Genomic DNA, 72,089 nt, shown 5'->3' on the forward strand with positions numbered 1-72,089 from the left:
GAAATGTGAGGAACATGTGTTTTTTTAGCCAAATTTTGAGGTTTGCAAAGGATTCTAGGTAACAGAACCTGGTCCGAGCCACACAAGTCACCCCTCCTTGGATTCTCCTAGGTCTCTAGTTTTCAGAAATGCACAGGTTTGGTAGGTTTCCCTAGGTGTCGGCTGAGCTAGAGGCCAAAATCTACAGGTAGTCACTTTGCTAAAAACAGCTCTGTTTTCTGTGATGTGTCCACGTTGTGTTTTGGGGCATATCCTGTCGCGGGCGCTAGGCCTACCCACACAAGTGAGGTATCATTTTTATCGGGAGACGTGGGGGAACGCTGGGTGGAAGGAAATTTGTGGCTCCTCTCAGATTCCAGAACTTTCTGCCACAGAAATGTGAGGAACATGTGTTTTTTTAGCCAAATTTTGAGGTTTGCAAAGGATTCTGGGTAACAGAACCTGGTCCGAGCCACACAAGTCACCCCTCCTTGGATTCCCCTAGGTCTCTAGTTTTCAGAAATGCACAGGTTTGGTAGGTTTCCCTAGGTGTCGGCTGAGCTAGAGGCCAAAATCTACAGGTAGTCACTTTGCTAAAAACAGCTCTGTTTTCTGTGATGTGTCCACGTTGTGTTTTGGGGCATATCCTGTCGCGGGCGCTAGGCCTACCCACACAAGTGAGGTATCATTTTTATCGGGAGACGTGGGGGAACGCTGGGTGGAAGGAAATTTGTGGCTCCTCTCAGATTCCAGAACTTTCTGCCACAGAAATGTGAGGAACATGTGTTTTTTTAGCCAAATTTTGAGGTTTGCAAAGGATTCTGGGTAACAGAACCTGGTCCGAGCCACACAAGTCACCCCTCCTTGGATTCCCCTAGGTCTCTAGTTTTCAGAAATGCATAGGTTTGGTAGGTTTCCCTAGGTGGCGGCTGAGCTAGAGGCCAAAATCTACAGGTAGTCACTTTGCTAAAAACAGCTCTGTTTTCTGTGATATGTCCACGTTGTGTTTTGGGGCATATCCTGTCGCGGGCGCTAGGCCTACCCACACAAGTGAGGTATCATTTTTATCGGGAGACGTGGGGGAACGCTGGGTGGAAGGAAATTTGTGGCTCCTCTCAGATTCCAGAACTTTCTGCCACAGAAATGTGAGGAACATGTGTTTTTTTAGCCAAATTTTGAGGTTTGCAAAGGATTCTGGGTAACAGAACCTGGTCCGAGCCACACAAGTCACCCCTCCTTGGATTCCCCTAGGTCTCTAGTTTTCAGAAATGCATAGGTTTGGTAGGTTTCCCTAGGTGGCTGAGCTAGAGGCCAAAATCTACAGGTAGTCACTTTGCTAAAAACAGCTCTGTTTTCTGTGATATGTCCACGTTGTGTTTTGGGGCATATCCTGTCGCGGGCGCTAGGCCTACCCACACAAGTGAGGTATCATTTTTATCGGGAGACGTGGGGGAACGCTGGGTGGAAGGAAATTTGTGGCTCCTCTCAGATTCCAGAACTTTCTGCCACAGAAATGTGAGGAACATGTGTTTTTTTAGCCAAATTTTGAGGTTTGCAAAGGATTCTGGGTAACAGAACCTGGTCCGAGCCACACAAGTCACCCCTCCTTGGATTCCCCTAGGTCTCTAGTTTTCAGAAATGCACAGGTTTGGTAGGTTTCCCTAGGTGGCGGCTGAGCTAGAGGCCAAAATCTACAGGTAGTCACTTTGCTAAAAACAGCTCTGTTTTCTGTGATATGTCCACGTTGTGTTTTGGGGCATATCCTGTCGCGGGCGCTAGGCCTACCCACACAAGTGAGGTATCATTTTTATCGGGAGACGTGGGGGAACGCTGGGTGGAAGGAAATTTGTGGCTCCTCTCAGATTCCAGAACTTTCTGCCACAGAAATGTGAGGAACATGTGTTTTTTTAGCCAAATTTTGAGGTTTGCAAAGGATTCTGGGTAACAGAACCTGGTCCGAGCCACACAAGTCACCCCTCCTTGGATTCCCCTAGGTCTCCAGTTTTCAGACATGCATAGGTTTGGTAGGTTTCCCTAGGTGGCGGCTGAGCTAGAGGCCAAAATCTACAGGTAGTCACTTTGCTAAAAACAGCTCTGTTTTCTGTGATATGTCCACGTTGTGTTTTGGGGCATATCCTGTCGCGGGCGCTAGGCCTACCCACACAAGTGAGGTATCATTTTTATCGGGAGACGTGGGGGAACGCTGGGTGGAAGGAAATTTGTGGCTCCTCTCAGATTCCAGAACTTTCTGCCACAGAAATGTGAGGAACATGTGTTTTTTTAGCCAAATGTTGAGGTTTGCAAAGGATTCTGGGTAACAGAACCTGGTCCGAGCCACACAAGTCACCCCTCCTTGGATTCCCCAAGGTCTCTAGTTTTCAGAAATGCACAGGTTTGGTAGGTTTCCCTAGGTGGCGGCTGAGCTAGAGGCCAAAATCTACAGGTAGTCACTTTGCTAAAAACAGCTCTGTTTTCTGTGATATGTCCACGTTGTGTTTTGGGGCATATCCTGTCGCGGGCGCTAGGCCTACCCACACAAGTGAGGTATCATTTTTATCGGGAGACGTGGGGGAACGCTGGGTGGAAGGAAATTTGTGGCTCCTCTCAGATTCCAGAACTTTCTGCCACAGAAATGTGAGGAACATGTGTTTTTTTAGCCAAATTTTGAGGTTTGCAAAGGATTCTGGGTAACAGAACCTGGTCCGAGCCATACAAGTCACCCCTCCTTGGATTCCCCTAGGTCTCTAGTTTTCAGAAATGCATAGGTTTGTTAGGTTTCCCTAGGTGGCGGCTGAGCTAGAGGCCAAAATCTACAGGTAGTCACTTTGCTAAAAACAGCTCTGTTTTCTGTGATATGTCCACGTTGTGTTTTGGGGCATATCCTGTCGCGGGCGCTAGGCCTACCCACACAAGTGAGGTATCATTTTTATCGGGAGACGTGGGGGAACGCTGGGTGGAAGGAAATTTGTGGCTCCTCTCAGATTCCAGAACTTTCTGCCACAGAAATGTGAGGAACATGTGTTTTTTTAGCCAAATTTTGAGGTTTGCAAAGGATTCTGGGTAACAGAACCTGGTCCGAGCCACACAAGTCACCTCTCCTTGGATTCCCCTAGGTCTCTAGTTTTCAGAAATGCATAGGTTTGGTAGGTTTCCCTAGGTGGCGGCTGAGCTAGAGGCCAAAATCTACAGGTAGTCACTTTGCTAAAAACAGCTCTGTTTTCTGTGATATGTCCACGTTGTGTTTTGGGGCATATCCTGTCGCGGGCGCTAGGCCTACCCACACAAGTGAGGTATCATTTTTATCGGGAGACGTGGGGGAACGCTGGGTGGAAGGAAATTTGTGGCTCCTCTCAGATTCCAGAACTTTCTGCCACAGAAATGTGAGGAACATGTGTTTTTTTAGCCAAATTTTGAGGTTTGCAAAGGATTCTGGGTAACAGAACCTGGTCCGAGCCCCGCAAGTCACCCCTCCTTGGATCCCCCTAGGTCTCTAGTTTTCAGAAATGCACAGGTTTGGTAGGTTTCCCTAGGTGGCGGCTGAGCTAGAGGCCAAAATCTAGAGGTAGTCACTTTGCTAAAAACAGATCTGTTTTCTGTGATATGTCCACGTTGTGTTTTGGGGCATATCCTGTCGCGGGCGCTAGGCCTACCCACACAAGTGAGGTATCATTTTTTTCGGGAGACGTGGGGGAACGCTAGGTGGAAGGAAATTTGTGGCTCCTCTCAGATTCCAGAACTTTCTGCCACAGAAATGTGAGGAACATGTGTTTTTTTAGCCAAATTTTGAGGTTTGCAAAGGATTCTGGGTAACAGAACCTGGTCCGAGCCACACAAGTCACCCCTCCTTGGATTCCCCTAGGTCTCTATTTTTCAGAAATGCATAGGTTTGGTAGGTTTCCCTAGGTGGCGGCTGAGCTAGAGGCCAAAATCTACAGGTAGTCACTTTGCTAAAAACAGCTCTGTTTTCTGTGATATGTCCACGTTGTGTTTTGGGGCATATCCTGTCGCGGGCGCTAGGCCTACCCACACAAGTGAGGTATCATTTTTATCGGGAGACGTGGGGGAACGCTGGGTGGAAGGAAATTTGTGGCTCCTCTCAGATTCCAGAACTTTCTGCCACAGAAATGTGAGGAACATGTGTTTTTTTAGCCAAATTTTGAGGTTTGCAAAGGATTCTGGGTAACAGAACCTGGTCCGAGCCCCGCAAGTCACCCCTCCTTGGATCCCCCTAGGTCTCTAGTTTTCAGAAATGCACAGGTTTGGTAGGTTTCCCTAGGTGGCGGCTGAGCTAGAGGCCAAAATCTAGAGGTAGTCACTTTGCTAAAAACAGATCTGTTTTCTGTGATATGTCCACGTTGTGTTTTGGGGCATATCCTGTCGCGGGCGCTAGGCCTACCCACACAAGTGAGGTATCATTTTTATCGGGAGACGTGGGGGAACGCTAGGTGGAAGGAAATTTGTGGCTCCTCTCAGATTCCAGAACTTTCTGCCACAGAAATGTGAGGAACATGTGTTTTTTTAGCCAAATTTTGAGGTTTGCAAAGGATTCTGGGTAACCGAACCTGGTCCGAGCCACACAAGTTACCCCTCCTTGGATTTCCCTAGGTCTCTAGTTTTCAGAAATGCACAGGTTTGGTAGGTTTCCCTAGGTGGCGGCTGAGCTAGAGGCCAAAATCTACAGGTAGTCACTTTGCTAAAAACAGCTCTGTTTTCTGTGATGTGTCCAGGTTTTGTTTTGGGGCATATCCTGTCGCGGGCGCTAGGCCTACCCACACAAGTGAGGTATCATTTTTATCGGGAGACATGGGGGAATGCTGGGTGGAAGGAAATTTGTCGCTCCTCTCAGATTCCAGAACTTTCTGCCACAGAAATGTGAGGAACATGTGTTTTTTTAGCCAAATTTTGAGGTTTGCAAAGGATTCTGGGTAACAGAACCTGGTCCGAGCCACACAAGTCACCCCTCCTTGGATTCCCCTAGGTCTCTAGTTTTCAGAAATGCACAGGTTTGGTAGGTTTCCCTAGGTGTCGGCTGAGCTAGAGGCCAAAATCTACAGGTAGTCACTTTGCTAAAAACAGCTCTGTTTTCTGTGATGTGTCCACGTTGTGTTTTGGGGCATATCCTGTCGCGGGCGCTAGGCCTACCCACACAAGTGAGGTATCATTTTTATCGGGAGACGTGGGGGAACGCTGGGTGGAAGGAAATTTGTGGCTCCTCTCAGATTCCAGAACTTTCTGCCACAGAAATGTGAGGAACATGTGTTTTTTTAGCCAAATTTTGAGGTTTGCAAAGGATTCTGGGTAACAGAACCTGGTCCGAGCCACACAAGTCACCCCTCCTTGGATTCCCCTAGGTCTCTAGTTTTCAGAAATGCACAGGTTTGGTAGGTTTCCCTAGGTGTCGGCTGAGCTAGAGGCCAAAATCTACAGGTAGTCACTTTGCTAAAAACAGCTCTGTTTTCTGTGATGTGTCCACGTTGTGTTTTGGGGCATATCCTGTCGCGGGCGCTAGGCCTACCCACACAAGTGAGGTATCATTTTTATCGGGAGACGTGGGGGAACGCTGGGTGGAAGGAAATTTGTGGCTCCTCTCAGATTCCAGAACTTTCTGCCACAGAAATGTGAGGAACATGTGTTTTTTTAGCCAAATTTTGAGGTTTGCAAAGGATTCTGGGTAACAGAACCTGGTCCGAGCCACACAAGTCACCCCTCCTTGGATTCCCCTAGGTCTCTAGTTTTCAGAAATGCATAGGTTTGGTAGGTTTCCCTAGGTGGCGGCTGAGCTAGAGGCCAAAATCTACAGGTAGTCACTTTGCTAAAAACAGCTCTGTTTTCTGTGATATGTCCACGTTGTGTTTTGGGGCATATCCTGTCGCGGGCGCTAGGCCTACCCACACAAGTGAGGTATCATTTTTATCGGGAGACGTGGGGGAACGCTGGGTGGAAGGAAATTTGTGGCTCCTCTCAGATTCCAGAACTTTCTGCCACAGAAATGTGAGGAACATGTGTTTTTTTAGCCAAATTTTGAGGTTTGCAAAGGATTCTGGGTAACAGAACCTGGTCCGAGCCACACAAGTCACCCCTCCTTGGATTCCCCTAGGTCTCTAGTTTTCAGAAATGCATAGGTTTGGTAGGTTTCCCTAGGTGGCTGAGCTAGAGGCCAAAATCTACAGGTAGTCACTTTGCTAAAAACAGCTCTGTTTTCTGTGATATGTCCACGTTGTGTTTTGGGGCATATCCTGTCGCGGGCGCTAGGCCTACCCACACAAGTGAGGTATCATTTTTATCGGGAGACGTGGGGGAACGCTGGGTGGAAGGAAATTTGTGGCTCCTCTCAGATTCCAGAACTTTCTGCCACAGAAATGTGAGGAACATGTGTTTTTTTAGCCAAATTTTGAGGTTTGCAAAGGATTCTGGGTAACAGAACCTGGTCCGAGCCACACAAGTCACCCCTCCTTGGATTCCCCTAGGTCTCTCGTTTTCAAAAATGCACAGGTTTGGTAGGTTTCCCTAGGTGGCGGCTGAGCTAGAGGCCAAAATCTACAGGTAGTCACTTTGCTAAAAACAGCTCTGTTTTCTGTGATATGTCCACGTTGTGTTTTGGGGCATATCCTGTCGCGGGCGCTAGGCCTACCCACACAAGTGAGGTATCATTTTTATCGGGAGACGTGGGGGAACGCTGGGTGGAAGGAAATTTGTGGCTCCTCTCAGATTCCAGAACTTTCTGCCACAGAAATGTGAGGAACATGTGTTTTTTTAGCCAAATTTTGAGGTTTGCAAAGGATTCTGGGTAACAGAACCTGGTCCGAGCCACACAAGTCACCCCTCCTTGGATTCCCCTAGGTCTCCAGTTTTCAGACGTGCATAGGTTTGGTAGGTTTCCCTAGGTGGCGGCTGAGCTAGAGGCCAAAATCTACAGGTAGTCACTTTGCTAAAAACAGCTCTGTTTTCTGTGATATGTCCACGTTGTGTTTTGGGGCATATCCTGTCGCGGGCGCTAGGCCTACCCACACAAGTGAGGTATCATTTTTATCGGGAGACGTGGGGGAACGCTGGGTGGAAGGAAATTTGTGGCTCCTCTCAGATTCCAGAACTTTCTGCCACAGAAATGTGAGGAACATGTGTTTTTTTAGCCAAATTTTGAGGTTTGCAAAGGATTCTGGGTAACAGAACCTGGTCCGAGCCACACAAGTCACCCCTCCTTGGATTCCCCTAGGTCTCTAGTTTTCAGAAATGCATAGGTTTGGTAGGTTTCCCTAGGTGGCGGCTGAGCTAGAGGCCAAAATCTACAGGTAGTCACTTTGCTAAAAACAGCTCTGTTTTCTGTGATATGTCCACGTTGTGTTTTGGGGCATATCCTGTCGCGGGCGCTAGGCCTACCCACACAAGTGAGGTATCATTTTTATCGGGAGACGTGGGGGAACGCTGGGTGGAAGGAAATTTGTGGCTCCTCTCAGATTCCAGAACTTTCTGCCACAGAAATGTGAGGAACATGTGTTTTTTTAGCCAAATTTTGAGGTTTGCAAAGGATTCTGGGTAACAGAACCTGGTCCGAGCCACACAAGTCACCCCTCCTTGGATTCCCCTAGGTCTCTAGTTTTCAGAAATGCATAGGTTTGGTAGGTTTCCCTAGGTGGCTGAGCTAGAGGCCAAAATCTACAGGTAGTCACTTTGCTAAAAACAGCTCTGTTTTCTGTGATATGTCCACGTTGTGTTTTGGGGCATATCCTGTCGCGGGCGCTAGGCCTACCCACACAAGTGAGGTATCATTTTTATCGGGAGACGTGGGGGAACGCTGGGTGGAAGGAAATTTGTGGCTCCTCTCAGATTCCAGAACTTTCTGCCACAGAAATGTGAGGAACATGTGTTTTTTTAGCCAAATTTTGAGGTTTGCAAAGGATTCTGGGTAACAGAACCTGGTCCGAGCCACACAAGTCACCCCTCCTTGGATTCCCCTAGGTCTCTCGTTTTCAGAAATGCACAGGTTTGGTAGGTTTCCCTAGGTGGCGGCTGAGCTAGAGGCCAAAATCTACAGGTAGTCACTTTGCTAAAAACAGCTCTGTTTTCTGTGATATGTCCACGTTGTGTTTTGGGGCATATCCTGTCGCGGGCGCTAGGCCTACCCACACAAGTGAGGTATCATTTTTATCGGGAGACGTGGGGGAACGCTGGGTGGAAGGAAATTTGTGGCTCCTCTCAGATTCCAGAACTTTCTGCCACAGAAATGTGAGAACATGTGTTTTTTTAGCCAAATTTTGAGGTTTGCAAAGGATTCTGGGTAACAGAACCTGGTCCGAGCCACACAAGTCACCCCTCCTTGGATTCCCCTAGGTCTCCAGTTTTCAGACGTGCATAGGTTTGGTAGGTTTCCCTAGGTGGCGGCTGAGCTAGAGGCCAAAATCTACAGGTAGTCACTTTGCTAAAAACAGCTCTGTTTTCTGTGATATGTCCACGTTGTGTTTTGGGGCATATCCTGTCGCGGGCGCTAGGCCTACCCACACAAGTGAGGTATCATTTTTATCGGGAGACGTGGGGGAACGCTGGGTGGAAGGAAATTTGTGGCTCCTCTCAGATTCCAGAACTTTCTGCCACAGAAATGTGAGGAACATGTGTTTTTTTAGCCAAATGTTGAGGTTTGCAAAGGATTCTGGGTAACAGAACCTGGTCCGAGCCACACAAGTCACCCCTCCTTGGATTCCCCAAGGTCTCTAGTTTTCAGAAATGCACAGGTTTGGTAGGTTTCCCTAGGTGGCGGCTGAGCTAGAGGCCAAAATCTACAGGTAGTCACTTTGCTAAAAACAGCTCTGTTTTCTGTGATATGTCCACGTTGTGTTTTGGGGCATATCCTGTCGCGGGCGCTAGGCCTACCCACACAAGTGAGGTATCATTTTTATCGGGAGACGTGGGGGAACGCTGGGTGGAAGGAAATTTGTGGCTCCTCTCAGATTCCAGAACTTTCTGCCACAGAAATGTGAGGAACATGTGTTTTTTTAGCCAAATTTTGAGGTTTGCAAAGGATTCTGGGTAACAGAACCTGGTCCGAGCCACACAAGTCACCCCTCCTTGGATTCCCCTAGGTCTCCAGTTTTCAGACATGCATAGGTTTGGTAGGTTTCCCTAGGTGGCGGCTGAGCTAGAGGCCAAAATCTACAGGTAGTCACTTTGCTAAAAACAGCTCTGTTTTCTGTGATATGTCCACGTTGTGTTTTGGGGCATATCCTGTCGCGGGCGCTAGGCCTACCCACACAAGTGAGGTATCATTTTTATCGGGAGACGTGGGGGAACGCTGGGTGGAAGGAAATTTGTGGCTCCTCTCAGATTCCAGAACTTTCTGCCACAGAAATGTGAGGAACATGTGTTTTTTTAGCCAAATTTTGAGGTTTGCAAAGGATTCTGGGTAACAGAACCTGGTCCGAGCCATACAAGTCACCCCTCCTTGGATTCCCCTAGGTCTCTAGTTTTCAGAAATGCATAGGTTTGTTAGGTTTCCCTAGGTGGCGGCTGAGCTAGAGGCCAAAATCTACAGGTAGTCACTTTGCTAAAAACAGCTCTGTTTTCTGTGATATGTCCACGTTGTGTTTTGGGGCATATCCTGTCGCGGGCGCTAGGCCTACCCACACAAGTGAGGTATCATTTTTATCGGGAGACGTGGGGGAACGCTGGGTGGAAGGAAATTTGTGGCTCCTCTCAGATTCCAGAACTTTCTGCCACAGAAATGTGAGGAACATGTGTTTTTTTAGCCAAATTTTGAGGTTTGCAAAGGATTCTGGGTAACAGAACCTGGTCCGAGCCACACAAGTCACCCCTCCTTGGATTCCCCTAGGTCTCTAGTTTTCAGAAATGCATAGGTTTGGTAGGTTTCCCTAGGTGGCGGCTGAGCTAGAGGCCAAAATCTACAGGTAGTCACTTTGCTAAAAACAGCTCTGTTTTCTGTGATATGTCCACGTTGTGTTTTGGGGCATATCCTGTCGCGGGCGCTAGGCCTACCCACACAAGTGAGGTATCATTTTTATCGGGAGACGTGGGGGAACGCTGGGTGGAAGGAAATTTGTGGCTCCTCTCAGATTCCAGAACTTTCTGCCACAGAAATGTGAGGAACATGTGTTTTTTTAGCCAAATTTTGAGGTTTGCAAAGGATTCTGGGTAACAGAACCTGGTCCGAGCCCCGCAAGTCACCCCTCCTTGGATCCCCCTAGGTCTCTAGTTTTCAGAAATGCACAGGTTTGGTAGGTTTCCCTAGGTGGCGGCTGAGCTAGAGGCCAAAATCTAGAGGTAGTCACTTTGCTAAAAACAGATCTGTTTTCTGTGATATGTCCACGTTGTGTTTTGGGGCATATCCTGTCGCGGGCGCTAGGCCTACCCACACAAGTGAGGTATCATTTTTTTCGGGAGACGTGGGGGAACGCTAGGTGGAAGGAAATTTGTGGCTCCTCTCAGATTCCAGAACTTTCTGCCACAGAAATGTGAGGAACATGTGTTTTTTTAGCCAAATTTTGAGGTTTGCAAAGGATTCTGGGTAACCGAACCTGGTCCGAGCCACACAAGTTACCCCTCCTTGGATTTCCCTAGGTCTCTAGTTTTCAGAAATGCACAGGTTTGGTAGGTTTCCCTAGGTGGCGGCTGAGCTAGAGGCCAAAATCTACAGGTAGTCACTTTGCTAAAAACAGCTCTGTTTTCTGTGATGTGTCCAGGTTGTGTTTTGGGGCATATCCTGTCGCGGGCGCTAGGCCTACCCACACAAGTGAGGTATCATTTTTATCGGGAGACATGGGGGAATGCTGGGTGGAAGGAAATTTGTCGCTCCTCTCAGATTCCAGACCTTTCTGCCACAGAAATGTGAGGAACATGTGTTTTTTTAGCCAAATTTTGAGGTTTGCAAAGGATTCTAGGTAACAGAACCTGGTCCGAGCCACACAAGTCACCCCTCCTTGGATTCCCCTAGGTCTCTAGTTTTCAGAAATGCACAGGTTTGGTAGGTTTCCCTAGGTGTCGGCTGAGCTAGAGGCCAAAATCTACAGGTAGTCACTTTGCTAAAAACAGCTCTGTTTTCTGTGATGTGTCCACGTTGTGTTTTGGGGCATATCCTGTCGCGGGCGCTAGGCCTACCCACACAAGTGAGGTATCATTTTTATCGGGAGACGTGGGGGAACGCTGGGTGGAAGGAAATTTGTGGCTCCTCTCAGATTCCAGAACTTTCTGCCACAGAAATGTGAGGAACATGTGTTTTTTTAGCCAAATTTTGAGGTTTGCAAAGGATTCTGGGTAACAGAACCTGGTCCGAGCCACACAAGTCACCCCTCCTTGGATTCCCCTAGGTCTCTAGTTTTCAGAAATGCACAGGTTTGGTAGGTTTCCCTAGGTGTCGGCTGAGCTAGAGGCCAAAATCTACAGGTAGTCACTTTGCTAAAAACAGCTCTGTTTTCTGTGATGTGTCCACGTTGTGTTTTGGGGCATATCCTGTCGCGGGCGCTAGGCCTACCCACACAAGTGAGGTATCATTTTTATCGGGAGACGTGGGGGAACGCTGGGTGGAAGGAAATTTGTGGCTCCTCTCAGATTCCAGAACTTTCTGCCACAGAAATGTGAGGAACATGTGTTTTTTTAGCCAAATTTTGAGGTTTGCAAAGGATTCTGGGTAACAGAACCTGGTCCGAGCCACACAAGTCACCCCTCCTTGGATTCCCCTAGGTCTCTAGTTTTCAGAAATGCATAGGTTTGGTAGGTTTCCCTAGGTGGCGGCTGAGCTAGAGGCCAAAATCTACAGGTAGTCACTTTGCTAAAAACAGCTCTGTTTTCTGTGATATGTCCACGTTGTGTTTTGGGGCATATCCTGTCGCGGGCGCTAGGCCTACCCACACAAGTGAGGTATCATTTTTATCGGGAGACGTGGGGGAACGCTGGGTGGAAGGAAATTTGTGGCTCCTCTCAGATTCCAGAACTTTCTGCCACAGAAATGTGAGGAACATGTGTTTTTTTAGCCAAATTTTGAGGTTTGCAAAGGATTCTGGGTAACAGAACCTGGTCCGAGCCACACAAGTCACCCCTCCTTGGATTCCCCTAGGTCTCTAGTTTTCAGAAATGCATAGGTTTGGTAGGTTTCCCTAGGTGGCTGAGCTAGAGGCCAAAATCTACAGGTAGTCACTTTGCTAAAAACAGCTCTGTTTTCTGTGATATGTCCACGTTGTGTTTTGGGGCATATCCTGTCGCGGGCGCTAGGCCTACCCACACAAGTGAGGTATCATTTTTATCGGGAGACGTGGGGGAACGCTGGGTGGAAGGAAATTTGTGGCTCCTCTCAGATTCCAGAACTTTCTGCCACAGAAATGTGAGGAACATGTGTTTTTTTAGCCAAATTTTGAGGTTTGCAAAGGATTCTGGGTAACAGAACCTGGTCCGAGCCACACAAGTCACCCCTCCTTGGATTCCCCTAGGTCTCTAGTTTTCAGAAATGCACAGGTGTGGTAGGTTTCCCTAGGTGGCGGCTGAGCTAGAGGCCAAAATCTACAGGTAGTCACTTTGCTAAAAACAGCTCTGTTTTCTGTGATATGTCCACGTTGTGTTTTGGGGCATATCCTGTCGCGGGCGCTAGGCCTACCCACACAAGTGAGGTATCATTTTTATCGGGAGACGTGGGGGAACGCTGGGTGGAAGGAAATTTGTGGCTCCTCTCAGATTCCAGAACTTTCTGCCACAGAAATGTGAGGAACATGTGTTTTTTTAGCCAAATTTTGAGGTTTGCAAAGGATTCTGGGTAACAGAACCTGGTCCGAGCCACACAAGTCACCCCTCCTTGGATTCCCCTAGGTCTCCAGTTTTCAGACATGCATAGGTTTGGTAGGTTTCCCTAGGTGGCGGCTGAGCTAGAGGCCAAAATCTACAGGTAGTCACTTTGCTAAAAACAGCTCTGTTTTCTGTGATATGTCCACGTTGTGTTTTGGGGCATATCCTGTCGCGGGCGCTAGGCCTACCCACACAAGTGAGGTATCATTTTTATCGGGAGACGTGGGGGAACGCTGGGTGGAAGGAAATTTGTGGCTCCTCTCAGATTCCAGAACTTTCTGCCACAGAAATGTGAGGAACATGTGTTTTTTTAGCCAAATGTTGAGGTTTGCAAAGGATTCTGGGTAACAGAACCTGGTCCGAGCCACACAAGTCACCCCTCCTTGGATTCCCCAAGGTCTCTAGTTTTCAGAAATGCACAGGTTTGGTAGGTTTCCCTAGGTGGCGGCTGAGCTAGAGGCCAAAATCTACAGGTAGTCACTTTGCTAAAAACAGCTCTGTTTTCTGTGATATGTCCACGTTGTGTTTTGGGGCATATCCTGTCGCGGGCGCTAGGCCTACCCACACAAGTGAGGTATCATTTTTATCGGGAGACGTGGGGGAACGCTGGGTGGAAGGAAATTTGTGGCTCCTCTCAGATTCCAGAACTTTCTGCCACAGAAATGTGAGGAACATGTGTTTTTTTAGCCAAATTTTGAGGTTTGCAAAGGATTCTGGGTAACAGAACCTGGTCCGAGCCATACAAGTCACCCCTCCTTGGATTCCCCTAGGTCTCTAGTTTTCAGAAATGCATAGGTTTGTTAGGTTTCCCTAGGTGGCGGCTGAGCTAGAGGCCAAAATCTACAGGTAGTCACTTTGCTAAAAACAGCTCTGTTTTCTGTGATATGTCCACGTTGTGTTTTGGGGCATATCCTGTCGCGGGCGCTAGGCCTACCCACACAAGTGAGGTATCATTTTTATCGGGAGACGTGGGGGAACGCTGGGTGGAAGGAAATTTGTGGCTCCTCTCAGATTCCAGAACTTTCTGCCACAGAAATGTGAGGAACATGTGTTTTTTTAGCCAAATTTTGAGGTTTGCAAAGGATTCTGGGTAACAGAACCTGGTCCGAGCCACACAAGTCACCCCTCCTTGGATTCCCCTAGGTCTCTAGTTTTCAGAAATGCATAGGTTTGGTAGGTTTCCCTAGGTGGCGGCTGAGCTAGAGGCCAAAATCTACAGGTAGTCACTTTGCTAAAAACAGCTCTGTTTTCTGTGATATGTCCACGTTGTGTTTTGGGGCATATCCTGTCGCGGGCGCTAGGCCTACCCACACAAGTGAGGTATCATTTTTATCGGGAGACGTGGGGGAACGCTGGGTGGAAGGAAATTTGTGGCTCCTCTCTGATTCCAGAACTTTCTGCCACAGAAATGTGAGGAACATGTGTTTTTTTAGCCAAATTTTGAGGTTTGCAAAGGATTCTGGGTAACAGAACCTGGTCCGAGCCCCGCAAGTCACCCCTCCTTGGATCCCCCTAGGTCTCTAGTTTTCAGAAATGCACAGGTTTGGTAGGTTTCCCTAGGTGGCGGCTGAGCTAGAGGCCAAAATCTAGAGGTAGTCACTTTGCTAAAAACAGATCTGTTTTCTGTGATATGTCCACGTTGTGTTTTGGGGCATATCCTGTCGCGGGCGCTAGGCCTACCCACACAAGTGAGGTATCATTTTTTTCGGGAGACGTGGGGGAACGCTAGGTGGAAGGAAATTTGTGGCTCCTCTCAGATTCCAGAACTTTCTGCCACAGAAATGTGAGGAACATGTGTTTTTTTAGCCAAATTTTGAGGTTTGCAAAGGATTCTGGGTAACAGAACCTGGTCCGAGCCACACAAGTCACCCCTCCTTGGATTCCCCTAGGTCTCTATTTTTCAGAAATGCATAGGTTTGGTAGGTTTCCCTAGGTGGCGGCTGAGCTAGAGGCCAAAATCTACAGGTAGTCACTTTGCTAAAAACAGCTCTGTTTTCTGTGATATGTCCACGTTGTGTTTTGGGGCATATCCTGTCGCGGGCGCTAGGCCTACCCACACAAGTGAGGTATCATTTTTATCGGGAGACGTGGGGGAACGCTGGGTGGAAGGAAATTTGTGTCTCCTCTCAGATTCCAGAACTTTCTGCCACAGAAATGTGAGGAACATGTGTTTTTTTAGCCAAATTTTGAGGTTTGCAAAGGATTCTGGGTAACAGAACCTGGTCCGAGCCACACAAGTCACCCCTCCTTGGATTCCCCTAGGTCTCTAGTTTTCAGAAAAGCATAGGTTTGGTAGGTTTCCCTAGGTGGCGGCTGAGCTAGAGGCCAAAATCTACAGGTAGTCACTTTGCTAAAAACAGCTCTGTTTTCTGTGATATGTCCACGTTGTGTTTTGGGGCATATCCTGTCGCGGGCGCTAGGCCTACCCACACAAGTGAGGTATCATTTTTATCGGGAGACGTGGGGGAACGCTGGGTGGAAGGAAATTTGTGGCTCCTCTCAGATTCCAGAACTTTCTGCCACAGAAATGTGAGGAACATGTGTTTTTTTAGCCAAATTTTGAGGTTTGCAAAGGATTCTGGGTAACAGAACCTGGTCCGAGCCCCGCAAGTCACCCCTCCTTGGATCCCCCTAGGTCTCTAGTTTTCAGAAATGCACAGGTTTGGTAGGTTTCCCTAGGTGGCGGCTGAGCTAGAGGCCAAAATCTAGAGGTAGTCACTTTGCTAAAAACAGATCTGTTTTCTGTGATATGTCCACGTTGTGTTTTGGGGCATATCCTGTCGCGGGCGCTAGGCCTACCCACACAAGTGAGGTATCATTTTTATCGGGAGACGTGGGGGAACGCTAGGTGGAAGGAAATTTGTGGCTCCTCTCAGATTCCAGAACTTTCTGCCACAGAAATGTGAGGAACATGTGTTTTTTTAGCCAAATTTTGAGGTTTGCAAAGGATTCTGGGTAACCGAACCTGGTCCGAGCCACACAAGTTACCCCTCCTTGGATTTCCCTAGGTCTCTAGTTTTCAGAAATGCACAGGTTTGGTAGGTTTCCCTAGGTGGCGGCTGAGCTAGAGGCCAAAATCTACAGGTAGTCACTTTGCTAAAAACAGCTCTGTTTTCTGTGATGTGTCCAGGTTGTGTTTTGGGGCATATCCTGTCGCGGGCGCTAGGCCTACCCACACAAGTGAGGTATCATTTTTATCGGGAGACATGGGGGAATGCTGGGTGGAAGGAAATTTGTCGCTCCTCTCAGATTCCAGAACTTTCTGCCACAGAAATGTGAGGAACATGTGTTTTTTTAGCCAAATTTTGAGGTTTGCAAAGGATTCTGGGTAACAGAACCTGGTCCGAGCCACACAAGTCACCCCTCCTTGGATTCCCCTAGGTCTCTAGTTTTCAGAAATGCACAGGTTTGGTAGGTTTCCCTAGGTGTCGGCTGAGCTAGAGGCCAAAATCTACAGGTAGTCACTTTGCTAAAAACAGCTCTGTTTTCTGTGATGTGTCCACGTTGTGTTTTGGGGCATATCCTGTCGCGGGCGCTAGGCCTACCCACACAAGTGAGGTATCATTTTTATCGGGAGACGTGGGGGAACGCTGGGTGGAAGGAAATTTGTGGCTCCTCTCAGATTCCAGAACTTTCTGCCACAGAAATGTGAGGAACATGTGTTTTTTTAGCCAAATTTTGAGGTTTGCAAAGGATTCTGGGTAACAGAACCTGGTCCGAGCCACACAAGTCACCCCTCCTTGGATTCCCCTAGGTCTCTAGTTTTCAGAAATGCACAGGTTTGGTAGGTTTCCCTAGGTGTCGGCTGAGCTAGAGGCCAAAATCTACAGGTAGTCACTTTGCTAAAAACAGCTCTGTTTTCTGTGATGTGTCCACGTTGTGTTTTGGGGCATATCCTGTCGCGGGCGCTAGGCCTACCCACACAAGTGAGGTATCATTTTTATCGGGAGACGTGGGGGAACGCTGGGTGGAAGGAAATTTGTGGCTCCTCTCAGATTCCAGAACTTTCTGCCACAGAAATGTGAGGAACATGTGTTTTTTTAGCCAAATTTTGAGGTTTGCAAAGGATTCTGGGTAACAGAACCTGGTCCGAGCCACACAAGTCACCCCTCCTTGGATTCCCCTAGGTCTCTAGTTTTCAGAAATGCATAGGTTTGGTAGGTTTCCCTAGGTGGCGGCTGAGCTAGAGGCCAAAATCTACAGGTAGTCACTTTGCTAAAAACAGCTCTGTTTTCTGTGATATGTCCACGTTGTGTTTTGGGGCATATCCTGTCGCGGGCGCTAGGCCTACCCACACAAGTGAGGTATCATTTTTATCGGGAGACGTGGGGGAACGCTGGGTGGAAGGAAATTTGTGGCTCCTCTCAGATTCCAGAACTTTCTGCCACAGAAATGTGAGGAACATGTGTTTTTTTAGCCAAATTTTGAGGTTTGCAAAGGATTCTGGGTAACAGAACCTGGTCCGAGCCACACAAGTCACCCCTCCTTGGATTCCCCTAGGTCTCTAGTTTTCAGAAATGCATAGGTTTGGTAGGTTTCCCTAGGTGGCTGAGCTAGAGGCCAAAATCTACAGGTAGTCACTTTGCTAAAAACAGCTCTGTTTTCTGTGATATGTCCACGTTGTGTTTTGGGGCATATCCTGTCGCGGGCGCTAGGCCTACCCACACAAGTGAGGTATCATTTTTATCGGGAGACGTGGGGGAACGCTGGGTGGAAGGAAATTTGTGGCTCCTCTCAGATTCCAGAACTTTCTGCCACAGAAATGTGAGGAACATGTGTTTTTTTAGCCAAATTTTGAGGTTTGCAAAGGATTCTGGGTAACAGAACCTGGTCCGAGCCACACAAGTCACCCCTCCTTGGATTCCCCTAGGTCTCTCGTTTTCAAAAATGCACAGGTTTGGTAGGTTTCCCTAGGTGGCGGCTGAGCTAGAGGCCAAAATCTACAGGTAGTCACTTTGCTAAAAACAGCTCTGTTTTCTGTGATATGTCCACGTTGTGTTTTGGGGCATATCCTGTCGCGGGCGCTAGGCCTACCCACACAAGTGAGGTATCATTTTTATCGGGAGACGTGGGGGAACGCTGGGTGGAAGGAAATTTGTGGCTCCTCTCAGATTCCAGAACTTTCTGCCACAGAAATGTGAGGAACATGTGTTTTTTTAGCCAAATTTTGAGGTTTGCAAAGGATTCTGGGTAACAGAACCTGGTCCGAGCCACACAAGTCACCCCTCCTTGGATTCCCCTAGGTCTCCAGTTTTCAGACGTGCATAGGTTTGGTAGGTTTCCCTAGGTGGCGGCTGAGCTAGAGGCCAAAATCTACAGGTAGTCACTTTGCTAAAAACAGCTCTGTTTTCTGTGATATGTCCACGTTGTGTTTTGGGGCATATCCTGTCGCGGGCGCTAGGCCTACCCACACAAGTGAGGTATCATTTTTATCGGGAGACGTGGGGGAACGCTGGGTGGAAGGAAATTTGTGGCTCCTCTCAGATTCCAGAACTTTCTGCCACAGAAATGTGAGGAACATGTGTTTTTTTAGCCAAATGTTGAGGTTTGCAAAGGATTCTGGGTAACAGAACCTGGTCCGAGCCACACAAGTCACCCCTCCTTGGATTCCCCAAGGTCTCTAGTTTTCAGAAATGCACAGGTTTGGTAGGTTTCCCTAGGTGGCGGCTGAGCTAGAGGCCAAAATCTACAGGTAGTCACTTTGCTAAAAACAGCTCTGTTTTCTGTGATATGTCCACGTTGTGTTTTGGGGCATATCCTGTCGCGGGCGCTAGGCCTACCCACACAAGTGAGGTATCATTTTTATCGGGAGACGTGGGGGAACGCTGGGTGGAAGGAAATTTGTGGCTCCTCTCAGATTCCAGAACTTTCTGCCACAGAAATGTGAGGAACATGTGTTTTTTTAGCCAAATTTTGAGGTTTGCAAAGGATTCTGGGTAACAGAACCTGGTCCGAGCCACACAAGTCACCCCTCCTTGGATTCCCCTAGGTCTCCAGTTTTCAGACATGCATAGGTTTGGTAGGTTTCCCTAGGTGGCGGCTGAGCTAGAGGCCAAAATCTACAGGTAGTCACTTTGCTAAAAACAGCTCTGTTTTCTGTGATATGTCCACGTTGTGTTTTGGGGCATATCCTGTCGCGGGCGCTAGGCCTACCCACACAAGTGAGGTATCATTTTTATCGGGAGACGTGGGGGAACGCTGGGTGGAAGGAAATTTGTGGCTCCTCTCAGATTCCAGAACTTTCTGCCACAGAAATGTGAGGAACATGTGTTTTTTTAGCCAAATTTTGAGGTTTGCAAAGGATTCTGGGTAACAGAACCTGGTCCGAGCCATACAAGTCACCCCTCCTTGGATTCCCCTAGGTCTCTAGTTTTCAGAAATGCATAGGTTTGTTAGGTTTCCCTAGGTGGCGGCTGAGCTAGAGGCCAAAATCTACAGGTAGTCACTTTGCTAAAAACAGCTCTGTTTTCTGTGATATGTCCACGTTGTGTTTTGGGGCATATCCTGTCGCGGGCGCTAGGCCTACCCACACAAGTGAGGTATCATTTTTATCGGGAGACGTGGGGGAACGCTGGGTGGAAGGAAATTTGTGGCTCCTCTCAGATTCCAGAACTTTCTGCCACAGAAATGTGAGGAACATGTGTTTTTTTAGCCAAATTTTGAGGTTTGCAAAGGATTCTGGGTAACAGAACCTGGTCCGAGCCACACAAGTCACCCCTCCTTGGATTCCCCTAGGTCTCTAGTTTTCAGAAATGCATAGGTTTGGTAGGTTTCCCTAGGTGGCGGAGCTAGAGGCCAAAATCTACAGGTAGTCACTTTGCTAAAAACAGCTCTGTTTTCTGTGATATGTCCACGTTGTGTTTTGGGGCATATCCTGTCGCGGGCGCTAGGCCTACCCACACAAGTGAGGTATCATTTTTATCGGGAGACGTGGGGGAACGCTGGGTGGAAGGAAATTTGTGGCTCCTCTCAGATTCCAGAACTTTCTGCCACAGAAATGTGAGGAACATGTGTTTTTTTAGCCAAATTTTGAGGTTTGCAAAGGATTCTGGGTAACAGAACCTGGTCCGAGCCACACAAGTCACCCCTCCTTGGATTCCCCTAGGTCTCTAGTTTTCAGAAATGCACAGGTTTGGTAGGTTTCCCTAGGTGGCGGCTGAGCTAGAGGCCAAAATCTACAGGTAGTCACTTTGCTAAAAACAGCTCTGTTTTCTGTGATATGTCCACGTTGTGTTTTGGGGCATATCCTGTCGCGGGCGCTAGGCCTACCCACACAAGTGAGGTATCATTTTTATCGGGAGACGTGGGGGAACGCTGGGTGGAAGGAAATTTGTGGCTCCTCTCAGATTCCAGAACTTTCTGCCACAGAAATGTGAGGAACATGTGTTTTTTTAGCCAAATTTTGAGGTTTGCAAAGGATTCTGGGTAACAGAACCTGGTCCGAGCCACACAAGTCACCCCTCCTTGGATTCCCCTAGGTCTCCAGTTTTCAGACATGCATAGGTTTGGTAGGTTTCCCTAGGTGGCGGCTGAGCTAGAGGCCAAAATCTACAGGTAGTCACTTTGCTAAAAACAGCTCTGTTTTCTGTGATATGTCCACGTTGTGTTTTGGGGCATATCCTGTCGCGGGCGCTAGGCCTACCCACACAAGTGAGGTATCATTTTTATCGGGAGACGTGGGGGAACGCTGGGTGGAAGGAAATTTGTGGCTCCTCTCAGATTCCAGAACTTTCTGCCACAGAAATGTGAGGAACATGTGTTTTTTTAGCCAAATTTTGAGGTTTGCAAAGGATTCTGGGTAACAGAACCTGGTCCGAGCCACACAAGTCACCCCTCCTTGGATTCCCCTAGGTCTCCAGTTTTCAGACATGCATAGGTTTGGTAGGTTTCCCTAGGTGGCGGCTGAGCTAGAGGCCAAAATCTACAGGTAGTCACTTTGCTAAAAACAGCTCTGTTTTCTGTGATATGTCCACGTTGTGTTTTGGGGCATATCCTGTCGCGGGCGCTAGGCCTACCCACACAAGTGAGGTATCATTTTTATCGGGAGACGTGGGGGAACGCTGGGTGGAAGGAAATTTGTGGCTCCTCTCAGATTCCAGAACTTTCTGCCACAGAAATGTGAGGAACATGTGTTTTTTTAGCCAAATTTTGAGGTTTGCAAAGGATTCTGGGTAACAGAACCTGGTCCGAGCCATACAAGTCACCCCTCCTTGGATTCCCCTAGGTCTCTAGTTTTCAGAAATGCACAGGTTTGGTAGGTTTCCCTAGGTGGCGGCTGAGCTAGAGGCCAAAATCTACAGGTAGTCACTTTGCTAAAAACAGCTCTGTTTTCTGTGATATGTCCACGTTGTGTTTTGGGGCATATCCTGTCGCGGGCGCTAGGCCTACCCACACAAGTGAGGTATCATTTTTATCGGGAGACGTGGGGGAACGCTGGGTGGAAGGAAATTTGTGGCTCCTCTCAGATTCCAGAACTTTCTGCCACAGAAATGTGAGGAACATGTGTTTTTTTAGCCAAATTTTGAGGTTTGCAAAGGATTCTGGGTAACAGAACCTGGTCCGAGCCACACAAGTCACCCCTCCTTGGATTCCCCTAGGTCTCTAGTTTTCAGAAATGCATAGGTTTGTTAGGTTTCCCTAGGTGGCGGCTGAGATAGAGGCCAAAATCTACAGGTAGTCACTTTGCTAAAAACAGCTCTGTTTTCTGTGATATGTCCACGTTGTGTTTTGGGGCATATCCTGTCGCGGGCGCTAGGCCTACCCACACAAGTGAGGTATCATTTTTATCGGGAGACGTGGGGGAACGCTGGGTGGAAGGAAATTTGTGGCTCCTCTCAGATTCCAGAACTTTCTGCCACAGAAATGTGAGGAACATGTGTTTTTTTAGCCAAATTTTGAGGTTTGCAAAGGATTCTGGGTAACAGAACCTGGTCCGAGCCACACAAGTCACCCCTCCTTGGATTCCCCTAGGTCTCTATTTTTCAGAAATGCATAGGTTTGGTAGGTTTCCCTAGGTGGCGGCTGAGCTAGAGGCCAAAATCTACAGGTAGTCACTTTGCTAAAAACAGCTCTGTTTTCTGTGATATGTCCACGTTGTGTTTTGGGGCATATCCTGTCGCGGGCGCTAGGCCTACCCACACAAGTGAGGTATCATTTTTATAGGGAGACGTGGGGGAACGCTGGGTGGAAGGAAATTTGTGGCTCCTCTCAGATTCCAGAACTTTCTGCCACAGAAATGTGAGGAACATGTGTTTTTTTAGCCAAATTTTGAGGTTTGCAAAGGATTCTGGGTAACAGAACCTGGTCCGAGCCCCGCAAGTCACCCCTCCTTGGATCCCCCTAGGTCTCTAGTTTTCAGAAATGCACAGGTTTGGTAGGTTTCCCTAGGTGGCGGCTGAGCTAGAGGCCAAAATCTAGAGGTAGTCACTTTGCTAAAAACAGCTCTGTTTTCTGTGATATGTCCACGTTGTGTTTTGGGGCATATCCTGTCGCGGGCGCTAGGCCTACCCACACAAGTGAGGTATCATTTTTATCGGGAGACGTGGGGGAACGCTAGGTGGAAGGAAATTTGTGGCTCCTCTCAGATTCCAGAACTTTCTGCCACAGAAATGTGAGGAACATGTGTTTTTTTAGCCAAATTTTGAGGTTTGCAAAGGATTCTGGGTAACCGAACCTGGTCCGAGCTACACAAGTTACCCCTCCTTGGATTCCCCTAGGTCTCTAGTTTTCAGAAATGCACAGGTTTGGTAGGTTTCCCTAGGTGGCGGCTGAGCTAGAGGCCAAAATCTACAGGTAGTCACTTTGCTAAAAACAGCTCTGTTTTCTGTGATGTGTCCAGGTTGTGTTTTGGGGCATATCCTGTCGCGGGCGCTAGGCCTACCCACACAAGTGAGGTATCATTTTTATCGGGAGACGTGGGGGAATGCTGGGTGGAAGGAAATTTGTCGCTCCTCTCAGATTCCAGAACTTTCTGCCACAGAAATGTGAGAAACATGTGTTTTTTTAGCCAAATTTTGAGGTTTGCAAAGGATTCTGGGTAACAGAACCTGGTCCGAGCCCCGCAAGTCACCCCTCCTTGGATTCCCCTAGGTCTCTAGTTTTCAGAAATGCACAGGTTTGGTAGGTTTCCCTAGGTGTCGGCTGAGCTAGAGGCCAAAATCTACAGGTAGTCACTTTGCTAAAAACAGCTCTGTTTTCTGTGATGTGTCCACATTGTGTTTTGGGGCATATCCTGTCGCGGGCGCTAGGCCTAGCCACACAAGTGAGGTATCATTTTTATCGGGAGACTTGGGGGAACATAGAATAGCAAAACAAGTGTTATTGCCCCTTGTCTTTCTCTACATTTATTCCTTCCAAATATAGGGGTGTGTGTAAAAAAGACATCTATTTGAGAAATTCCATGTAATTCACGTGCTACTATGGTCACCCCGGAATTCAGAGATGTGCAAATAACCACTGCTCCTCAACACCTTATCTTGTGCCCTTTTTGGAAATGCAAAGGTTTTCTTGATAGCTATTTTTTACTCCTTATATTTCAGCAAATGAATTACTGTATACCCGGTATAGAATGAAAACGCACTGCAGGGTGCAGCTCATTTATTGGCTCTGGGTTCCTCGGGTTCTTGATGAACCTACAAACCCTATATATCCCCGCAACCAGAGGAGTCCAGCAGACGTAACGGTATATTGCTTTCGATAATCTGACATTGCAGGGAAAAGTTACAGAGTAAAAAGTAGAGAAAAATTGATGTTTTTTTCACCTCAATTTCAATATTTTTCTTTTTCAGCTGTTATTTTCTGTAGGAAACCCTTGTAGGATCTACACAAATGACCCCTTGCTGAATTCAGAATTTTGTCTACTTTTCAGAAATGTTTAGGTTTCTGGGATCCAGCATTGGTTTCATGACCATTCCTGTCACTGACTGGAAGGAGGCTGAAAGCACAAAAAATTGCTCAAATGGGGTATGCCCCAGTAAAATGCCAAAATTGTGTTGAAAAATTGGGTTTTCGGATTCAAGTCTGCCTGTTCCTGAAAGCTGGGAAGCTGCTGAGTTTAGCACCGCAGACCCTTTGTTGATGCCATTTTCAGGGGAAAAACCACAAGCCTTCTTCTGCAGCCCCTTTTTCCAATTTTTTTAAAAAAAACGAAATTTTCACTGTATTTTGGCCAATTTCTTGGCCTCCTTCAGGGGAACCCACAAAGTCTGGGTACCTTTAGAATCCCTAGGATGTTGGAAAAAAAGGACGCAAATTTGGCTTGGTTAGCTTATGTGGACAAAAAGTTATGAGGGCCTAAGCGCGAACTGCCCCAAATAGGCAAAAAAAGGCCTGGCACAGGAGGGGGAAAAGGCCTGGCAGCGAAGGGGTTAAAATCAACTTTACCAAAAGATGTATTTTTAAATTGTAAGCTCAGAGACCCCAAACTCCACATGTCCATCGGCTCCCAAAGGGAATCTACACTTTAATCAGATTTAAAGGTAGCCCCCATGTTAACCTATGAGAGGGACAGGCCTTGCAACAGTGAAAAACAAATTTAGGGGCTGATTCTAACCTTGGCAGACGGCGGAGGCCGTCCGCCAAGGTTCCGCCGTCAGAACACCGCACCGCGGTCGAAAGACCGCGGCGGTGATTCTGAGATTTGCCCTGGGCTGGCGGGCGGCCGCCAAAAGGCCGCCCGCCAGCCCAGGGCAAATCAACCTTCCCACTAGGATGCCGGCTCAGAATTGAGCCGGCGGAGTGGGAAGGTGCGACGGGTGCAGTTGCACCCGTCGCGTATTTCAGTGTCTGCTAGGCAGACACTGAAATACTTTGTGGGGCCCTCTTACGGGGGCCCCTGCCGTGCCCATGCCAGTGGCATGGGCACGGCAGGGGCCCCCAGGGGCCCCGCGGCACCCCCTACCGCCATCCAGGATGTCAGAATCCCCCATGGCGGCGCAGCTTGCTGCGCCGCCATGGGGGATTCTAAGGGCAGCGGTAAACCGGCGGGAGACCGCCGGTTTGCCTCTTCTGACCGCGGCCGAACCGCCGCGGTCAGAATGCCCTGCGGGGCACCGCCGGCCTGTCGGCGGTGCTCCCGCCGACCCTGGCCCCGGCGGTCTTAGACCGCCGGGGTCAGAATGACCCCCTTAGCAATATTTCACTGTCAGGACATATAAAACACATTACTGTATGTCCTACCTTAACCATACACTGCACCTGCCCTTGGGGCTACCTAGGGCCTACTTTAGAGGTGCCTTGCATGTAAGAAAAGAGAAGGTTTGGGCCTGGCAAGTGGGTACACTTTCCAAGTCGAATTTACAGTTAAAACTGCACACACAGACACTGCAGTGGCAGGTCTGAGACATGATTACAGAGCTACTCATGTGGGTGGCACAACCAGTGCTGCAGGCCCACTAGTAGCATTTGATTTACAGGCCCTGGCACCTCTAGTGCACTTTGCTAGGGACTTACTAGTAAATCAAATATGCCAATCATGGATAAACCAATCACATATACTTTACACAGCACTGGTTAGAAGTGGTAAAGTGTTCAAAGTTCAAAAGCCAACAGCAACAGGTCAGAAAAAATGAGGAGGCAGGAAGCAAAAAGATTGGGGATGACCCTGCATAAGCAAAAAAGTCCAACACACACCATTGTCTCTCCAGTCACGTACAATCAGGTTTGAAGGCCTGGAGTTTGGGGGTGAACCAGCTGGCATGTTTGCTGGGTCTGCTGGTGCTGTTTGTTTTCATAGGTGTGATTGTGTCAGTGCAGTTGGAGATCCAGTCGGAGAAGTTTTGGATGGCTAGCTGAAGGTTGTTGATGTGGTGAGGTCTGGGGGTGTTGGGGCTGGATGTCCATTGGGTCTTAGTGATTTTGTTCCATCTGCTGCAGGTGGGGGTACAGGGCAAGTGCCATAGTGAAGTGGACTATGTTGTGGTCTGTCCAGGTGAGTTTGATGGCATGGCTGAATTTGATTCCAGAGTGTGTCCTGCACGGTGTGTGGGGCTGGTGACCAGTTGCATGAGTCCGATGTTGCTCATGCTACCAAAGAGGTTGGCGGAGTTGGTGTTGTGGGGGTCAGCGAGGTGGAAGTTGAGGTCACAGAGGAAGATGGAGTCAATTACCAGAGGGGGCATGAGTTCTGAAATGGCATTGAAGAAACAGGCCTGGGTCCAGGAGTCTGCAGGCTAGGATTCCTCTGACAGTAGTGTTTGCATCGATTTGGATTTGGAAATTGAGGTGTTCCATCATTGACAAGATGTCTTCTTCGGTGGTAGTGCATTGGAGGGTCTCCCTGTGGATGATGGCAGTGGCCCCTCACTGTTAGTTGGCGCAGTCTCTGTGTATCATCGTGTAGCCTTGAGACATTATGGTTGCGATGTTGGGTGCTGAGGACTAAGGGTGGGCAGTGAACTCTGCTCCACTTATGGAGTTTGATGAGTTTTTCCCGCTCCGCTCTCTGTTTAGAGCATAAAGTTCAGAATAACTCCGCATAGCGGAGTATTTTTCCTCATTCGCGCTCACCAATGTTAAGTTGGCGAGCTCGAGTGATGAAAATCTTACTCAGGCCACCTCCCAGTGAGATTTCTCAATGCGGGCAGTCCAGGAGAGTTACTACCACTCATGTTGAGAAACCTTCTGTTCGAGTTGAGGAAGGTGCCACTTGAGTAGAAAATCTACTCTACTGGCAGAGATGAAACAGCAGCCTTTTACTGCGCATGCGGTGCCATGCATGCTAAAAATCAGCATGAATGGCATGACCTAATGCACTCCGCTGCTTATGGAACTCCGCGCAGCGTTGTGAAGTTTTTTGGTCACTTTGCTGAGTTCCACCCAGAACTACTGAGGACGGAATGAGCCAGGTCTCAGTGATGAACATCATGTTGGGGCTGGAGGTGGCGATGGTGGCCCAGATTTTGGTTGCATGCTTGGAGAGGGATCCACTGTTGAGCAGCATGCACCGGAGCTGGTCCGAAGGGTTGGAGGTTGGATGTGTAGGCATGGCGGGGGCAAGTGAACCAGCAGTGATGGCAGGCAAAAGGTATCTCTGTGTGTCTCGGTGAGGTAATGCAGCAGTTGTTATTGCAGCTTCTGGGGCCAGGACTCGAAGGTGGTGTGGTGATGTATGGCAAGAGAGTCAGGGGTTCTGGTGCTGGGTGTGGACCCAGAATGGATAGGTGCAGACGGGCTTGCCTTTGGCATGCTTGCTGTGTCTGTCTGCTTCTCGTCCACACAGCAGCCTACAAAAGTAGTCATGGGAAGTTAGCAGGGAGGTGAGAGGGTGGAAAACTAGCAGAAATCTGGAGTGGGGAAAGAACGGCAGATGGGGCGGGGCCAACACAAAACCTACAGGGAGCAACAAGAAAATGAAGCAAGCACAAAATGATCAAAATGGCACAGAATAAAGTAAAAGTACAGCAGGAAGCAGGCAAACACAAAATACAAGGGTAGGCATCAAATGTCAACAATAGCAATGAGCGCCTGCAAGGATCGAACCTAGAAGAGCCAGGAATGAGCAGTCATCACCCAGTTCCCAGAGCTATTGCAGCTCAGGCCAGGTTAAAGAGGGGTGGCGCACAAGACCGGGATCACTAAAAATAATTTTATAATGCATGTAGTGAGCTACAAAACAAACGAGCACTGTATACAATGTGTATGTATTCATATAAGGGATTTATAGTGCCTGCAGTTTTCTGCAAAACAAAAGATAAGCAATGTATATAATGTGTATGTGTGCATACAAGGGATCTATAGTGCATTTTCTAAGCGGCAAAGCAAAAGAGAACTGTATACAATGTGTATGCATTTATCTACGGTATTTATAGTGCATGCACTTAGGGACAAAACAAAGGAGCGCTGTATACAATGTGTATGTATTTACACACAGGAATTACAGTGCATAAACTTAGCATATACAATGTGATTGTATTTATTTAAGGGATTTTTAGTGCAGGATTTACAGTGCATACACTTAGCAACAAAACAAAGGAGTACTGTATACAATGTGCATGTATTTATGTAAGGGATTTATAGTGCACACAGTTAGCTAAGGAGCACTGAATACAATGTATACATATTTATATAAGGTATCTATAGTGCATGGAGTTAGCTACAAAAGAGGACAGTGCAATAAAGATAGTTATAGTCAGTGCTTAATGTGTAAAGAGCATAAGTGCCAGGGCCCTCATAAGGGGCCACTGTAGGTTGCACCACACATTGCTCCGGGAAAGTGCTGCCAATGATCGTATCACACAATTACTAACAATTACGTTTTCAGGAAGTTCTGTAGGTAGTTATGATTCCAGGAGAAGGGAGTTTTCTACCAGTGCTTAATTTCAACAAGAGGATGTAGGTATTAGGCGTCGACTCTTATTTTTGGGGACCAGCACTTCCTCAGACTCTGACCTAGATTAAGAAAGAGAAAGGTGAAACGGAAGAGGAAGGAAGGAAGGAATTGAAAGGAAGCAATGAAAAGGGAAAAGGCAGGGATGAAAAAGACCCAGCAAGTGTGAGACAAAGAGACAGAAAGTATGATTGTGGAAGAAAGAGGCATGAGATGGAAACAACTAGCCAGCTTTGGTGTTTGGCATTCTAAGAATTCGCCGGTGCTGAATCAGAGCTCTTAAGAAAAACTTTGGGCCCCTGCTCTTGAGATTTTACAAATTAAGCTGAGAGGTACACGGATGATGCAGATGCTGGTGCAGCACGTCCCTCTCAAGTGGAATTCTGATTCAAAGTGACTGCCCACATCTGAGAGTTTTGTTCATTAGATTATTTATTTACAATGCCTTTCGCAAAGCGTCTCCACATCGTCGAAGCTACACTATCCGTGCAACTTTGTATCTCCCCCAATAGCCGGATTTCATCACATTGTAATTTGGAGCGGGCCATGGCTCTCAATTTATTTATGTTCAGCAGGTTTAATGTGCTGATTTTTAAAAAATGGCCTCCATACGTGCAATCAATAGATTTACATATCTTTGGGAAAGAGAACCTTTCTTTATACAAATGCCACTATTTGCATTTCCTGCTCAGATCTACTCTGCCTCATTTAGTGTGGACTCGTACCATTACCAAACCTCTTTCTTTTAGATAAGTGGACTGACTTATTAAGGACAAATGTCAGTTTACGTTACATTATAAGCACTTTGTAAAGCATACAGCTGCCACAATTGTGTGCTTTGAGCTTGTTTGTCCTGGGCGTGCATGTGGAGTCGGTATGGTTTGCAGATTTGGGGACAGATTTACAAGAAAGTGGGGCATCAGCTGTGATGCGCCACTTTTCTTGGCCGCCCTACCTGCACCTGGCCACCCCATGGTAGCGCTGCATTTACAATACAGCGTACCATGGCGCACGTTAGGATAATAGCATCATAATTTATGACCCTATTGTGGTACTTTGTAGGATTAGCCCCATTACCACCATAAATAATGGCGCTAAGCCTGCAAAGTAAAGGGAGGCCCATTGAAAGTAATGAGTGTGTCTTTTTAATGCCTGCTCTGAGCAGGCATTAAAACTGATGCTAAAAATGGTGCAGTGAAATGTAAATTTCACTGCGCCATTTTTACAGGCCTCCCACAGCCAGGACGCCCCACTTTCATACACTATGCCTGGTGCAGCCATAATGTGGTGCAAGGGGTAACAGAGTGGCACACAGCAAGCATTGCAACCCACGGGAGACACGTCAGAGATGTTTCTTCAGCTTCACCAGCGTTCACTGTAAGAAATAACAAGCTTTTGCATGGCGTACCCCCCAGATTTCTGATCTATCTGTTTTTGCTGGCTGCGGAACTCGGTGCACTTTACTCTTGCTATTGAGTAGTAAAGTGCCTGTGCTCCCCTTTTGAACATGGGTGAATTGGCCTAAATTTAATTGCCATATTTAACTTACCTATAAGTCCCTAGTGTAAAGTACAAGGTATACCCAAGGCCTGCAAGTTAAATCCCATTAGTGGACTGCAGCACCTATTGTGCCATTCACTACAGTGGCAGTGCAAAAGGAGCTTCAGGCTTACCATTGCATCCTGGCTGGAGCAGTTTAAAAACAGCAATTGGGCCTGTAAAAAACTATTGACAGGTTTGAGCCTTCCTTTTAAATACTAGCAAGTCACCCCTTAATAGGCCCTGTAACCCATAAGGAAGGGTGCATGGTATTTAAAAGAACATGTAGAAAGCTAATGTTAAACATTTCCTTACAGTGACAGGCACTGTATGGCTGTTCCATAGAGAAACACTGGGATTAACTATTACATTTAATAATGTTGTATTTGGATAAAACAATTACTAGACACACCATTCCAGAACACTTTGTAATATTTAATACCAATATCAAATTCAGTGGGGAAGTCAGATGTTTAATAAATATTAAGGAAGGGGTACTTTTAGAAAGCTAACATTTTCGTCCCTACAGCCTCTGGAGCCTAAGTTGCATTATCCTCCACCTTCAGCACTCTTAGCACTGCAGCCCTGAATGTGGCGAGAAAACTACTCTCAGAGCAGGGACAAAGGCCTGGGTGTGTGGAGGTGTTTTTTCCTCTGTCAGCATGACCATTTGGGCAGTGCCGAAGAGCTTAACCCCATATTTATACTTTTTGACGCAAATCAGCGTCAGGGCAGATTTGCGTCAAAACGTTTATCGCCAGCTAACACCATTCCAATGCGCCATCAGGGCGCCTTATTTATGGAATGACGTTAGCCGGCGCTGCGGCCTGGTTAGCGTTGAAATAAAGGACGATAACCAGGCAGCGGAGGCGAAGGGAAGACTGGGGGTTGTGCGCCAAAGAATGGTGCAAGTCAGGTTAGAGTAAAAAATATTGGATCTAACCTGACTTGCACCATTTTTTGATGCACTAGCCCATGGAAATGACTCCTGTCTTAGCAAAGACAGGAGTCATGCCCCCCTGCCCAATGGCCATGCCCAGGGGACTTCTGTGCCATTGGGCACAGTGGCATGTAGGGGGGCCCAAGTTAGTCCCCCCATGCCACTTAAAAAAAAAATTATACTTACCTGCACTTACCTGAACTCACCATGGATGGGTCCCCCTTCTATGGGTGTCCTCCAGGGGTGGGCTCGGGTGGCAAGGGGTGACCCTGGGTGCAGGGAAGGGCACCTGTGGACTGCTTCCAGGCTCTCTCACCATGGAAATGAGGCCACAGGTCCCTTAATGCCTACCCTGACCCAGGTGTTAAAAAACGGTGCAAATCCGGCTGGGCGCCATGTTTGAAGGCCCGCCTCCTCCTGTGTGTCATTTTGACGCCGGAGGATAAATAAGGCGCACATGCCTTAGAGTCATTTTTCGCACAGGAACCCGTACCTTTCATGTCATTAGCGCAAGGTAGGTTTTCACATCCCAAAAATTACTCAAACTCCATAACTTTGGTGCTGGACGGGTCTAGCGCCAAAGTATAAATATGGAGTTAAGTTTGCGCCGAATTTGCGTTAAAAAAAATGATGCAAATCTGGCACAAACAGTATAAATATGGGCCTTAGTTTACTGCAAAGGGGCCTCTCCTGTCACAGGCAGAGGTCAGATGACACACAGTCAGGCCCCTTATTTGTTTACCCCAGTCAGACATGCACCAATCCAAGTGGGGAAAAAGCTACCCTTGAACTTGTATGGATGACCACAGAGGACAGATTGCTCATTTCTGGGGTTGGCACACAGGCTCTGAACAAGGAGAGAAGGGTTTCACTGTCTTGAATTTGTGAAGAGAGGGGCACTGTGGGAATGTTTGCAGTATGGCACACAGGAAATGCTGCATAGTGGACATGGTAACCTCTGGAAACTTTATCCCACTGGTCAGGGAGCAGCCACGAGTCACCCTCACCTACACACATAAAGATGGCATCCACAGTACCTTCGTCAGAACACTACTAGACCGGAGGCAAAACAAAAGAGGAACAAACCTGCGTCTGAGACCTGGGAGGAGCCCTGAAGGACTGGACCTTCTCCCTCTTGTACCAAGGACAAAAAAGCGGTCCAAGGGTAGTAAGGCTGACCTCTTGTTCAAGCTGCAGGGACACAACAAACTACAAGTGACCTTTCCTGAAGATTCCCAGCTGACCACTTTCAACTGGACCTTACCTAGACCCTGCTGCTGGACTCTGCTGGAGTGAGTCCTGACCCTCAACCACTGTTCCTGAGGTCCTGGAACCCTTGGATGTGTCTGGCTGGACTTGTTCTACCACCCCTGAAAGCCTGGGACTTGGAAACATTTTGACTCCAAAGACCTCCAGAGGACCAGGACAAACCTTCCAAGCCAATTCAATCAAAGAATTGCTGCTCGGCTGTAGATTCAGTGCTCTCCCACTTTGGGCTTTTGCATGATGATAATTCTTCTGCAGCAGGAGCTTGAAAAAAACTGTATCTGGCCTTGTGGAACCCTATATGGCTACAGCTTGCAGCCTTGTCCTGCTGGAGGAACCCAAGCTCTAAAATGTGACTAAGTGTGAACAAAAACATGTTAGCTGTGCAAAAGCGCTAAAAGTATTCAACCAGTGAGGGGTCTTTATATGGGTGCAACATTTGAATTTCTTCCATTTGAAGCTTTCCTGCAAAACACTGACTGCTCCACTGGGACCATATTAAACGTCTATACGACCTCGTGGAGCTATCCTCAGCTTCAGCTTACTGTCTTGCCCAGCTGAAGACTTTGGAATTCTATCTTATTTAGACTAAGGACCTGGTTATGAACTTGGTAGTCCGTCAACCGCCATAGCGGTGGCAGTGGTCCGACTGCCGTTGGGTTGGTGGTCGGACAACCATATTGCATGCAGTTCTATAGAGCAAAGATTGCTGTGGTCCCGCCTGCACCGCCAGGCAGTGCAGACCACCGTGGTGGGGAGATAGGCCAAAGAGGCTGTCAGAGCCAGTGTTTTTGTCAGACAGATTATGATGTGCCCTTCCGCCAACATGACTGTGGTGGTCCAACCACCGCGTCCCAGCTGATGGAAACAGAGCCATATAAGGCAATAACTTACCTATGGGCAGTGTTACATGTCCTGTGCTGCCATGGAGCTGATCACACACATCCTGCTGCTGCTGATAGGTGGAGCCCAAAATCCAGGCTGCCGTGGATGCAACCGGTGGTAAGACAAAACACTTACCCATGTACCAAAACTCAACAACAGCTCGAAGTGCCACCATTCACCTGATTTGTTTATTATGCTCTGTGGACCAAGTAAACATTTTTGTATCCATATTGGAGTCATTTACAATGAATGACCCATACACAGCCCTTTGGGAAGGTCAATGACACTGCACCAACACACTCCACAAAAACGCACTTCTGCACATCCCAGGTTCAGGGACAGTGAAGTGTACAGGACAATGTGTCACACAACAGGAGCACCACATCAATATCACACATAATTAAACGAACACCCTCACATTCCTAACATGCCATGGACTGTTGTGATATTGAACACACATATTTATGGATCTATCATTTAACCCAAACACTCCTTCCATGCAACAGCCCTGTGATGGACCCACACACATCACCCACATTGCAAGCAACACAATGGAAGGCCAATGGGGTGCATGATATTTTGTGAGACAACTTTCCAAACCTGACAATGTCAACAATACCTGCACAGTAGGAATGGGGGCATCAAGGGCACTTCAAGAAGGACGCTGGCCTGGGACACATTTCACTTTGCACATGCCCCCAAAAACACTATTTGCACAGGAACCGGCCCTTCATGTATCTCAGGGACAACCAATAGTAGGGCCAAGTGACATGCCAATCTGATAAATGTGCAAGTGGAAGTCAAGAAAGCAACTACAACAGCAACATCATGGATCATACATTTAAATGAACTAGCTGTAAGGTGCACACATCAAAATGGACACATGGCCAGTCAAATGTATATGAAGGTACCCTCTGTTTGTGGACAAATAAATAGAGCTCTAGCTTGCACACATGAGACGAATATCCAATCTACATCAGGGGGACAAATTCAAGCACAATACATGCTGACATTGGCCAACCCAAGATTAAATACTCATCATATAAAATAAAACACAATGCATGAAACTAAACAAAAAGCACTGACACCCCAGTTGGATTACCACTCACATATCATATCCATACAGTGAACATCTACCCTTGTCCTGGGTGACACCAGCACTACCCACAAAGTCAGATCTTCCCAAACACAGCAAATGGTCAGCAATCAGGGTGAAACACACACAACTGTATGCATACAAAACAAATTACCCAGGAAAAACAAAAAGGTAGAAAAGTAAAGTAAAGTAAAACCAACTTGGGTTTATTGTATAGAAAATATGAAGATCAAAAGCCCTTGGCCAGTCCATATGGCAGTCCTTGCACAGTTTTGTGCTCAAGCTTGATTCCAATCACTGACAGACAACCTCCACAGGAAAGGGCATCAAGTGGGCATGTAGGCACCTCAGGGATCATTCTTGGGTGGGGTGGGGTTGTATTTGGGATGGTTGGGTTTGGGAGGGGTGGGTTGTTTCTTCAGAGGGGTGGTCTTCTACTTAGGAGGGGTGGCCGTCCTCTTTGCGGTGGGAGGGGTATGGGAGCTTGAAGGGGGAGCAGGTGTGACAGGGAAGGACTTGGATATGGAAGGAATGGGTTGGCATGTCAGTGGGGTCTTCCTGGGTTTGGGAGGGTGGTAGAGGTCACAGGGGAAAGGAAACTTCCCTTGGAAAATGGTTAGGTCTCACAAGGGATTGTGGTTTGGAAGGTTGAGGGAGTGTTTTTCTTGCCTGTGGGTGTTGATGCTGGTGTGTGCATGTCTGAGTTACGTTTGGGTTTGGATGGTGTCTGTTGCATGTGTGAGTGTGGGCATTTTATGTTTCTCAGGAGGACGTGAGGCGGAGATGATGGGAGATGTAGGAGTGTGACTGTGTGTGTGGGTATTGGGGTGATGTCTGGGGTAAGATGGATGTGGTGTCTGTGTGTATGGATGTTGCAGTGGTGTCTGGGGATATGGTGGATGTGTGTGTGGGTGTTGGGGTGGTGTCTTGGGTATGGTGTATGGGGTGTGTGGGTCTGTGGGTGTTGTGGTGGTGTCTGTGGGCATGGTGTTTGTAGTGTATTGTTTGGTAGGGGTGTTGGTGGTGTCTGCAGGAATGTTGGTTGTGGTCTGTGTGAGTGACTGTTGAGTGCTTGTGTGCAGGTGTGAATTGTGGTGCTTGTGTTTATGTGTGCTGCTTGTGTGCGTTGAGGGGTGTGTGTGGATGTGTCTGTGTGCTTGGGACAGGTAGGGGAATACAGAATTTGGATTGGGAAGAGGTAGATGGTGGGGAAGGATTGTGGGGGGTGGCTGGCTGCCCTCAGTGAGGATCCCAGAGCCTGAAAAGACTCTGTAAGCTGGACATGGCAATATGAATACCTTCCAGGTACGCAACCATCTGCTGGAGCTGGCTGCCCTGCACCTGGATGGGATTCAGAATGGAAGTCTGACCCACAGAGATACTCCTAGGAGGTCAATAGCCTCCTCACTCAGGGCAGCAGGGGAGGGAGGAGCAGGGACTGAGGTGCCTGGGATGAAAGAGACACCCACCCTCCTGGGTGAGTAGGTACGGCCAACTGGGTGGAGAGCAAAAGGGAGAGTGGACATGGAACTGGGGGTGGCGGACAAGGATGGAACAGGAGCAGGTCCACCACCACAAGGGAGTGGCAACTGGAGGAAGAATCTGAAGATGATGTGGTTGATCCTGTGTTCTCTGCGGTACTCCCTCACCCTCCAGCCTACTGGGTCCTTTCATGGAGGTACCGTGGCCTGCTGCTTCCTCACTTGGCTCTGCCCTATCTCCTCCACTTGCCTGGGATGATGCTGAAATGACAAAGACAAATAGGGTAACTACATGTGCCTGATCACATTTGAACAACAGCTGTGAATAGCAAACAGTACCACAATGTACAGTAGCCTCAGCCACAAGCTCTAGCAAATTGGCTCCAACATTTTCTACACCGTCATTCATGCTACATGAACTGCCAACAGTTGCCCATAAGAAATTCTGAATCACAGACAAATCCAATTGCACGGCTGATGTTGTGAAGTCACAGTACGAGAGCTTATCACCTTCAATGGTTTGCCTCATGTAGCATCCCTCAGTTACCTGGTGTCATACAATAGTAGGGCAATGCCAAGATCATTTATTTAGATCCCACACATGGTCATGCATCCAGGTAATCTTGATATACCCAATGGCGCATCATGAAGAAATGATGGCCAAATAATTCAGCCTTGTTGTTGACAGAAGAATAGTAATCTAAAGAAGGTGACATGGAAACACCCATGGCTCACTGGAAACAAATCAGCAATGGTCTCTTTACTATGAGTACAATGTCAAAATGGACTCATAGAGGTTGTACTAATGCTGACCAGATAGATAACACATTATGCTTGGAAATGTATACAGGAGACAAGTTGGGCAAAATGTCACAGAGAAATGTCTACATAACCCACAACACAATGAATCAGCTAGCCCTAGTGATAACGTCTCTCCTGATTGGTACCCCTAATAATGCCATACTCTGATTGCATCAGTAGAAGCCAATAGTCCTTTGAATGTTGCAGAGGGCCTGCTCATGGCCTGCACTGACTGATAAAGCCTACTGACATCAGGTAACCCAGGCTCGAGCAACGTGTACTGTGATGTGAGCCACAGTGACACACAACACACCATTCTGAACTTCTGAAGGGTAAACTCCTTAGGCCTGACTAGACAGGCACTATTACACTCTGCAATATTGACTCACTGCATACAGTCCCTACGGGCAACTTCCATAATACAGACTTCACCCTAAGACTTGAGTGACAATGAGAAGGCTGCCATGGTGGGTACCGAAAGTCTCTTCCTTGTGCATGTGTGGACATGTGGCTTACCCAAAGTAGACTCATGCCACTTCAGGGTGGGTTTGTGTGATTTGTACTTGTACCACAGAACACACTTTTGACCATATGTGGCAAACCTACAGAGATAGCATCCAACATACAAAGGTATGTTTGGTCTCATTTTTGGCATGTAACCAAGCTGCTGAGTCACGTCATGGCCCCCCTGGAATCTACAAACTATATGCTCTGTGGATTTGTCACTTGTGCAATACCCCTGTGCTGGACAAAATTTGACTTATGTAAAGGTGACAACAGAGCTGTGGGAGTAAGAGACCTATCATAAGTCAATGACACACACTGACAATCAATAAAGTATACCTGGTACACAGGGGCAGATTGTATCCTGTGAGGAGGGAAAAGATGGTGTTTATCAGAGTCAAATGTGCCTATGTGGTTCTTAACTGCTCCTCTGGTGAGCCATAGAACTGACCATACAGAGGAAGGACTTTGTCCACGAGTTTCTCCATCTCCTTGGGGAAGAAGAGAGTGGCCCTTATAACTGCTAGCTGTGGCATGATTGCTCCCAGAGGTGGCACACAGCAGCTGAAGTGATGGAGGTGTTGATGGCAACAGTGTCAGGAGTCAAGTGAGTGAATTTGTAAAACGTGGCATATATGTATGCCATGTATGCGGTCATCACTGCCGACGGGCACAGCCATTGGGCTGCAACCGCCACAGGCAACGTTAACCTATGGCTGTGTCAGCCATGGTTAAAACTGCCCAAGCCTGTCAATGACTTCCGCCGGTGGCCATGGATGGTTCCTAATGTCCAGTGAAGCAGGTCAGGCATCCACCATTTTGACGGTTGGAAATACAGTATTGGGCTCTATTAAATGCATCACAACACCAATATATTTGTCAGATCATCACAAACATCCTAAAGTAGTCTTGTTGTATAGGTTATACTACACAATGGTGATGTAATTTGTTTTCCACAAGCTTGAATGTGACCTGTGTCATATGTAAGGTTTCATACCTACACTCCTTGCTTTGTTCTTTATTCAGGTACCTTCACCAAGAGATATTCATGTGGGCATTTCAGAGTTGTGGCATTAGGAGGTATGTGATGCTGTTCGGGCATACGGAGTGTACATGGATTATTCCAGGGAGTGTAGGTCACAGACGTTGGGTGTAGGAGACCTGTGCCAAGTCAGCTTGGACAGTGATAGGATGGAGGTCTAGAGGACTCCATTGAACTTACTCCTTGTTGTGTGGTGGCCCTGATGCATCATGTGGTCAGAGAATACATAGTCGCAGGCCAAAATCATGTTAGTTTCTCTTCACATTGGCTAAACATTCTTTTTGCATGACCTATATGTAGCTGTTGACGTGTTTCATCGTTATGGGCGAAACTGCCTGTGCCTCATCACTGATATTTGTTTATGTGTTTGTGTCATAGCACCAGATGCAGAAGCACTGGATTGTAATGACCCTGTGATCAGAAACTGTTGCACTGCCATCTGTCTGGGTCTTGCATTATAAGATGCAGGATTACTTTTGTGTGGTCGTCGATATTGCTCCAACTACTGTAACGTTTGCCTCTTCTATAGGACAATGTCTGATATATCAATTCCTTCCATAGTCTGGAAGTCTGTCCCTGAAAATTCGACTATTTGCCCAGAATGATTTAGTCATGAATGATTTGGTGTGTTTTGTTTCAGACATATTGACTGCCTATAAGCTGAACAATGTAATAACATTTCTTCTTTGACAAGATGCTTGTATGTATGTGTTTGTGTGTAATGGTTGTAATCCTGAGCTGCACACTAAGTACATGCAACAAATCCCTGCTTGCGCAAGAACCTTGGATCATCATCGCATGGTTCACATGGTCTGACATGTCTATATGGCTAAATGTGAAATGAAAGACAGCAGACAATGAGTTTATGACAGGAGAATTTATTGAAATGCTATCACTAACCGAAAATAAGTATGACAGAACTAAAAAACATGGAAAGTGACGGGGTCGGTCATGGTGAATGAAATCATTGGAGTAGATGCCACACCACTGAAAGTCCAAATTATTCCTCCCATTGGGGACAGAATGTAGTTCAGAATCAGTCCACTTGGTGTATGTGTGAGACACAAAAGGGGACGTTAAGGAAGAGGCTTATTGCTGGCAGTGGTGGGTGCCTTGCCATCTGCACCTCCTGGGTGCTTGCATAGATGACCCTGCTTGCAAGGAGGATCAGCTACTGCAGAGGCAGGGGTGTCTGAGGATGGTTGTGCCTCTGGCAGGGCATCCCTCCCATGGCTGCAGCAGATGTATTTGCCCCTGATGTACTTGTCCCACAGGAAGGAGAAGAGATTTGGGGAAAAGTCCTGCTCAGCTTTGTATGGATGTCTCTCAGCACCCCTGTGAGGGAGGTCATGTTGGCATTGTGGGCCTCCAGATGTAAATTCATGTCCCTATGCGTGTCGCTCTGCAGCTGCCCCATTTCCCGGAGTTCAGTCAACACCTGGGCCATCACGCCTTGGGACTCCTGATAGACCCCCAAGATGTGGCTAATGTCCTTGTCTACAGCAGCCCCAGTGGCCTCACTCCACTGGCCCACAGTATCCCTCCCACGCATCCTATCCTCACGAACCTGTGCCCTTGGCACAGGGTGACCTCTGTAACTCTCTATTTGACATGTCCTGTGTGGAGTGCCTAAACTATTTGACTTAAGCAGCTGATGAGATGTACAGATCAGTTGCACTTTGGATGATAGAATGAAAATGACATCTTGCCAACAGTGAAGCCAACACAGTGCGGAGGCAACATATGCCTTTGACCATTTGGGGGCCTAGTTGAGTGAGTTGCAGACAAACACAGAACTTTGTTGTAAATGTGACTTCAGTCATCATGTTTGCAATACTGTTTTAATGTGTTTGCTGACAATACCAATGTGGTGATGCAGCTTGAGGCCTTAGGAATACTTGGTGTACATACTTGGTAAGGTGTCATTCCTGTCCTCAATAGTTTAATCTTGGGATAGCAGGTCAAGATGGAGCTAGTTAAACATACACATCTCTGAGTTGAACATGATCTGTGTATTACTCACTCACAGGTCAGTAAACTTCATTTGAGAGTTAACACACAGGTGTATATGGGCAAGTAACCCCTGGGCTTGTAGTTGAAATTACAGACATAGGGCCTCTTGGTAATTGCAGTCAGGTCACTACCTCTACTTCCCAACACTAGACAAATGGTTTACTCCCAGGTTAGTGAAGAGCATTTGAGGGATTACAAACAGGTATATTTGGGCAAGTGAACACTGGACTGGTGGTTGGGGTTACAGAAACAGGGCCTAGTGGGCTTTGCAGTCACTCACTCTAATTCCCAACAGTAGACAAATGGTATTCTCCTTGGTGAGTACACTACATTTGAGTGTTAACACACAGGTGTATATGGGCAGGTGACCACTGGGCTGATGGTTGAAATTAGACACAGGGTCTCCTGGGAGTTGCAGTCAGGTTACCCACTCTACTTCACACACTAGACAAATATTGGGGGTCATTACGACCCTGGCGGAAGGCAGAGAACCGGCGGTAAGACCGCCAACAGGCTGGCGGTCTTACTGCATGGAATTATGACCATGGCGTCACCCGCCGGTTCGAAAGTTCCGCCCGCCGAGCTGGAGACCTGGGTCTCCAGCCCGGCGGCCGTCACTATACAGCCGGCGGTATTTTGACCCGGCTTACCGGCACAGATTTCCAGCGGTTTGAACCCCCATGAAATCCATGGCGGTAAGCACTATCAGTGCCAGGGAATTCCTTCCCTGGCACTGATAGGGGTCTCCCCCACCCCTCACCCCCACCCCGACTCCCTCCCCTATAACCCCCACCACCTCTGCCACCCCCCAAAGGTGGCAGGGCCCCCCTCCCACCCCGACCACCAACATCACTTCACCCATACCCACAGGCACTACCTACTTACACGCACACACACCGACATACATGCCAACATCCACACACACAGTCAGACACGCACACCCACATTCAAACATACACGCACTCACACACCGCCTCGACATACACAGACACATACCCCCATGCACCCACACAACACCCCCTACCCCCCTCCCCTCACGGACGATCGACTTACCTGGTCCGACGATCCTCTGGGAGTTGACGGGAGCCATGGGGGCAGCTCCACCGACACCACACCGCCAACAGAACACCGCCACGGCGAATCACAGGACGTGATTCGCTGGGCAGTGTTCTGTTGGTGTGGTGGTGGAGGTGGAGCAACCTCCACTTCCCCGCCGCCCGCCAGTATGGCTGTTGGCGGCTCTCCGTCCGTAAAGGGACGGAGAGCTGCCAACGGTCATAATAGGCCGAGCGGCAAACCGCCTGCACTGGCGGTCTTCCGCACGGCGGTCCCTTAGCGGTCTTTAAAAAAGACTGCTGAGGTCAAAATGACCCCCATTGGGTATTACATATATGTAGACAGACTGCATGTAGGTTTTAGCATACATTTACATAATGAGGCATACCATGATTCCTTGGCTGAATTTTTGATATAGGAAGAATTACAAGCATAATTTCGACTTATGGCATGTGGGGTGCCTTGGTAGCTGTGATGTTGGGTCCATCAATACACATTGACAGTGTAACATATCAGATACTCTGGGTATTGAATGTTAGTGTAGTACATAAACAACACTGTGGCAAAAGCTGAGCTGTGTACATGCAGGACATTTTGCAAGGGTGTCTATGTGGTAACTTACCAGAATCCACTCCTCCAGATATTCTTGTCAAGCCCTCAAGATGAAGGATGGCCAAGACCTTCTCCTCCCAGGGAGGTCTTAAAGGGGCACTGGCAGTCTTGTTGGCCTCCATCTGTTGCCTGGAGGCCAGGGAATGCACCTTGCCCGTAAGGTCATTCCACCTCTTCCTAATGTCCTCCTTTGTGTTCAGTGTGGTGCCTACAGCATTCACTTTGTTGACTACTTACTGAGAAGAGTATGCTGGACTTGGGCTCCAAACAATTGTGGCTCTACTGTTATGATTTCATTCACTATGACTCAACTCATCTTCGGAGAAATGGGGATTTTCGGAATGTGACATGGCGGACAACTAAAGTGGGTGACAGGGACCTAATTGACGGGGTGTACAATAGAAAGTGAATGGACAAAAGTGTGTGGAAGGTGTTAAATGGGAAGGTGAAAAAAGGGCTGCCTTACCTATCAGTATGAACAAAACAGTGGTCTCTGGTGTCTTTCTTGCAGGGGAGATGGTAAGGATTGTGGTCTGTGAAGGGATGTATTTTACAGTGTGATTTGCAGGTGTGTCCACTTGGCTAATGTGTTAGCTGTGTTGTTTTTTAATTCATTCAGTGTGCACTTGTCTGTTACTTTGCTGAACGCGGACCGTGGTGATCGACCGCCACTGGCTGACCACCGCTAGGGGACTGCCACGACAATTGTGTATTTGTAATAGGCTTGGTGGTTGGCCATAGCGCAGACGGCCCTGGAGGTCGGACTGCCTAGGTAACATACTGCCACGCAGCTAGCGGTCTGCCTTTTTGCTTGGCGGGCGGCGGGTCTGCTTGTTTCCTTTGTAATACGGTGGGCTAGGGACCACCAGCGCGGTGGTCTTTTTAGGATTGCCAAAATGGCAGTCTGGTGGTTCGACGCCAAACTCACAATAAGGCCCTAGGTCCAGAGGTAAATCCTCTGACTGGGCCAAATCTTGTCCCTGTATCTGACCTGTGCTCCATTGAGGTCGGCCTTAAATTGCGCCTAGGTCCCAGTCTACCATGTCCAATTGACAGCGGTTGGCTATTAACACTTTTTGATGTTGTTTTAATATAACACATGCATATGTTCAGTTCCTTTTATTGGATTTTTGCCATTTTTTGTCAGTTGATTTATTAAAATTCACTCTATTGCTATTAAATTGGTTTTGGATTTTTTATTGTGTTGTGTTTTTACTTTATTACTGTTTGGTACTGCATACATTCTTTACACAGTGCCCTAAGAAAATTCTGTCTGCTCTGTGCCATAGCTTCCAGGCTGATGAACTCTTGTTAATTTAATTACTTCGAGGGTGCACTCTGACAAGGATTGTGATTATTACTCAAGGTGGTAGTCCCACCCCTCGACTAATAACCCTATTTCTTACAGCAACCATTTGTAAAAACCCTAGCTCAGGCTGCTAATGTTTTCCTCCAACAGCACCCTCTGCCCAGGTCCTTGCTGGCCTGTCTTGGCCTGTTCAGGATCTTGAAGCATTCATATTCTGCTACACTATACAATCATTGAACCCTTCTGTCACCCTGATTTCTTCTGGCCATAGCCATCTAACTAGTCCTCAGAGCTATGTGAAGAGCCACTTCCTATCCATGCCTGAACACCTTCTGTTTACCCACATACAGTCATACTGTAGATAGCATACTCACCATATTTACTGTCAGAGTTCAGACACCCTTTCACTTATCAGAGGCCACGCTTATGCCTTCCCCAGCTACCTATCACCGTCTATACCAAAAACAACTGGACTTTGTTTATTTTAGCTAAGAAAGTCAAAATACTACCCCAACTCTTATCCTCTAGTGGTGATTCTCTTCTTAGAACTGATATCAATCCATGTATTCCTCGACAGCCACCTTACATTTACTGAGTACCTTGCAGAAAGGGAATTCAGTGGTGGTTGACCTATTCTACAAGACCAGAATTTCAATGGCGGTTTTGGTTTCTGCACCATGTGCTAGCTTCCTGGAAATATCCATCATAGAAAAGACCCAGGGGCTGATTCACAACAGTAACTTACACTGTTAAGCAAGTTTACTCTTTGGAGTGTGTTTACCACTTTTCAGTATTCACAAACTCTGGGCCTGATCCACAAACTGCAGTCTGTAACATGTTTTGAAGTACTACAAAATGTACTACAAGATGTACGTTTTACCAATGTTTAAGTGAGTGGTGTTCTCTGCCCAGACTGTGGAATCCCTGCACATGTAAGTATAAGTTTTAGTAGTAAATGTGGAAAGGACGTAAGGGATTGAGAGGGAAAAGAGGCAGACTTACTCCGAAGGGGGGTTGGGATTAGAAAGGAGTAACAAAGGTTTAGATATGGTCAGCCAATTGCTTTACTCTGGGGTGGGGACATGTAACTTACACTTATGTAGCAAGTTTACATTTAAAGTTTATTAATACCAAAAGTAGTAAACTTACTCCAAGATGTAAACTTACTCAAAACTGTAAGTTACCTTTGTAAATCCTCTGGGAGTAAGTTACCACTGAAAAATAGTAAGTCTTCTTTATTCACAAACTCACAGTGTAAGAAGTTACTACTAAAATGTTTTTAAATCCAGCAGTGGACATGGCCAAACACTGGCACTGCAACAACATCCCATAAAAACAATGGGCTTAAAATGAAACCATCTAGAAAATGATGTTAAAATAAATTATCTTATCTAATATTCAATATAGTTAAAAATATAAATAACTATTAATTTCGTAATTAAAAAATACTTTAATAATCTATTTTGAATACAAAATAATATAATTAAATATTTTAATAAACAGCCTATTAAATTGATTTTAAATAATTCTACATATCACTTTTAATTATTATTAATTCATATTAAAACATTATTGTTTTCTTTCGGTGGAAAATGTATTTTTAATAAACGTCAGAAAAATAATTTTCATGTATTTATATTTCCATTAATTAACATTTTAAGTCAAAATTAATTTAATAGTGCTCTTTTGTGTATATATATATATATAAATATATATATATACACACAGACACACAGATATATATATATATATATATATATGTAAATAAATTATTTTTATTTAATATTTCACATAAAACTATGTTTAATACGTATTTTTGAGTTAAATACATTGCAACTGTTCCCTATATATAGGAGACTGTAGTCAAGGTGGAAATGGCCACATGGTAAACTATTGGGAAAAATAATAGCTCTTAATAAAATATTTTTATCTTTAATACTAATGTAAATTATTTTTAAATATTTGCTTGAAATGTACAACAAAATAAAAAATTCGACATCACTACTAAATTAATTTTGAATTAAAACTTTAATTAATAAAAAATATATGAAATTAAATAAAAAACTAATTTTCTGAAATTTAAATTAAAAAATATATTCTCACATAAAGAAAAAACATAATTTTTAATGTGCATTAAGCATTATTTAAAATGACGTCTAAATTAATTACAGATATTTTCAATGGCATTTGTCGTTACATTATTTTTTAATTCAAAATAGTTCATTAAAATATTTTATAACTTACAGAGGCTGGTGGTCGTAAGGCCCACCACCCTCAGAGTGGCAGTCAGATAGCGGCAGCTGTGGCTGTCCAACCGCCACATTACGAGTTAGGCAGGCAGACTCGCCTAATGACCGCCATTCCCGCCAGGATGACAGATCCCGATGGGGTGACAGCGGTCTTAGTTGTAGTCAGCCAGGGCGGCGCTGAACTCAGTACCACCTGGTTGACTACAACCTTGTTCTCTGCCAGCCTTTTCATGGCAGCACTGTTCCCGCCGGTCTGACTGACGGAAATGCTCTCTTGCAATGATCCGGGGATCCCACCACCATGGCGGTAGCGTCCTCCCCGCGAGTTTGGCAGTTCTGTGGTGGGACTGCCAAACACCTAATGAGGCCCTAACTAATAAATGGGTGCTTTTTATGTATTTTCTCAAAATTAATTTACAATTATTTATTTATTACTTTTAACTATTTTCAATAAAGTAATTTATGTTAACATTATTTCCTATGGGGTTTTATTTAAAGTTCCTACTGCCATGATTTTTCATTGGGAGGGTGTTGCAGTAGTTGGCCATGTATTGCGCTGTAATTACTGCTGCTCATTTCCCAGAGTGTTACGCTGTGCGTTTTTTTCAGGAGGCATGTGCTAAAGGTCCCTGGCAGGTTTAGGGCAACCCATTGAATATTTTTCTGGACTATATTGCATCTGTACAAGGATAAAGAGAAACTTCCCTCAAAGTGTAAAGGCACCTGAGGAGTCTGCACATAAAGTACACTCTCCTTTTCCCCGCAGAGCTTTGTGTGACAGTTGTGGTATAACTTTCTTCTTTGACTCGACAGCCGATGTATGGGACTGGCTGGAGTGCAAAGGAAATCCAGTGCCCAAGTCGACTGACCTGGTTGGAGGTCCACAGCAGAGGGAACAAAGATCCCACCGCTTAACCAGGATAAAGGGCAGGGAACCCCAACGAAAATCCAGGTGAGGTTGGAGCGCTCGATAATGGTCTAGGAAGTGCAAGAGGGTCAACCATGGATTATGCTAACAAGTTGGCTGCTCTGGCGGTGAATTCCATGAATCTAGGAGACAGTGACGAGGCCTCTGGGGAAAGAGATTGGAAACTTTACCCTCCCCTGAAAACTCTTATGATGCCAGATGAGATTGTATGAGACTGGCCCAGAGGGGGCGATCCCTGAGAGGTTGGATGGTGGATGCCGGTGAGAAAGGGGCCCCCAGAGAATGCAGACATTTGACTGGATGGGCTGAATAGCCTGGTGGTGTGAGGCATTGCCACAGGACAGTAAGAATAAGTAGGTTATAATGGGATATGTTGGGGGGTGGGCGAAAGGTACCTTGAGCATTGGGGGTTGGAGGTTCTATTCTCACCGTACAGGGAGGGTTAGGGTGTTGTGGGGATGTCTTGGAGTTTATTTGTGGGGCATTGGGGTGTTTAAGGGAGGACATGTTGCTATTTCAACAGTGGCAGATAGGGCAGCTTCTTACTCCACAGTGTGCTTATGCCCAGCAACAGGATGCAGAGGTAGATAAAGGGCTTCGCTTGTGGGCAGGGAGGGAATGATCTGGTAGTGCTTTCATGGAATGTCAATGGACTGGGGAGTAGTATTAAGAGGGGAGTGGTGATGACATTTATTTTCAGTCAGGCCCCAGATTTGACACTGCTACAGGAAACCAATCTGGCAGAGAATACATGTGGTTTATTTAATAAGGGATTCTTCTGATTGTTGGCACATGCCGGTTACTCGAGGAGCTCCCAAGGGGTGGGGGTATTGGTCAGAAAAGGGGCTCCCTTGCATGTAGTGAAAACGTGGGAATCGGTAGACAGTTGCAGGGCTGCAGCATTCAGTATTTGGAATGGGCTCCCCCTGAGGCTGGTTTCCTGGTACCTCCCACCAGAACTGCAGTTGGAAGGTGTGCACAAATGGGGGACTGCTTAAAGATGTCACCAGATACTCTTACTATCCTTGGGGGCGACCACAACCTGACTGTGTATGGGAAGATAGACAGGGTGATGCAGTCCCGGAACCCGCTGAGGGCGGGCTCACGCCCTGTGACACTTCTGAGTTCTGTGGATTTGGTAGACTTATGGCGATAACAACACCCTGACCTTAGGCAATTTTCTTATGCAACCAATGCCCAGTAATCCCTCTCTAGATTAGACCATATACTAGCCTCCCCAGACACCAATCCGGACAGTGGGGGGAGGTGTGCTACTTGCCACGATGAATCTCTGACCATTCTCCGCTGCTGATGCCCTACCGAGGACTCCGGGGGACACAGCAGGGGGAATGAAGAGTAGATTGTGTGAGCTACCTGAATGGGATGCTAGGAAGCAGCTGGCCGCAGATACCACAAGATATTTAGAGGAAACCAAGGGCACAGTGTCCTCTGGGGTGGTGGTATGGGATTCCTATAAGTCAGTAATTAGGGGCCATCTGATTCCCGATGGGTGGGCAAGAAGAGGGAAATGGAGAAGCAGTGTGAGGCCCTGGAGATATAGATGGTCTGTCAGCATTTGTCCAAGATCTCCAGCTCCAGATGCTGGTGGATGGGGGATTGGGCAGCCCTAGACACAGATATACATAGCTGAGGCCCTTATCCATTTGAAGAAGGGCCGGGCCCCAGGTCCTAAGGGCATCCCCACAGCCTTTTTTCAGTGCCTTAGGGCGCAGGTAAGACCCCAGTTGGGGAAACTATATAAGGGAGCAAAAAAAGGAAGGATCTTTCCCAGAAGAGCTGTGATGCGCCCTGATCATTCCCATCTATGAGGGAGGGAAACCGAGGGAGGACTGCTCGTCCTACTGTCTGATATCCCTGATCAATGTGGAGGCAAAGTTTTGGTGAAGGTGCTTGTGGATTGGCTCCAGGAAGCAGTAAAAACCCTGGTACAGGCAGATTAATCTTGGTGCATTCCCCCAGGGTAAAGTGACATAATTTCCGGAGGGTATTCAGGTGATGGCGTGCAGTGGCCGGATCAGAAAGCGGGTGGTAATATTGTCACTAGATGCTTAAAAGACATTCAAATCCCTGGATTAGTCATACTTTTGGGCGGTCTTAGAGAAGATAGGATTTGGGGGTTATTTCCTGGGGTGGGACAAACTGTCAAGATCCTGTGGCATGAGTGAGAGTAAATGGAGTGCTGTCTGGAGGTATATAAGGTTAGAAGAGGTACTAAGCAGGGGTGTCCATTGTCCCCACTACTGTTCACCGTGGTTCTCAAACCTCTGGCAAGCTGATCTGGATGGATGCCCAGATTAGGGCCCTGTGTTGGGACTCGGAATGGAAGGACGTGATTTCTCTCAATGCAGATGACATTTTACTGTGCCTCACGGAGCCCACCTATTTCCTATGATGGGTGCTGGAAATCCTGCAGGTGTATGGGGAATATACTGGGTTATGCATTAAATAGGGGTAATCTGTAGTGTGCCCCCTGACAGAAAAGTGCCCTCCTACACTGAGTCCCCCGCTCCAATGAGAACTGGAAAAGTTTCACTACTTAGGGATCTTTGTCATGTTGAACCTGGAGCGTTTTTTCAGACCAATCTGGGTAGGTTCAGGAGGAATATAAACAGGACATTGCTCACTGGTGGCACCTCGCGCTATCCCTCCTAGGTCAGGACGTGCTGTTTAAAATGAATTATCTCCTGAAGCTCTTATATGCTCTTCAAAACACTCCCTATGCTGTACCGGATAGGTTATTTACGCAGGTCGAGTGGGTTACAAGAACTTTGCTCTGAGATGGGGAGGCCCCTTAGGATAGCTCTCAAAACACTGACCAGAAAGACCTGGGACTACACTACTGGGGAGTGGCGGCTGGTAAATATGAAAATGGTGGGGCATAAAAATCAATTTAGCAATGAGGTCACTAAAATGACCTTACTTTTCCTGCAGCTTGATGGAACACTGGGAGTTAGGACACGCTGTGATGCTGATCTTCATTTTCTCTGTGTCCTCCCTCCTCGTGGGTTAGGTCTCCTGTGTGGAGGAGGTGAAGAACGATGAGGAGTACTAGAAACGCAGCCAGTCACAATGCTGCTTTCATGCTCTGTACACAAAGATAGCAAACAGCATTGCGATGGGCTGGGCTTGCCGCCCCGTGCTCTCTTAGAGTATAGAGGGACTGGGTCTCTGACCCCATAGTGCTCTCATATAACGCAGATTCAGAGGGCAAATGTACGCATGTCAGGTTGGCCACACTGAAGCTTGCGGTCAATTGGACATGTGCACTTCACAGCAGCAGGCAACCATCCGATGCATGATGTCACTTGGTTCCTGTCAGGGTCACGCCTCCTTCCCCCTACAATATTACACACACTGCACTAATGTCAGCTAAATGGGCCATTTAGTCGTCCTTGCTCACATATTTCAGCTGAAGTTTGTGACGGCTCACATTGGAGGAGGGGCACCACCCCTTATGCTCCTTAAGAAGAATCACCCCTGCTACTGGGCAGCACAATTAGTTGTGGTGAACAACTAGATGTTTTCAGAACAGGTAGAACCCTCCCTAATGGCGGACAGGAGAGTGATGGATCCCTTGGGACACGTGTGCTACATATTTGGGGAAAAGGCGAGGTGGGGACTACCGGCACCAATGGCACAGGTATTTGGGATTTGGTGGAGGGCTGAGAGGCTCCTTGGCTGGAGGGGACAAATAACACTGGCAATCTCTCTGGAGAAGGCGGAGGCACTGAAGGAACTTAGGAATATCAGGAGTCATTGAAAATGGGACATCCTGAGAATCTCGACTTTGGGGGATATGCGACGAGAGGGTGGGCTGATCACTCTCGAGGAACTACAAACACAATATGAGATGTCAAGCAGCCAATACCTCCAGATGCAACACATATCCAAGAGATATGGCCCCCTACTGGACAATCTACCAGAGGAATCCTTGCTAGAATATAAGGTGCTACTGGTTCCCTTACATAAGCATGCTACTTCATTGGTCTATTCTACTTTACTGGTGCACTGTCTCCCAGATCTGACCTCTATTAGGGACCGTTGGGATTGAGATCTAGGAATCTTGGAAGATGATGCCTGGTGTGAGGCTGTTTGATATTCAAGTGAGGAGGCAATAAGGGCTGGTTTTTGTCTAAGGGCAAATAAAGCTCTTCGGCAGGGTGTACCTAACGAGGGCACACCTATACAAGGTGAGACGATGTGACTTAGGCCTCTGTCTTTGAGGGTGCGGAAGGTGAGGGACGCTGCTCCACACACTGTGGGAATGCCCGCTTGAACAGAAATACTGGTGCTGGGTGAAATTAAGCATATCAGAGGTGGTGGAGTTCAGTGTTAGCTTAACCCACAACTGGTGACATTGGGTATATAGAAGGAGCAGACTCTAGAGAAATATACCCTACTTTTTTGCAATGTTGCTCTAGTGGTGACAAGGAGAGACCTAGCCAGGAGATGGGGAAGTCCGGTCCTGCCAATGCTGCGGGAATAAGAGTTGAATGTCAATTGGTGCTTGAGAGCAGAGGAGCTGGTTTACCACTCCAGAGGGTGCCCCGGGAAGTTTGAACGAATTTTGAATCCATGGCAGGAAATGGGAGATAGAGATTAAGGGACAAGGGCCTCTAGAGAGGGACTTCCGGTGCCAAAAACAGATCCAGCTGGCTAGAACGGGGGGATAGATAGTCGCCCATAGAAATGAGGGCTGACACATACCCCCAGGAGATGGGTGAGAGGTCCCTTAGCCTGGGTAGAGATTCTGGTAAGAAATAGACCTAATGGACTGCTAATGTGTATTACATAATGCTCTGTACTACAGCTGTCTGCCGAGTTTTGCAGGGGGTGGGGTGTTACTGTTAGGCTTTGGAGAAGATCATATGACTACGGATACATTGTTGACAAAGCAATGTTCCTATTATAATGAATGTTTCAGATTGAGAAAATGCCAATGCCAATAAAAAGTTTTTTTTTAAAAACAATGAAAACACAGATACATTGTCTTGTCTCTTCTACAATTCAATTACATTATTGAGCTGACATGAGTTTTCTGAGCTGATTTTGAGTCTTGGGGGTAGCTCACTAGCTCACCACATCAGTGGGGGCTGCAGCCTCCACCTCCCTCATAGAGGGCAGTTCAACCTATCTAAAGGCTTGCAGGCAGGAATCTCTAAATCCTTTACTGCAACCACCTGTGTAGTTGCAGAGAAGGCTGGTACAGCGGTTGCAGTAACTGCTGTGACCACTGCTGGCCGGGCGTCAGCTTCATTTCACCTGCGTGCCAAAGTAGGGGGTTGCTGAGAAACAAACAAAAAATGCCCTGACGATCAGTGTTTCCTGCTTGCTCATGGGGCACTGAGTGATTCCCCTGGTCCCTGGGCCTTTTACCAATATCTCATATGGCTTTTTGTGCGTACCTTGCATTGTGTATAACGTATATTATATGTAATGCACAAGGGTTTCCACAGAAAAGGGCCACCCAATATCCCCCCACGAGGAACTTGAGCTCTTCTAATGCTTCATGTCCCTGCTCAAGCATGTCCAGAAATGTAAATTAAAGAGGGAGATTTATTAAAGTCCTGGGTGTTAAGAACTCAACTGAACTATCCCAATAGTATTTAGTACACTACTGCTTTCACAGAACCAGTTGTGTCACAGGGACTGGACCCTAATCACTATTGAGGTCTCACAATTTGGGCTTTTCTGACATCTCTAAGTCTGGATTCCACACTTCGGCGTTTGCTCAAATTTCACTGTGGACTGCGTCATCTTATATTATGAGTCCGCCACTGCTATTAACAAGAATTGTTTTATCAGCCTGAGTTTCAATTTTTAGCAAAGAAGCATGACAGTGCTATATAAAACTCCTTATATAAATAAACTAAATAAACTAAATAAATGATAATCAAGTTCTTGACCATGAGCTGCTGCCAGAATCCACGTTGATCAGTCGCTCCTCTGCTTCATCTTCTCCCTCACAAGCGCCTTCCTTCTCCCTTCTCTTTGAGCCAAGCTGTACACTATTTGTTGGACCATCTCTCTCCTACCCCCTCCTAACCACTTATTGACCATTATCTCTCCTTACCTTTTATCAGGTCGATTTTTCCTCTTCCTTCATCCCCCAGATTTTTCTTGTCCACTTACTACTTTCACTCTCATTCACTGACACTTTCTCCAGCAGTGAGACTCTAAAGTTCTTTTTCTCGCTGATGCTCCCAGTGCAGTCTCTGGCACCTCTGGTATATGTTCCCCATAGCCTTGAATGTCTCCTTTCAAACCACCATCGCTCATCTCGTTCGTTGTCTTCTTTGACATCGTCTCCCGCAATCTCACAAGTAGGCCATGTTCTCCTCTTTCACCCGCTTCTCGTCTTTGGTTCACTCTTTGAAACCCATGCTTCTAATTCTGCCACTGGTGGCTTCTCAGGCACTCTTTTCCCGTTACATGTCATGTTCTGATGTCCCTTTCAAGCTCTTCCCAGATCACCGCCAAAAACGAAAAAAAAGTATTCTGAGTGTTTTTCTAAAGCTCAAGGTTAACATACTTCAAACTTTGTCTAGACAAACAAAAACGTCATTGCAACCATGGTAACGTAGCACAAGCACAAATGGCACATTGTGTTCTAGTCTTACACTCAAAGCCACAAACACAAATTCCTTGTTTCTTTAACCGTTGTGGCTCCAAAGGGATACATGGCCAACCAAGCAGGTGCTTGTCCCTGTTTCTACCAAGGTGGTCCCTTCTTCATCTCCGACATATGTACTCAAGCTACAGGGGGGCACGGGCGTTTAAATTTCCAGAGTCATCGACCATTGGAGAAATGGTTTCAGCTAAGTACCTAGAACCTTTCAGGTGTCGAGCATTCAATATTTCTAGGTTTGCCTGTACCCATGGTCTCATCCTTATCCACCTGTGCCAAATAACTTGGTATTTTAATGACCAGCAGGTGTGCTTCCCTCTCCTCTGTCCTGGAAATGCTTCTTCTGTGGCCTGAGTGGCATCAGACCTAACGTAGGCTGATGGTTAGAGGCTGTGGGCTAGGTAATAGGTAGGAAATGATTTCTGACACCTTCTCTTGTCCCCCGTTAATAATATTTTGGTAGCTTAGCAACAGCCTCTCTTTTGGCTCACAAATTACTGCATCACATCTTACTGTGCTTCTCCCCACAACTTTTTTCACTGCTTTGTGTACTGTACTGTACCCCTCTGCGATGTTGGAAATGCCTGAGCGAGGGGAGCCCTGTGCTCCTTAGCTCTAGAAACATCACCCATGCTAAATCATAAACTGCAACCAATATAGACAGATTAACCTTTGTGTAATCACAAATTCTCACTTTAATGCCTTGGGGTATTGTGGGTGAAGTCAGGCGTTTAAGGGGGATCCTATTAAGGCAAATGGGCATTAAACTAGAAAAAAGCGGGCGACACCCGCCAAATACTTGTGAGTTGACAAGTGTGGTGCAACCCAGGAAACATCTCTGATTAGGATCGTTAAACACAAATTCCTAGCAATTGCACTAAGCTTTTATTTAACAAATATTACATTAATAGCACATCTGCCCCTTTATTTAGTCACAGACTTACACAGGGATACCCAAAGCACCTCGTCGTGCTACTCAGTCTAATTTTTTTGCAAAGACAGACCTTTTGGTTTTAGAAGTATGTTGCCCTTGCTGTCTCTTCCCGAGTCTTTATTTTCATGTTCAAGAAACTGGCAAATTACATCAAAGAAGGTCACAGAACTATTATTTCGAAGCGAGAGGCCCTCCTCGGGGTTAAGGGGACAAATGAAACACAGGCCTCCGCGCCACCCCGGGGTTGCAAGCCGCGTCAAAACACGCTCCTTTCCTTCAGTAGAAACATCAATTTCTGTGCCTTGTATTCTTTAATGGACACCGAAATGTGACTGCGACCCCGGGGTTGTGCGCTGAGCACGACGCGATTGCTGTTGAAAAGCAAAGCGCGCCCAGAAGACATTCGTCAGCTCTTCAGTTTCCAGGAACTAAAGCCAGAATGGGATCACCGAGAACAAGCTGGCCACCTTGAAAGCGATTTGTTGTGACGTGACCGCCATTTGCACGACGGCGTCGGCGCGCGCGGGGGACGACAAATCTGAACCACTCTTATACGCGTCACCATTAGTTTGAGCTTTCCATTGCATATTGTCATTGTTTCTGACCTGCAGAACTGTTCCCTCCATCACACGGTTACTGATGTAAACTTAGGAGCTTGTTAAAGCTAAGTGCTTCATTTCACCTTTGACTCAGAGACTGTCTAAGCTTTTTGTGCTGTGCATTATTCACGTTAGCTGCAGTACAGATTGGTGTTTCCACAACTGAAAACGAGGCTGACTGTTTCCTGTCAGTAAGAGCCGTACTCTCCTTTTTCATGCATTGCCTCACATCGTACATATCTCTGTATACCACCGTGATGACCCCAAAACACTGCTGTACGGGTTGGTATGCATGGTAGGTAAAGTGTGGGTTTATAGTATGATCTATGTGGTTTGGGCTGGGTTTCATGCTTGAGTGCAGATCGGTGGTTCAGTGCTGTAACCGAGCCCACGACACAGCCTTTACATGTGTCAGTCATGCACAAGCGTATTTGCATGGCCACTGTAATTATGCAATGCGGAGGCTGCAGCCTTTCCTGCATTAATTGTGGCTATAGTGCACTTGCACATCACTCACCATCTGCTGCTTGATTTGCAGGTTTCAACAAAAAAGTTCCTGTTCAAATATGCGAAGTGAATCTTTCTTCTAATGTGTGTTAAAATGACAGAATAATGAAATAGTTCTTCCACAGAATGTGCTCCCGAGGGCTAAACGATTTGCCCTTTCTGTCCACATAGTTTAGTGAACCCTGCCACATAATTAGCCTTCCACTGCAGAATGCTTCCATTCTGGTGATGGCCCCGGTTATGAGACAGATAAAGCTACGTTGACCCAAAAGACTTCCATCCACTTGTCTCCATGGTTGGATCACTCTGTGTCCAATTTATAGGACAACCTTATGTTGAGGAGTGATCCTGGTAGAGTGATAGTGTAAAGAGCTTGGAAACACAGGTCTTTATCAATCTTCAAAAGTCTCCAGGAAATCATTCTCCACTTTATGGAAATTGTAACCCATTTGTTTCCTTTGTGTTTGTGAGGTGCAGCTCAAGCTACTTTGCAGAGAAGATGTATTTAGAAGCCTTCTGCCCTCAGCTTAAATAAACACTGCTGTGTTTCTATTTGTAGCCCCCTTCAGGTGCTTGAGGAATTTAGACATTTTCTTTATTAAATTCAGTTTTCTATGTTTTCATGTCATTGTTTATGTAAACCTGAGTGATGGTAAATCCAGTGCTCTCCCATTGATGATGTGCCAGTCTCTCAGTAGGCTAGACAAGAGAAACTGTTATTATAGGAGATGTGTGATCCCGTCAGTAATTCCAAGGTGCTTCTCTAAAAGTGATTCCTTGTTATTATTCAGTGCACAGAATGTTGCTTGATGTGGTCAACAGTCTTGTATCGATTCCTACGTTGACCGACAAATTTGTCGAAGAGTAAAATCTCCCTCATTGCTTGGGGGTGGGAACTCTGGAAGCAGCAAAGAGTCCCCGTCAGTTGACTTTGTAAGGACACATAGATAATATTGCCTGCTGCAACATGATCTTAAGATCCAGAACTATAAGGCCTTCACTAGTTGTAGCCTGTAATTCCCATTGGGAATTACGAGGTCTGTAGCCCTTTCCTGCTTTCCTCTGAGAGCTCATCTGATATCTGAGGAAAACTATGTTAAGTACAAGAATTGGGCCTGGAATTTCCAATTCCCTCATTACTGCTTTATTCCTCAGAGGACTCTCAGGGTTCACCCTGGATTCTCTTTTGATTTCACACTCCAGAGTTAATGGGAACCCTGATATCATTAATTCTAGTTGCGTGGAATTAACGGCCCACCCATCTGGGGAACCTCTAATGAGACTCTTTACTTGATTCCTGGGTTTGTGAGTGAATACTAAACGCTTATTGGACGGACGCATTCAACAAGTGAGAAATTAAGTTGAGTTCCTCGTCAGTACCCTGACTGAGAATAGGATGCCATTCATGGATCATTTTCAAAATTTAGTGTGCAAGAGCTCTGCTTCTCTTTTTGTCACAACCATACCACTAAAACTGCATGAAGCATAGAATGAGAAACAGGTTCAACAACTGCTCATTTTAAATTATAAATGAATCAATCAGTACTTGTAAAGTGTGGCTTATCACCCGTGGGGGTCTCATGACCATTCTTACATCATGGCTCAGCACAAGGATGGCATATAACCCAGAGCAACTGAGAGCTTGAGGGTCTCTACTGTTTCTTATTTCGACAGCTATCTTTCGAGGGATTAAACCTAATTTAGGAATGCTAAGAAAGTGAGCCTTCTTGGACTTTCCAAACCCTTCACTTGTCTCCCTCACCTCTGTAATGAGAGAGACATGATGAGACATTAACAGATGGATTTCTTAAGCACCACAGTAGGGCTCTTGCAAACTGAGCATTTGTTGATACTGCGTTTTTTAAAATAGCTGTTTAACCTGTCCTTCAAGTAAAGCTTGCATGAACGTCCATTCACCCAAGTTCCAGGGTTAGTTGAAATGACATCACACGCCCTTTGACCTTCAGTTTCACTCACACACACATGCTGACACATATACACACAAATTCACACTTATAAACACTCTCACGTAAATACACACTCAACCACAAGCACGCACACAATATACATTTAAAAGCATGTTTTACCAACCTCAGCTGCCATGGAAGGTAATATTCCAGCTAATTGCACTCCGCATCCATAGGCGCACTTTTAATAGGGAAATGTTTTAGGTTCCAGCCAATAGTCCTGATTTGTGCAAGCATCAGCAGTGTTTCTACGATTTCCTCTTCTTATAATGTGATGGTCCTTAATTTAAAGCAATAATAATGGAAAAAATAACATTATTCTATTTTCTTAACAGTAGCACAATTATCAACATTTTAGAAGGAAACGGCACATCATGTAGGTACTCATCTTAAAAGTTCATGTTTAAGGTTAATTTCTGTATGTTCATAAAACATATCACATTCAACCATATAGTCCTTTGAAGAAGAAGAAAGCGTTCAGTGCAGTTAGGGTTCACATTGTGCATACATACAGGTTGTGTTGCCCAATAGTGTACACATGAAAGACAGCACAAGATTTAGGCCCATATTTATACTTTTTTTGCGCCGCATTTGCTTCACTTTTTAACGCAAAAGCGGCGCAAACACAAAATACAATTACATTTTGTAAGTTTGCGCCGCTTTTGCGAAAAAAATGACGCAAATACATCGCAAAAAAAAGTATAAATATGGGCCTTAGAATGTAGTGCAAGGCATAGAGGTAGATGTTCCCAGTGATCATATATTTTGCAATAGATTTGGAGTCTTGGTAGCTGGAAACGTCAATGGTGTTACAACTCCTGCATTATTGTCGGGTCATCTGAGGTCTAGGAACGTTTCGGAGACTTGTGAAGTGCTGTTTCCACTAAATCTATGAATAACTCTTTCATCTGTATATGTTGCAAAACTGTCATTTGCTTGATTACAAAATATCCTAGTCTTGTCATTAATTTCAATTTCAATATGTTTTTGCTTCTCCTACAACATTATCAAACAGTTGCCCATGCAGATTAATACTTTTACTCAACAGGTCCTCATATAGCCAACATTGGTTTTGTTAAATTTGCGAAAGACACAAAACTGAAGAGAATGTCAACTGACCAGCCAGATATTATCTTCCCAAGACACTGTAGAAATTACGTGTCCGCTGAATCTATGGCTACTGTGACACATGCATCCTCCTTTTCATGACCATGAAATCCTGAACTCTGAAAACTCTTATTCTATTTCTCTATTTTTATGCATTTCAGGAATTGCCATACTTACTATCCCCTTCATTTCTGGGAAAATAAAATACTGCATGACTGCGTACACCTCATCCTTTGACAGTCTGTAATGCCCGTGCATCTGAAGTTATCTTACTCCTTTCATATAAAAAAACTTTAACTCTGTCTTTTGTGAAGGAAATAAGAAAGACTAGAACTCTCTTTAACTTTCCTTTGTTTTTCTTTTGCGTACCTCTCTTCTTGGCCTGACTTAATTATGCTCTGCACACCTTGTGAACAAAACAAAGAAAAAGCCCAAGTAATCTGCCTTCCAATCTCCCAGCCATTTAGAAAATGTCTCAAGAACAAATGGTAAAGGTACTCTCATACTTGTCATAACTTTACAAAATACAAAATGGACCAATTGCCAGTGGATCTTCCCTTGACGGTCCTGTTTGTTGAGTAAATTGATTCCATTTTCCAATAAACAGAGGGAACTCAGACTCCATACCCTAGGTCAGTGGTTCCCAACCTGTGGTCCGGGAACCCCTGGGGGTCCCACCAAGCCTTCTTAGGGGGTCCGCGACTGCTTAGAAAATTAAAAAATATGAACAAATATTGACAAATTAGATCCCCAGCTTTCAGTAATGACTCAGACGGGGGTCCCCGGATTCCAATGATGATTCAGTGGGGGTCCCTGGGTCCCATTAATGGTAAAATGGGGGTCCACATAAATCAAAAGGTTGGGAACCACTGCCCTAGGTGATTCAATATCACCATGCACTCCTGGTTCAACTGCTTTTTCAGTTATGTTTATTATTTTTATGATTGCTCTTACTACATGTAACCAGTTTCCTTTCATAACATCAGTGTTTTTTATAATCTTTATTTAGATCATATCCCTTTTTAAAGCCATGTTTAGTCATCTTTTTGTCCAGATCCAATGTGGAGCATATCTTTTTGTCTATTTCTGAATGGGATCCTTCTGCATCACTGTATTTTTTTGCTCCAATTACTGTCCAAAATTCAATTGAATATAATTTGCTACAAGCTGACTGAAACATCAGCCTTTGACTCATGGGTGATGAATAAAAGAGTATGTCATACCAACCAACCATCTCAGACCTTTAATGTCTTTCCATATTATTCCTTTTCCTTATTAAAGCTTTCAATTTCCCACAACCTACATCATAACATTCATCATGATCATCATCTGTATTTTCATCTATGATATTATTATACATTTTTTTCTATACAATTCTACTTAGTTAGTCCTCAGGATACTTCCATGGCAGGTCTGCAGATTTCCTCTTCTGCATTGCACCCTGTATCACATAAGCCTTCATTCATGTTAATCCTTATTGTTTGCGCTTTTCGATTAAGGCTTTCCTGCCAACTTCTAAATACCCTATTACATTGTAGAAGTACCCTTACCTCTGAATGATGCTTTCTTTATGTTGTTGTTACCTCCTCTTCTGAATCTGTTAAATACCGAAATATGCTTTCCTTAAATTTATCCTGCTTCCTTGTCTGAGCCTTCATTACTGCCTTCAACACTATTTGTGCTGCAGGTTTATTCATTCCTCTTGCAGTTATTTTTCCAATTTCTTCCGTTATAACACGATGCTCCTACTCTCTCTTGCAGCTGAGACTCCTGAAAACCAAGACTTCCTTTTAGGGTTTGGCTTCCTGCAACAGTAGCTGTCCGTTGACAGGTCTATTGTTTCCAATTCAGAATATAGTTAGAGTGAGCTTTGGGTCCACTTTGCTCATCACTGGATGACATTGTTGTCTATCGCAAGATTGTTCTCTTGATTCCATGGCTTTCCTCACTATCCTTATGTTTGTCCCACCAAGGAACAATTCTGCCTGTCAATTTACTCAGTGGATGAGGTGTATCCTTTCCACTGCAGACTTCAGGGCAGCTCTTTTTAGATTTGGTATTAGGTAAGACCTTTTGATTTTACTAAAACTATATGTCTATTATACTTATAAGGCTTTTTGCCAGCTCACGTTATCCATTGCCCTATTGTTGTGTCATTCACATTTTTCTTCCATCCACCGCAGCATACAACATCTGGTAATCAACAAGCTTAGAAGAAGCCAAGTAGTCCACGTTAGGCAGTTTCTTGAGGGTACCTTTGTGGGGTCAACCTACTTAAGACACTGGTTAACTTCACTGTGAGTGGTGGCCTTCTGCCCTTCCACAAGGAGCACATCCACACACACATAAGGTGCCTTCACTGCCAGGGACTCAAAATGGCAATGTATGCTTTTTAGGCCTAAAACTTATTTTACTTTTAACCAACTGTTTTGGTGGATGTGGGCACAACTGTTTTCTCAACAAAAACCTTTCACCAAAAAAAGTAAAAACAAAATAGGCATTCAAGAACTAATTCTAGAATGTTTTGGCTGTGTCAATACTTGCATTCAGCACCTCATTGATGGCAGTGCATGTGTTTCCTTGCTCTCTTTTTCCCATGCACCCTTTGCATGGCCTTTTTATACCTTTCTGCCCGATGGTCCTACCCCACTCAATGCCTACTTCCCATGGTTATTCTCTTCTAATAATATAATATTGTTATTTAATTATTTACACTGCCCTAGCAGTCCTAAAGTGCTGTTGGTCCTCACACTTCCATTTTTTTGCTGTGAAGTCCCTAAAGCTCCCTGCCGTGCTCTCATCATGTTCTCTGTGGGAATATTTTTTACCTCGGCACAGCAGCTGCAAATTCCTGCTGGGAAGTGTGCTTCCCTTCTTAGCACTGGTGTGCGTTGTTTTTATTTTAACCTATAATTTACTATTCAATCATGGCCTCCATCATGGTAAAATGGTAAACTGAAAATAACGAAATAGGATCCATGTGTCACAACACATGCATACATAAGCATCACGATGCCCATACATATGCATAATGATGCATGCGCATTCGCCATAGTGTATACATGCATGTGCATTGTGATACATGCATAGGCATCAGAGGCAAAGTTGGAATGAGTTATCTTTAATTGAAATCTACTGCAAAATTGCCATATGCTTGTACCCACACATTAAAACAAAATGTGGCAAACCAATAGCTTGTCATTTTGAAGCTGAGACTATGGCTTTGGCAATGCCTGTTTAAATATAGGCCAATATTTATGAGACCCTTGCATCACCGTTGCATCACATTTTGTAATGCAACAGTGGGGCAAACCACTAACTCACATTTATGAGGTCACGCAAAGCCACTTTTCGTGGGTTTGAATGGCTTCATAAATATGTAGCAAGGCAGCACAAATCACTGCTTTGACTTACTCTGTGCTAGGGAGGTGTTCCATGGGCGTTGTGGTGGGTGTTCTGGTGCAACACCCATGGAGTTTGACACAACCCCAGATTTGCAATACCTTGTAAACCTGGGGATGCACCAAAACCTTATGCCTTCCCAGGGGAGGCACAACAAGGAGAAATATCACTATCGTTCCTCGTTTTTTCCTCTTTCCAAGTGTGCTGCATTTTGCAGCACACATACAAAGAGGAAAACGACTCACTAGGTTGTTGTTGCGCACAAAAACAATCCTGTATGCACAGCAGGCACCATTGCCCCATGGTGTCTGCATTGGCACTAGGCTTCTGAAACTGTGCCAATGCAGGAGGAAAGAACAGGAATGGGATGTATGGTGCATTCCTGTCCCTTCCCTGTGGCACAGGCCAGCACAGCAAGGTAACTTGCTGTGCTGCTCTGCGCCACAAATCCGTAAATGTGCCCCATAGTGTCCCTGTAGAACAAGCGATAAGACGATGATGATATTTTAATCACACTCAGTACCTCCTTCCAAGTTAAAGCTGAAATAGTGTCACACTAAAGGATTACATTTTATTACTCCAAGACTCACACAGTGAACCTCTTTACATGAATGGAAGGGGAATTAGAAAATGCTGAAGAACAGCTCTCTGCATGCACACGGTCCTGTTAGTCTGCAAAACACATTTACATATGGACTGTCCTGGTGCTTTTTTCATATCTAATGTGGCTAGTTGTGATTGTACAACAAGGCCTCCTGCTCAAACTCATTATCCATTTCAAATATCAGATGAAGTCCAATCTGCTGTAACAATATTCCTCCTGGATGGAGTCTCTAGGCAATCCCAGAGAGCATCCATTGCAGGATACACAATCTGGCTGCCAAGGGTTCTTACTGCCTTGGGTTTTAGGAGGGAAACTTCCAGTCTGGACTACCAGCTCTCTAAAAAGCAGTGCTGGGAAGACAAGACATAGCTCCTTCAAGTTGCTTTGCAGGTTCAACATGCAGAAACATCCAGTGGTCCCTCAGGAGATGCCAGGTACCAGCTCTGTGTTTAGGGTGCAGCAATTGGAAACTATTTCTGTGTACGCTGAGGAATTCATACACTAGCACCTCAAATAGATCCTGTAGTCTGGACTACTCAGCTTCACCTAGGCTTGGTGATGCTGGCACCGCTGCTTCTTCTTTAAAGCTCCCAGTCAACTTGGTACCAGAATATCGCAGGTCCAAGTTTCAAGTAAGTTGCCAGAGACCCCACTATTCTTTATGACAGAAAAAAGTATAGTTCACCCGTCATGAAGCAATCTTAGGTTTGGAAGGAGTTCAGGCAAGAACGATTTCTCTTTATACGTAGAGCATTGAGAAACCGGCAACACTCTGTTGGTTCTCAAGCCCCAATAGGGCTGGAAGGATCTATTTGTGGTAGGGGAGGGGTGTCCATTCCCCACACAGGGACACCAGGCATACACCCTCCCAATTCAAAAACCAATCACAATAAATAGGTACCCCTGGACCTAGTCATCGGTCACAATTATGACTGCTCATCACAATGTGGTTCCCTTCCCCTTGAAGAAAGAAGGGTGGCTCAACCAGCTGATGGGAGCACTTAGGATAGATCCTACTGTGGTCTAAATAAAAATACCTTACTGGTGACCAAGGTGTCCCTCTATTGGTGGTGCAAGTAGGAATGATTAAAATATAGCACAACTGGAGGGATCTCTAAGCACATTATGGTTCTAGGACCCTAGTCTAAATTGGAATATTAATTAACATCAACATGTTGCAGCCCCTTTGAAAGCCTATAAGGTCCTGGGCTTTCATTAGGACAGATATATAATGCAGTGTCCCAGAGAAGTGTGTGCCATAGGCTACATTCACATATACTTGTGAATTCACATGCAACCTGATTTTTTTTTTAGCTTAACCCACCGTATTCCCGAGTCTGTGAAGCTCAAATGTGGTCCCTCATTTAGGGAACGACCCTGCAGCTCTTGGATGGGGAGGGGGCACACCACTGTAGTCACACATTCAGCGATGGGACTGCACCGCACTCAGTACCTGCACTGCCTCTTCCTTCCTCCAGGTTCTCGCCACACTTTCTCTCCATCTTCACAGGAAAGTAATTATCACAAGTTGTTCCAAAGATGTCAATCATTGGAATAGGACACATTTTTGCATATTGGAGTGATATCCTGATTCATGATTGTTTGGGCATTCAGGGCCACATTTATCAACATTTTGCATTGCCCTTGCACCACAAAGGCCACCTTGCACGGCCCTGCACGGATTGGTAAATCTGGTGTAATGCAAGACAGCGCATGTCGCTGTCTTGTGCTACTCTGGGTGGTGGGGCGTTACATGGGTGGAGTGTGGATGTTCCAACACATCCACCTATGTATTCTGATTCATTCCCAGATTTACCAATGCTGGTAGACCTGGGAATGTGTTGGAATGGTACACCTCCCCACCAGAGGCACAACAAGGAGAAATATATTTATTTCTTCTCGTTGTTTCCTCTTTCTAAGTCTGCTGCATCCAGCACTTAGACTGAGGAAAATGCCTCTGAGGACTGAGGATTGCTTTTGTGAAGGAAAGTGGCCCTCCCTGAACAAAAACAACCCTGCCCACAACGCAGGCACCTACGCTAGCACAAGGAGAGGACAGGAATATGCCACATCTTGGTAGATATGGTACCTTCCTGCCCTCTCTCTTTCATGCAGTGCAGCAAGGTGTGTTGCTCCATTGCTTTATGTGAAAAAATGATACAGCTCCTCAATTCTTAAAATGGTCATCACTGCAGTGTCCTTGCTGGTCACCCACCCCCCTTTTTACAACAGTGGGTCCTGAGAACCTCTCATTGTAATTCACCCTCTGACATCTCAAATTAGTTGCCACACATCTTTGGAACTTTAGGATGTCTGTAGTAAGCCTGCCTGTCTTTCTGCATTCATCATTGGTGTTCTGCTACTGGCATATTATAAAGCATCCTCAGATAGAAGCACCGGAGTGGCTGACGCCATAGTCTCATCCCCCTCCGCCGGAGACGAAAGGCCCACAGCCATTTTGCCTAATTTAGAACTAATGATACCTCCATCACTTCATCAAGAGGATAACTACCAGACAATCTTTTAGAGGATTGCATCTGCATGCTGATCACCCTTCCCAAGCAGCTCTACACGTAAGCCGACAGTACTATGTCAGAGACATTTATTTCATTTTTCATCCCTGCACACACTTCGAGAAACAAAGAGTTTTACATAATCCTAAATGTATTGAACCTGTCTCATCTATTTGCTCTGAGAATGTACTTTTTATAACCTGATATGACCTGTTGACGCTATGCTTTTCAGGGCAGTGGGTTCAAGGAACACATCGTGCCACTGGAGACTTTTTTCCTTCTGCTTCAATATTAATTTACTAGGTTACACTGTGGCTAGCAGGGCTGCCAATGACTGCAGAGATTGTCCTTCGTACGTTTTATAAGTGTAAGATATGTCCAGAGCTGCACAACATGCCAAAAAGTGAGTGTGCTGTTCTAGTAAATTCCTGGGAGTTCCATTATGATTAAGTTAATTTCTGAAAGGTAAATTAATAATTGCAACATACATACAAACTAATATGGTAGATAATTACATAACGTATAACATAACTTAAAAATAGAGCAATAAATAGGGAATACCAGAAGAAGTACATAGGCTAAAGAATACTAAACGTGTAGCAGTTTAAAACTTTGGCATAATATCTGGCTTCAGCTGTGACCTGTAAAACCTCAGTCCAAGATTAACATATTCTGATAATTCTATATTTATTTCAGCTGATGTGTAAGACCAGGGGAAAAATTTACTGGTGAACATATCATTCTGCTCAAAGCACATTGTCCAGGCTTGAAACGCTTTTAAATCATAGCCTTTGTGTCCTGTTGAAGCAAATCTTTCTCTGATCTTCTAGATAAATGAAATTAAAACTCTCTGTATGTATGTAGAGGAAGCCTATTGCAGTTTCCTGTAACTGCTTATGACCACACATGTTACATTAGTCATGACGTGTTCTTTGACCTCATTGATAACATCCCTGCAACCTCTGAAATGACATCATTCATGACAACTCTGTGTATGATGGGGGCAGAAGTTATTGTTACTTTAGGGAACAAGTTATAGTTACTTGAGATAATTATAACTGGCGAATGTCAGCAGTTTTGATCAATTAAAACTTTATGGCCCTCATTATGACATTGGCGGTAAGTACCGCTTACCGCCATGCTAAATGCTGCCAACATACTGCCGCCGCAGCGGATTACTGCTACCCATATTATGATACACATATAGCAATCTGTCACTATACGACCAAACACACAATTCTGCTAGCCCAAAGGTCAGTGATAAACTGGGGGTAGCAAACCCCACACAGTTACAGCAACAGAACTATGCCCACAGCATTATGACCCACGAATCACCGCGGCGGACATTCAGTGACGCTAAACCATACCGCTGCGCTCAAAATACACACATAATACACACACATGCAAAACAACACTACATTGGAGAATTTGAATAACACACACCTGACACCCATACACACACCACACACCAACACCACTATAAAACACACACCCACGTTACCCACAGCCCTTTACAACTAAAAACAATTGCCACAAGAGAGATAGCAAGATCACAGACAAGACTACAGCCACACACCATCACCTATACACCATCCACGCACCTTACATCACACACCCCAAAACATCACCCCGCACACCCTCACCCACACCACTCACACTACACCCATGGCACCACAACAACACCCCACGTTCTCAGAGGAGGCGCTAAGGGTCATGGTGGAGGAAATCGTCCGGGTAGAGCAACAGCTATTTGGATCACAGGTGCAGCAGACATCCATTGCAAGGAAGATGGAGCTATCGTGGAGAATCGTGGACAGGGTTAACGCAGTGGGACAGCACCCCAGAACAAGGGATGACATCAGGAAGAGGTGGAACGACCTACAGGGGAAGGGACGTTCCACAGCAGCAAGACACCAACTAGCTGTACAGAGGACTGGCGGTGGACTCCCACCTCCTCCCCTACAACTAACAACATGGGGGGAGGAAGTCTTGGCAATTCTGCATCCTGAGGGCCTGACAGGAGAAGGGAGGAGGACTGGACTCTGGTAAGTCAAATTCTATTACTATTACCCCCCCACCTGCATGCCACACAAACCCCAACCCTTACCCTCACTCCCAACACTCCACCACCTCACACACACCCCACCATCACAACCCACCCCTCGCAATACCAAGCCCTGCATGTAACACCAATGCACGGGCCCCCATCACAGACCTGCATGGACACCCATCACTAAAGCATGCACACTAGAGAGAATAACCTAGCCCACCAAATAACTACTCACACAAGGCAAAGCTGACAGGGCAATAACAACCATAGAGGGCAACACACCCATGCACAATATGGCACACGCAGAAACAATAACACCGCATTTACATCCCCACAGGTCCCCCACCCAACGTTACCGGAGAGGAGGTTCCAGCAACATCCAGTACTTCCCCCCCCCAGAAGAGGCCCACAGTGATGACAGCAGCTCTGGATGCCTGGATCTGGATGACCAACCTGGCCGCCAGGGACCTCCGGACAGTCGGTTACCCAAGCACAGTCCCATACCACCACAGAGCCTCCCCCCTCAGGAAACACCAGCTCAGTACCCACCCAGCGGGCCCATACCTCTGTCCCCAGGACACGTCAGTCAGCAGTGTGTCCACCACTACAGGGACCCCAGGCCACCCCACAAACACAGGACGATCGGGGACCTGGGGTCAGTGGGGCACACGGTTCAGGGAATAGAGGCACAGGACAACAGGGAAGCTGGGAGGACCACTGTGCAACTGGGGGAGGACAGGCCCAGGGAACCGAATCTCCAGGAGGTACTCACAAAGATCCTGGGAGCATACCACCATTCCCAGGAGATGATGGGCCAGATACTGGACAAGTTGGAGGAGACCCAGCGGCTGCAGGAGGGACAGTACCTGGGGATCAGGGAGGACTTGAAGGACAGCAACACCACCCTAGTCACCATTGCAGGGGTGCTGGCAGACATGGCCAACACCATGAGGGAGGCAATGGCACACCAGCGGGCCCCTGACACTAGCCAAACCGATGAACAGCCTTCCACCTCTGCTGCCGCTAGTGGACAGAAGGCCCTGCCACAGGACCAACAGGCCACAGGCACCCCTCTCCCTTCAGAAAGAAAACCACCCCGCAAACTGTCCCTGCGATCCAGGCAGAAGCCAGAGACTATTGCCAAGACCCCCGCCAGGAAATTAGACTCTCCTGATTGTCACCTTTGTGTCCCACCCTGTCACCCTGTCCCCCTTGAACTGCCATTGCTCCACTTCCTATGCCCCCTTGGACAATGCACCTGTGATCCACATAGACTGGACTCTATCCTGGACATTCGCCACCATTACCCCAGCCCATTGCACATCCCCCTCTACTTATTGGCACTTAAATAAACACAAGTATGGAGTCTGTCAAATGATTGAAGTATGTATTCGTTTAACAAGCACTGCAGTACAACTGCATAGGAATGACCTGTAGTTGGCTGCAGTTAACACACCAGGAGCGATATTGGGGCACAAATATCTGAAAATAGAGATGCCAAAGGGTACAGTAAGTGGCATTAGAAGTGTGAAAATCAGCCTGCCAGTGACAATGTCAAACATAAAACTATCAATGAAAAGTGATGTTACAGTGTCTTACCTGTGTGTCATTGGGAGAATTTTCTTATTATTGCACTTCTGTTGTCCTCATCTTCATCCTCTGCCTCCTCATCTTCACTGTCCTCAGGGTCCACTGCTGCCACACGGCCATCTCCAGCCTCATCCTCCTTCAGAAAAGGCACCTGGCAACGTAAGGCAAGGTTGTGCAACATACAGCATGCCATGATGATCTGGCAGACCTGCATGGGTGAGTAGTACAGGGATACACCTGTTAGATGGAGGCAACGAATTCTGGCCTTCAGGAGGCCGAATGTCCTCTCTATGATTCTTCTTGTTCCCCATGTGCCTCATTGTAACGTTCCTCTGCCCTTGTCCTGGCATTCCTCACAGGGGTCAGTAGCCATGAGAGGTTGGGGTAACGAGAGTCACCTGCAAATATCGAGGGACAACCTTTAGTCACACACAAACACTTAGGGCCCACACCATACCGATACAACGGCACCTACTGGGTGGGAACCAGGGCTCACTTATTAGCCACACCAGGTGCCTCTGGAGTTGAGCTATCACATATGGTATGCTGCTATTCCTCAGGATAAAGGCATCATGCACAGACCCAGGATACCTTGGATTGACATGAGAGATGTCCTGGTCCGCCAGGCACACTATCTGCACATTCATGGAGTGAAAGTTCTTGCGATTTCTGAACACTTGTTCATTTCTCCGGAGGGGCGGGGGACAAATGGAATATGTGTACCATCAATAGCCCTAATAATGTTGGGGATATGCCCCATTACATAGAAATCAGCTTTCACAGTGGCCAAATCCTCCACCTGGGGGGAAAACGATGTAGCTGCGCATGTGTTTAATCAGGGCAGACAATACTCTGGTCAGCACTATTGAGAACATTGATTGAGACATTCCTGCTGCCAAGCCCACTGTCACTTGGAAGGAGCCACTTGCCAGGAAATGGAGCACAAATAGGACTTTCACAAGAGGGGGGATCCCGGTGGGCTGATGGATAGCAGATATCAGGTCAATTGGGCACGCAGCTCTGTGATTGTGGCCCTGTCCAGTCTATAGGTGAGGATAATGTGCCTGTCCTCCATTGTTGCCAAGTCCACCAAGGGCCTGTACATGGGGAGATGTCTCCATCTCCTACTCATCCGCAGCGGTTGCAATCTATGGGGCAAAACGGTGAGCAACTGGTCAGTATTCCATATTTCCAAACACTACACTGCATTGAATGTTGTGACTGTAACAGTATATTGTTGGATTTGCCCAAATGGTGCCTATGTGTACTATGACGCAGTTACGTGCCATGGCCTGCCCCCCCCCCCGAAATGGCACCAACCTGTCCTGTATGGAGGGACATGTGGAAATGAGGTAATACCGCTGACGCTGTGCACCGTTGCGTGAGGCAGTTGAGAACCGCCGTGCAACTCCTCATTGGATACCATTGGGCCCTATGGGTTACAGTGGCCAATGGTGATGTACACCGGTGGTGACGGTACGCACCACCATGGATGTGACCGCCATTTTCTATCTGTTCACTTACTTGCTACCTGACCTTAAACAGGAGAGGACTTACACTGCAAGTGCTGCTGTGACCTGTGTCTGGAACCGACCATGGCTCGTGTCACTGGGGAAAGGGCCCCTGCCTTCACCGATGCGGAGTTGGAGAGACTGGTGGATGGGGTCCTACCCTAGTACCAAATGCTGTATGGGCCTCCAGACCAGTAGGTGAGTACACTGTGAGCACGATGCATGGGATATGAATGCATGGATTGCTGTGTGTGAGGGCCTTGTGAAGGGTGGGGGTTGGTGGAAGGGCCCTGGGCAGCGTGCTGCATGTATGGTGGGCAATGTCTGTGTGAAAGGGGATGTGAGGGCTATGGTGGACCAGGAGTGTAACAGGCAGGACGGTCTGACTGATACCTTTTCGTATGTGTATTTCTCTGCAGGTCAGCACCCATCAAAAAAGGGTATATGGCGTGTCATCGCCAAGGACGTGCGGACCCTGGGGGTCAACGGCAGGCGGAGCACCCACTGTCGGAAATGGTGGGAGGACCTGAGACGCTGGGCATGGAAGATGGCGGAGGCCCAGCTGGGGATGGCCTTCCAATGAGGAAGGGATGCTAGTCGAATCCTGACCCCCTGATGGCCCGCATACTGGCGGTGGCCAATCCGGAGCTGGATGGGCGCTTGGGGGCATCACAGCAGCCACATGGGGGTGAGGACAGTGCCCCAATATACTACTTGCGCGTGGTGGGGTGGCATCCGGGTGGGGGATGGGGCCTATGTGTGCCCCTAGGCCAGGCCGGACATTGCAGGGTTGGTCCCATGTTGGGCAGGGTCTGATGTAAGCCTCCTCCAACCAAGGTAATAGGCATCCACTACTGGACAGGTGTGTGTGGGTCTCAGGTATGCTGCAATTGGCATTAGATATCCCTTTCCATGGGCTGGTGACTAGCATTGTGACTGTCAGTGCATAGGTCTGTTCCCTGTGTGTGTGTGTCGTGTTCACCAACGGTGGTGTTGCCGCCATTGACAAAGGGTATCTTTTGTCTCTCCCTCCCTTTTTGTTTTGTCACCCTGTCCTTATGTGCATTAGCATCATCTAGGCGTAGGAGCAGAGGCACCGGCGGCGGGGAGAGCTGCATCCCATAGGGCCCAGGAGGCCGAATCCTCCGACGGTGAGAGCACCAGTGGGACAGAGGGCGAGGGGAGCACTACGGTGGAAACCAGAGGGGACAGTTCTGACAGTGATACCTCCTCCAATGGAAGCTCTCTGGTGGTGGCGGACACCTCTGTGCCCACCCCAACTACAGGTACAGCTGCCACCCCCGTACCACCACTACCCTCCCAGCAGCCCCTCAGCGTGTTTCCCGTGCCCTCTCACCCAGGAGGGTGGGCATCTCCTTCGCCCCAGGCACCTCAGGCCCTGTCCCAGTTAGCCCTGCTGCAATGAGTGAGAAGGCTGTTGACCTCCTGTGACCCATCTCTGTTGGGCAGTCAACCATTGGAAATGCCATCCAGGGGCTGGCAGCCCATTTGCAACTAACAAATGCATTCCTGGAGGGCACTTTGGCATGGCAGCCCAACAAAGATCAATCCAGGCTCTAGCATCCTCCCTGATGGCAGCCATTGTCCCTGTTTCTAGCCTCCCCCCTCCAACTTCCTCTACCCAATCCCATTCCCCTCAACCCCAACCTATCCCAAGTACACAGTCAGACGAGCATGTACCCAGGACAACACACAAGAGTGGACATGGCAAACACAAGCACCACACTTCATGCCACAGGCACTCACACAAACACCATCCAGATGCAGACATACCAACATCCACTGCCTCCACTGTGTCCCCCTCCTCCTCCTCGTCCACCTCCCTCCCAGTTGCATCTACACTCACTACTGCATGCACTACATCCTCATCCACTACAACCATCACCATCACGCCTATCACTACACGCCCCTCATTGGCAGTTACCACCCCCACATCCATGTACACGTCCCCTGTGTCCTCTCCCACTGTGTCTGTGGCCCCCTCCTCCCAAAGCACACAAACGCAAGCACTCAGACACCCAACAGCCATCCACCTCACAACAGCATCCAGCCCATGCACCTGCACCCAAACACAGCAGACAGACACCTCCTACAACCACTTCCTCTTCCTCCATTCCCAAACCTTCACCCTCTTACCGCCCCAATGTCCCTAAGAAGCTTTTCTTCTCCACCGTTGACCTCTTCCCTACCACTCCCCCCATGTCCTTCACATCGGGCCAGGGTGGTCAGAACCCAGGCGAGCACCTCAGCCACCCAGTCCACAGCCACAGTCGTGTCGACAGCTACTGCAGGTGGGAGAGGATCCTGGGCACCAGGCAGCAACACTGAAAGGGTGCCTGCGCCAGGTGCTTCAAGGAAGGGCAAGGAGGCACCACCAACTGCGACAGGGAAGGGCAAGGAGGCACCACCAGCAGCATCTAGGAAGGGCAAGGAGGTACACCAGCTGCAAGAGGGAAGGGCAAGGGGCAATCCCCGGCTGCTGACAGGAAGGACAAGGGGCCTGCACCAGCAGGCAGGAAGGACAGGAAGCCTGGTGCTGGGACTCATTCGGAGTCCCCACCATCAACCATGGTGGTTCAGCTGTCCAAGGCTGCAAAGGAAGTGCTGGAGCCTTCCCCCACCACTGCCAGCACCGCCACCAGCACTGCCGCCAGCACCACCCCCAGCACCACTGCCAGCACTGCCACCAGCACCACTGCCAGCAGCAGCAGCCCCAGTGGGCAGCTGTCTGAGGCTGCAGGGGATGGGATGGAGCCTTCCCCCACCATTGCCAGCACTGCCACCAGCACCACTGCCAGCAGGAGCAGCCCCAGTGGGCAGCCGTCCAAGGCTG

Source organism: Pleurodeles waltl, chromosome 4_2 (assembly GCF_031143425.1).
Source record: "Pleurodeles waltl isolate 20211129_DDA chromosome 4_2, aPleWal1.hap1.20221129, whole genome shotgun sequence".
Lineage (NCBI taxonomy): Eukaryota > Metazoa > Chordata > Amphibia > Caudata > Salamandridae > Pleurodeles > Pleurodeles waltl.